Source organism: Callorhinus ursinus, unplaced genomic scaffold (genome assembly GCF_003265705.2).
Source record: "Callorhinus ursinus isolate GAN/ISIS: 27379988/994484 unplaced genomic scaffold, GSC_fseal_2.0 scaffold11, whole genome shotgun sequence".
Classification (NCBI taxonomy): Eukaryota; Metazoa; Chordata; class Mammalia; order Carnivora; family Otariidae; genus Callorhinus; species Callorhinus ursinus.
Genome location: NW_027397073.1, coordinates 26476280 through 26546808, shown reverse-complemented (window position 1 = coordinate 26546808; position 70529 = coordinate 26476280). Strand labels below are relative to the sequence as shown.

Genomic DNA, 70529 nt, shown 5'->3' with positions numbered 1-70529 from the left:
CTCCGGCCACGGAGCAGAGCCTTGCGGTGCCCTATCTCTGCCCTTCCTGTCCCTGGCCCCTCTCTCTGCCCCCCTCCCCCCCATCAGCCACCTCCTCCTGCACCTGCCCTGGGGCTTCACCTTGGGCCTCATCTCTTATTCATGGGGACTGAGGGCAGGCTGTCCTCCTTACCCCGCCCCTCTCCTCCCTTCCTGGAGAATCAGGTGACATCGAGCCCTTGGCATCTTTTCTCCACCTGGCCCCATAGCAAGGGGGCCCCCTGGGGCCCCTCCGGGTCACCCCAGGGGCAGGTGGGGGCCTCCCCCTTGGAGATCCCCGTAACCTCACAGCATTCTAGGGCCGTGAACAATGTCCCCAGGGCCCGGGGCCTCCCTGAAGAGGGCAGGGCCCCGAGTCCTCCGAGCTCCCAGGACTCAGAGGCCTCTGTTTCTCTCCATTATTCATGCCTCTGCTCACCTTACGAAGCAGGCAAGGTTCTTACTGGATCCTTCTTGTTCCATCTCTCTGCTTCCGTCTCCTTGAGACAGCTGGCTTCTGGAAGAGACCATTTGGCTGGTGGAAACCTACTGCCCTTCAGAGATGCGGCTCTGACCAGCACTCTGACAATTCACAAAGCATTTTCTGAGGCGTGAGTTCCCAGCATCGCCAGGCCAGAGCCATGGATGCTGGAGAGGCCCACTGCATCATGGGTGACCCCCTCATGCCTGGCCAGGCCAGGCATCTGTTTTAACAAGAACTCTGTTTGCCCACATTGCTTTCTGCATTTTCAAATGAAATGGGCCAAACCCTCAGAGCCCACGCCACTTGGCCCTTACTCCTCCAAATGCTGCCCCACACGGGATTCTGAGCTGGGGCAAGAGAACCAGGGCCCAGAGGCCCCTCTCCACCCTCAATCAGCAAGAAAAGTTTCCCTTAGGACCATTAGACTCCTCTACCTTGCTTATTTTATTTTGTTAAGATTTTATTAAGGCAATTAAGATTTTATTAAGATTTCTTACAACCCGAGTTGTAAGATTTCTGTATAAATCCCGAAATGCTAGAAATTTCCTATCTACTTGGAACTCTTATCCCTGTCTTGGCAGTATGAGGTCTTTGGACAGAATTAGAACTGCTCAGCACCTCCTGGCTGTGTGGCCTTGGACGACGCCTGGCTCTCCATCCGTGGAAGGGGGATAATGACCCATTAAGGCGTACTGAGCATTTGGAGAAAGTGCTCAGTAAGCAGAAGCCTCAGGAACACAGTAAGGGCTCACCAAATGCCTGTGACTCCTAATCAGGGTTTCTCTCTTATTTAGCATGATGTGTGTGTGGCGGGGGGGGGGGGGCAGGTAATGCTTTACTATCATCTCAGATTGTTCCAGAAGCCCTCCTTTGGGTCCCATTTGCAAGGACTGGCTCCACGTGTCCTCCTTCCTTTGTGGGGCCCAACCCACAGCAACACATCAGAAGCTACAGGTAAACACACTGGATCATCTGTGTGCTTCAAATTTCCTGGGAGGACTATCTTGTAAGGGCCTGTTTCCTTGTCCATCGCCCACCACCACCACCCCACCACCTCTCCCAGCCACAAGCTCTTTGAGGGGCAGAGATCATGCCTCCCTGTTCCCTGTTAGGCTCCCAGGACCTATCATATGCCTGGCACACGGTGGGCTTCGTAAGCATCCGTTCAGCGGATGCATGCACACATGTGTGCATGAGCAAATTGCAGGCAGACCTATAAAGCAGTCATGAACACAAGGCCCACTGTGCAAGGGAAACACAAGGAACGGATACCATTCTGAGCACATGTGGCCTAGAGAAGAGGGCACTGCCTCCCATGTAAATGACCGTCCCGTAGAGCAAGCACTGGTCTATTCTGTGTGCCTGAAAAGGTAGTCTTACCACTGTGGGCGGTGACTGAAGAAAGGCAGGGTTCAATCCAATCCAGGAAGAGAAGGATGGGACCCTGAGTACTGCCTAGGGTGACATACAGTGGCCGGATGGCATCGCTTGTCAACCTACAGCAGGGGGCGCTCCAGCGGCCCTTGTGGGTTTGGCTTGGACAGCCGTCCACCTCGCAGCTGGGCTACGCTACGATGCTGGATGGCAGGTGCAGGCAGACAGTGGACGAACCATGACGGCTCACCCAGCCCGGGGCCACCGCAGTGGGCCAGGGGCCAGGGAAGAGCACTAGCCAGCGCCAGGCTCTGCTGCAAAAGCCAGGGCCAGAAAGCAGCTCTATCCCCAGACCAGGAGGAGGAAAGACTCAGCCAGGACCGGGGCCTCTGGCATGAGGTGGGGTTTGGAAAGGAGAAGGGAGTTGGTCTGCAGCCACACGAGACGTTCACCCGCTCCTCCTTCGTCACCTCCGTGTCCTACCACCTGGCGGCCCCGAGCTGAGCCCACCTACTGAGCCCTTAGCCGCGAGCCCCAGAACCCAGGACCCTGGCCACCACCTCACCTTCTCTGTTCTACAGCGTCTCCTCTCCGAGATGCTCTCTGTCAAGGTCAATGTTTCCTAAAGTAGGATTCCAGGGATGCCTGGATTAGCCCTGCAGAACTCACCAAATGCCGATTTCAGACCCCTCACCCCCACTACAGACCTACTGAAAATCTCTGAAGATGAAACTTGGGGATCTACAGTTTCAACAAGCCCCTGTCCTCGGCAAGGGTGGGGATTTGCTCTCTAAAATTAGAGAGCAAGTGGGGACGACACCTGCCCAGGTGAACTCACTCACTTGATTAGTTCATCTGAACTAAGGGGAGGGGCTCAGCAAGCTTCTGTCCCAGAGAAGCACACAGGAGTCACCTGGAGAGTTTTTAATGCTGATGCCTGGGTCCCACCCTGGAGATGTCGATTTATGCGGTCTAGGTCAGCAGTGGAGCCTGGGCATTGGGAGTTTTCAAAGCTCCCAGCAGATACAGGACATCTGAGCAGCAGTAAGCACTCACACCCTTCCCCAAAGTCTGGGGCAGCTTCATTTTCTGGAGCCACCGGCGTCCTCACCACGGGGAGACGTCATCGCCCAGGAGAGATCAACTTCACCTCCTCCCCTGTTCTGCGGAGGAACAGCCCTGAAATCCGCTCCAAGTCCTGATGAGCGGGGGCACAGTGAAGTTCGACCGTGGGTGATGCACGCCCCCTGCTGGCAGTATGTGGTTTGACCTCTGGTTAATTCTACCTTTGGGCTCTTTAGAAAAAGAGACTCTAAATAAAGAGAAATTATTAGGATTACTACGGAAAATACTATACATCCAGACAAAAACTAAAATGTTCATTTTGCATGAAGTCTGATTCAGATAAAAAACAAGAAAATGTTTATTGGACTGTTTTTGCAAAAAATTAAAATCAAAATATTTTTAGAGAATCCATGGCATTAAAATACAATGATTAAGAGAACAGGGTCTGAAACAGTACCAAATGTTGACAGGGACATGGAGCAACTCGAACTCTCATACCACTGGTGGCAGTGGTAATTGGCACGGTCTCTTTGGAAAAGAGCTTGCACTCTTTTCTAAAGCTCACCAGACACTTCCCACACAACCCAGAAATTCCACCCCTGGGTGTTTACCTAAAAGAGATGAAAATACATGTCCACACAAAAGCTGCATGTGAATGTTCATACAAGCCTTATTCATAAGAGCCAAAACCCAGAAAACAACTCAGATGCCCATCAACTGGCTAATACTTAGCCAGAAAAAGGGAGAAGCAATGATACATGCTACATCATGGACAAATCTCGAAAGCATTAAACGAAGTGAAAAGAACCAGTCAGAAAAAAAAAACCACCTTCTGTCTGATGACAGTTATGTGACATTCCGGAAGATGTAAAAGCCAGACCAGTGGTTGCAGGGGCTGGGCATGAGGGCAGGGGATTGATGACAAGGTGACCTGAGAAGGCAGTGCTTTGCCCCAGGGCTCTACCCTCTCTCTCTTACTGGCCTGTCCCATCTGCTGACTTTCCATGTCCAGGTGAGAGTCCATCTGCTTACAGCCCACAGTGCAGCCTGGCCACTGACCTGACCTCATCCCCATCTTTGTGGTGTTAGGACCCTGCGTGGGGTTGGCTGGGAAACGGCGCTCAGGGCAGGCTTGGCAGACTCACTCTGACCCCAAGCAAGGCCACGGTCCATGCCCACCACATCCTCCATCTACACTTAGCATCCTCCAGTCTAAACTGTGCAAGGTGGTTATGTACCCTAATTGATAAAGCTGATACTTGGATTCCCGTCCGTTTCTTGTGTACTGATAAAAACACAAAGAGCAGACATAGTAATTATAGGAATCCCAAACCTCTGATTATAGGGAAAGGGCTGTTTATCCCACAGACCATTTGCATATGCGCACAAATGCATACACATACACTTACAAAATGATCTCATTCCCCGGGCCTCATTCCCCTTCCAGTGCATCCTCCTGCTGCTGAATGGATTCTCCTAAAGCTTGCCTTTGGTCCTGTCACTTTCCAGTTCAAAAACCTTCCCTCACACCTCAGTGCAAACAAACTTTGTCAGCCAAGACTGTGGATTGCAAGCAGCGGAAACGAACACTGGCTAGTTTAAGCAGAAAAATTATTGTTTGAAAAGTTACTGTTGGGGGAAGGGGATCTCAGAATTTCCAAGAGGTCTTAGGGACTGCATCCTAGAAAGGAGGCCTGGAATTGTACTGACCTGGGGAGGCCCCTAGTGCCCCCAATACTGCGCCTGGGTATGCAGTTTGTACCAAGCTTCAGCACTGGTCTCTGCCGCCCCCGCGGGTGCCTCCCCTCCCCAGAACAGCCTCTGCTGCCTTCTGCCAATTCGGAGTCCGGGGCTTGTGCATCTGATTGGCTGAGCCAAAGTCATGTGCCTACACCTTGCTGCAAAGGAGGCTGGGAAAGTGAGTATTTGGCATTTTCTTTTTTTTTTTTTTAAGATTTTATTTATTTGAGAAACAGAGAGATAGCAAGAGAGAGCACGAGCGGGGGGAGAGGGAGCAGTCCCCCCACTGAGCAGGGAGCCTGATGCGAGGCTTGATCCCAGGACCCAGGGTCCTCAGATCTCATGACCTGAGCTGAAGGGAGTTGCTCAACCGACTGAGCCACCCAGGCGCCCACGGCATTTTCAACTCTGACATTGGGAGCTGTCCCCTCCTCAAACTGTAGAAGGGCGCTCAGAGGTTACGTTGCCAAAAGAATCCCACAAATGTCCCCGACACGAATTCTAGCACCTCTAGCTGACATGGGAGGCCCTCTGTAATCAGACCCAACCTCCGCCTTAGTGGAGTTAACACTGTAGTTCAACTGAAGACATCCCTGGTGCTTTCCTTCTGCAAGCCTCGGCTCACTTTGACATTAGAACCGCAGCATGCATTTCGTGTGCATTTCTGTGTCAGCCAGCTATTGCTACATAATGAGCAACCACAAAACACTCAGTGGTATAGGCATTCTTTCTCACGGGTCTGGACTGTGGCTGCGGTGACTCGCTTACCTTGGGCTCAACTGGCAGCGCTGCATCAAGCTGCAGGACTGGCTGCACTTGGCTGGGAAAGCTCTGTCTGTGTTGGGTTCACTCCGAGCTCTTCTCGTGGCCGTGGTTGGAAGGGCAAGGGGGTGACTCTGAGGCCGTGAGCACACTTAAGCCCTCCACTTGCATCCCATCGGCTAACATCCTTCGGCTATGCCCAGCAACACACTTGGCCGGGTCCAGAGGTAAGGGCTGTAACATTTCATAGCAAAGGATGTGGACACAGCAAGGGGTGAAGAATGGGGACCCGTAATTCCATCTACCCCCACCCCTCTCCGTTCCACCAGCCTGCACTCCCTTTCAAGGAAGTCATGTGTTCCCTGGTGCCTCCTAGAGTATGAATGTGGCCCTCAAGACACGTTAAAGGAACGTGTGTGTTGGGGCGAGTGGGGTGTAGAGAGCACATGTAAGTACAAACAGTTTGAGCATGTGTCCTGGATGCTCTGGTCCCCACTTGTGGCTCTCCACCACTGCATGTCCCCGATTTCTCACCCAAGGTAACCAGCTAGTCTGCTATCTCGAAATGAACCGCATCCTAACCTGGAAGCAGGGCAGGTGATGCAGTGCTGTGAGGCTGGGCGTTTTCCTGTTTCATGGAAATGTTAGCTCCCACAGCCATTGTAGGCTCCCTGGGGTATTAGAAAAGCTTGCCTTCAACCACTTCTGCTCCCTCCAATCCACTCTGCTCAGAGCCACCAAGGGATTTTACTTAAAAACAAATCAGATTGTGAGCCTCTGATAGGTGTTCATGAAATAAATAAATGAACTACATTCAACTTCCATCCCCCAGCTTACTGATACATACATTCATTCATTCAAAAATATGTATTGAACTCCTGCTTCCCTGACCCCCAGATTTGTTTCTTATGATGATAGACTAGAATACAGTCCCCGGGTCTCAGCATCCTTAGATTCCACAGTTGCTTGCTTGAGTGTTTGGTATTTTACATCTGTAATAAGAAACGTTTAAATATCTTGCAGCCGACATCCATCCATTCTTGTTAGGAGGAAGGTAAAAGGTGAGCTGAGATCCGGGTTCCATAGGAGACCACGTGCACAGAGATATGTCTTCTGCTGGAGGGAGCTGGGGAGCTGGGGACAGGGAGCCACAGGAGGGTCAGGAAGAGGAGCCAGAGCGGCAGGCTGAGGCTGGGGTGGCATGGCATGTGCACACCCGGAGGCTGGCCCCGGGTTGGGCCGGCCAAGGACATGTCCGCCTGGGGGTGCCGAACATTCCATTTGGGGTTGCATGTTTGGAAGAGGTTTGCATCCCTTTCCCCTCCCCTCCTGCATCACTCTGGGATGCATAATCCGACCATTGATATCAAGGTAGGGTCTGCATCTAGTACCCGAGTAGTCAAGGGATATAAAACAAAAACATGCTTAGAAGCAGGAGTCTGAAGGCAGAGGGACGGTAAAAGTGCCAGCCTCTGGGAGTTGGCACATTGTCTTCTCCGATGGGAAAGCACGAGGAAGGTTTTGGACTTCCCCAAGATGAAGATTTGGGGAGTCTTTTCTACAGGCTAGCCCCAGTCAGGGGTTTATGCATGAATTTTAAAAACTGTATATATGTTTTATGCACACACATGCACAATCCTATTTTAAACACACACGGAGAAGGTAATTAGAGCTCAGATGCCTTTTGATGTGATTCCAGACCTTGACAGCGACCTTGCTTTGAGAGAGGTAGGTCTGCATAGCTTCCAGGTCTGAGCACATCTGAAGCACCACCTGCTCAGGCAGCCCTCCGGCCCTCCTGGAGTCTCCCTCCTCTGACTTGAGCCTGCAGTTCCCTCCCCATGTCCTCCTGTGTCCTGTAGAGTGTCGCTTCAGCACTGCACCTGACTTGGTCTGGATCTGGTCTCTGAGCCCTTCCTGTGAGCCCACCGCTCCCCTGGCAGACACCAGGTCTCATGAGGACCCCACCCAAGCCCGCCCAAACGTGTGCCCAGGGTGGCCAGGAGGCTCTCGCAAGACCCGGCAGCCTCCTCCCAGGGGGCTGTGCCCTGTGGCCCCATCCCCGAACACACACACAGCCACAGCCAAAGAGCCTTTGCTAGATGAACCGCGTGACCGGTTTTATTGGGTGTAAATGGAGGGCCTTTCAAGCGCAGTGACAGATACAAAGTACCCTGATTATGCTCTGAGGAGAGATCAGTCATCACTCCCGAATCCCTCGGGGACAGGCACACACTGCCGGCACCAGGCTGCAGGGGTGCCTGCAGACCCCCGCGCATGAGCGCCGGCTGCGTGAAGAGAAGGGGAGGGCTGCAGCCCCCGCTCCCCGGCTCCTCCCCCGCACAGGGCAGTTCTCCCCGCAGCGATCAGGGCAGCGGAGGGAGCGAGCCAGGGGAACCAGCAACAGTCCAGTTCCACTCGGATCGCGAGTCTCCACGTCCCAGCAAATGACACCCGGTCTCCCTCTTCTGCAGTGGGAAAGGCTCTCTGGAGCACGATGCAGTGTGATTCGGCTCCTGAGAGAGGACAGCACGAGAGGCGCGGGGCTGAGGAGCACCCGGAGGTCAGGGCCGCGTGGCCACTTTGTCTTCACACGCACCAGACCCTCGGGGACAAACTCCTCTGCCTTCACGGGAGCCCCGAGGCAGGGCTTCCTGTAAACTGACCTGGAGCCCGGCTGAAGTCGTGCACAGCTGCGGGGCAGGGAGCACCCGGGAGCACCCGGCTGCTAGGCAAAAGGTTCCCACTCCTCCTCTGCTGACCTCCATTGTCTGTCCTGGCTTCGTTTGGGGAGCAAGTTGGCGGGGGACTGACTCTAAACTGTAACACTGAACCCCCCAGTGTATGCTCATTGAGATAAAGTGTTGTTTTAAAAAAAGAAATAATACATATGCATACATTTCAGTTCAAACAATACGGCTTTGAAAAAGAGTTATGGCTTTCTGAAGGGAGGGCCGTCGGGTCCAGAAAGGAAATTTTGCAGGCCACCAAGAAGACCCTGTCGCATCCCTAAAACATTTGTGCAAAGTGTGGGAGCCCCAGGGAGGACCAGCTGTCCTCCCAAAGCAACCTGAGGCAGAAGGACATGCTCAGAAGGCAGCCACAGTGGAGAGTCAAGGGTCCTGCTGAAGAAGGCTACAGGAGAGCTGGCTCCTGGCTGGGCTGGTAGGATCTGTTGCTTGAGACGAGCCCCCCCCCCCCCGCCCCGCCCCACCGCCCAGCCTCCTCCCAAATAGCCAGAGCACTAGGGGCCTGCGTCACTGGGTCTGATGCCAGCTCCCTCCACAATCCCACTTCGCTCAGGCCTGTGGCCTTGGGTGACTCTCTGCCAAGGACAACTGTCTCCATTCCCAGCCCACTCTGGGTACAGCCACTGAGTGTTCTGGCTCTGGCTACCCTGAGCGCAGGACCTAGAGAGGAACGAATACCCAAGAGGACCCTCCCCAGACCCGGGCAGGGCGTGAGGCCAGGGGTGAAGCCCAGGGCTGGCCCAGACGCCACTCAGCCTGACCACCTCAGAGGGAAGAAAGCAGAAAAGCCCCACAGGCTAGAGCAGGGGCCCCTCCCACCACTTGGGAAGCTTGGCCACCCAGCACCGGGACTCTACCACCAGTCCCATGTGCCCTGGGACATGCCACCGTCATCTTTCTGGGCCTCAGTCAGGTAGGGATGCCCCTAACTGCCCCTGCCTTCTCATAAGAACACAGCCAATCTTAGTGAGAAATCGACGATGAAGGTGTTTAGAAAGTAGAAACCTGTGCGGGGTGGGCCCCTGGGCGGGGGGGGGGGGGTTGTTCATATTCTTAAATTCGCAGATACATCACAGGCCTGGGTCACTGCAGAGCCTGCCCTGGTCCCAGCCCGACAAAGCCACCACAGGTGGAAGCTGAGATGCAGAAAGAGAATTTCCTGTCCCGTGCCCCCCCCCCATCCACCACACTGCAGTTCCCTTCAAGGGAGAGGGGAGGTGGGAGGGGAGGGGTGCATACCCCCCTTCTCCTCGCTTTTTTTTCTTGGGGGAAGGGGTAGCAAATGTCAGAGGGAGCACATAAGTCCAAAGGAGTGACTTTGCCCATCTCGTGTATCCTACGTTATCAGATAATGAACCATTGCATCTACCTGAACTTCAGGATAACAGGGCTAACCTTTTAAGCACCAATATTTCCATGATGGTGTTTTAAGTGTTTGGGATGGAAATAATTCCAAAATGGGTAAGCAGCTTCTCCACCTTCTGAAACACGGATCTGAACGCCGTTTGTTTCTGCACCCATGTGTGGTTGCAGATATCACTGGGTGAGCAGATCGAAAACGCTCTGTTGCCCTCAGGGTTGTGACAACGTATTTACCCCTCCACTAAATGGCCTCAGATCACACGGTGTTTTCTCAGATGTATAGTTTTGGTCTTTTTAATGCCGTTACTGTTAGGCTTTTAGCTGCCACTTCTTGCTGGATCTAGCACCTGTTGTCATTCTCTTCATTCACTGTATTATGAGAAACCAGAATCAAGTTCCCTAAAATTGAATTTAAAATTAAAGTGAATGCCACGAGGGATCTGCTGCTAGCAAAATGTTTGGTCTTTAATACAGAGCTTTATAGCTATTTCAGGGGCTCAAAATTAATTTTCCTTCATCTGAGTCCCCACCGACCTAAGGGCTGAGTGAGCTTGCTTGGGTAAGTGGTCCTGGGAAGTGAGGTGTGCTTTGACTTTGTTTCGGTAAGATGGTGACCATATTCTCCCTTAACAAGTCTTCAAGGTGTTCAGGGGGTCTTGTAAACTTTGCGGTTGAGTGCGGGATTCCGAGGGGTCGTTCAGATAAAGTTCTCACTGGGACTACACCACTGGGGGTGTCTGCAGAGGGAAGGGGCAGGGGACATGGATCCCGTTGGAGGGAGGAGAGATGGAGGCAGGATCCAGATACTAAGTAGCTGGTTTCAACTGGAGCCTTTTCCAAAGGGAGGCGGAGAAGGAAGGAAGAGCGTAATGCAATGGGGAGGGACCCCTAGTCCCTGGGTCACACAGGCCATTTCTATAGGACGTCTCCTCATCACTACCTTCCTACTTGTTTTCCGTGGGTGCAGTGGGGGCAGGGATAGATCAAAGAGCCCATCTTCCACCCCCAGGGGCCCAGGAACTCTCTGTGCTGAGACTGCAGTGTCCTACTCACCTTCCAGCACCGGTCATAAAATGACCTTCACCTGGTCACAGGTTGGTGGTCCCCAGTTCCAGAGACATCAGCCCCTTAGCTCTGATCACAAATGCATCCTAAAAACCCAGGCACAAATAAATTCTCAATTCAGGCACACTCTGAGCCTCCTAACCTGGGAGAAGCAATCTATGTACCTTTGCTTTAAAAATATTTCTTAATGTTTATTTCAATGTTTAAAATGTTCGGAAAAGGAAAATCTATTTGGTACCTTTACGAAGCCTCAGGCTTGAATTAGCTTTTCTCAACCCCCAGAGGGGAAAAAATGTAAGAGAACAGGGTCAAGCTAGTTAGAAGATCCTCTAAAGCAGGGGCCAGGGACCAGCATCACTGTTGCTTGGGGTGCTGGCTAAGAAAGGCCCGAGACCGGCTCACCATATCAGAGACCGCAGGATGGGGCCCAGGAGCACCGCCCCCCCTGCCCCCAGCTCTCCAGGTGACTCAGACTCTGACTCGGTTTCTAGTTCAAGAACTGCTGCTCTAGAATAGTGGCTCTCAACCCTGGCTGCATATTAGAATCATCGGGAGAGTTTGAAAGAATCTAGTACCTTGGTCATACTTCAGACCAACTGGATCAGAGCCTCTTGGGGGCGGGCGGGGTCCAGGCAGGAGTATTTCTCAAAGCTCCTCAGGTGACTCCAAAGTACAGCCAACGTGGAGCCCCTCTGCCTTAGGGCAATGAATCTTAACCGCTGTGTGATAGAGTCACAGAAGATTTTTTAAAATAAAGACAGGAGGCCCTATCCTTAAGCCAACCGAATCAGATTCTCTGGGAGGGTGAGGATGTGGCGGGGCCAGGGGGAGGGGTATTTTATAAAGATCCCCAGGTGATTATAATGTGCACACAAGGCTGAGAACCACAATTCCAAAGGAAATCAAACTTTTACCCCAAAGCTGAGCAAGTCATTTTGTTGAAGGAAAATGAGTTACTTAGTTGCCAAGGGAACCATCCCCTGAATGGAAAGAAAGACAGTCACTGATTTCTGGCTTTTGTGCCAAGAGCTAAATCACTGACTGAAGTGTGTATTTCTCTCTTGCTCTCCCTCTCCCTGGTTTTTTGAAATGGAAAAAAAAAAAAAAAAAAAAAAAAGGAGGGGTTTCAAAGAAGAGACTCTGCAGGGGAAAATATCTAAAGACTTAAAAAAGATGGGCAGAGCAGCTGCCTCTCAGGGCACTGTCCGGCCAGGACAGCTGAACCCAGCCAGCAAAGCAGACCAGGTCCACTCTGAGCCTCAGCAAAGGCGCCAAGATAATCAGAAGCCAGGGACAGACCAAGGGCCCAGGACAACTGCCCCAGGCAAAAGGAAAATCAGAATTCTATTACAGAGACACTGAAAACAGTTAACGTCATTTAAGAACAGCTTGTACCTACCTAAATGATTCTCTATGAAATAAACCAGCCACAAAAAGACAGATACCATATGATTCCACTTATACAAAGTACTTAGAATAGTCAAATTCACAGAGATTGAAAGCAGAGCGGTGGTTGCCCGGCGCTGGGGGAGGGGAAATGGGAGTTGTCCTCTGATGGACACAGAGTTTGTTCTGCAACATGAAAACTATTCTGGAGGTTGGTCGCACAACAATGTGAACGTATTTAACACTACTGGGCTGTACACTTACAAATGGCTAAAATGGTAAATTCAATGTCTTGTGTTTTTTATGACAATCAAAATTAGAAAGAAAAAGAAATCGGTTAGTGTCAAGGCGAAAACAGATTTCATAAATGTTTTAGATTCCCAATTATTTTTTTTTGTTGCTAGTTTAATAGTGGGTTTATTTTATATTCATATTTATAGAAAGCGCATAAGTTGGGTTGTGTGGCAGATTTTTACTTTCACTCTTTTCTCATCTAAGACCCTAGTCTCAATTTCAAGCCAGACCCCTCACCTGGTGGCAGCCACCTAACGGGGCATCGCGGGGCACGGTTCTCCAGCAGTTGTGCTGACTTTGAAGGAAGGAGGAGGCACGGGTGGCCCAGGTTTCTGGGCTGAGTGAGGGAGAGTCATTCACGGTGGGGGGGGGGCTGGGGAAGGGAGGGGGCCGAGGAAGCCATACTTGCTGAGTGTCTAGTTTGTGCCAGGCTGTGCTCAGCATTGTGCAACCCTACTTCACTTAACCCTCGCCACGGCCGGAGTGGCTGGTGTCCGGGCCTCGCTCCTCCGAAAACGAATCAGGGGCGCCTGGGTGGCTCAGTCGGTTGAGCATCTGCCTTCAGCTCGGGTCATGATCTCAGAGTCCTGGGATCGAGCCCCACATCGGGCTCCCTGCTCTTCTGGGAAGCCTGCTTCTCCCTCTCCTCCCCCTTTGTGCTCTCTCTTGCTATCTCTGTCACTATCTGTCTCTCTCAAATAAATAAATACAATCTTAAAAAAGAAAGAAAACGAATCAGAGCCTTCAGGGGCTTCGGCAGCCCCCTCAAGGTCACCCAGCTAGTAAGTGCTAAGAGCCTTGGAGCCAGGTTGTCCTTTCAACTATGCCAGTGGAGGACACAATGAGGTTGGAGATCAGCACAGGTACAGAGGATCAGGAGGCCACGGTGAGCATGCTTCTGACGCTCGGAGGGAGACCCTGCCTGCAGGTGAGGGGGTTGAGACGCAGGGACAGCCCAGACGCTGTGAGGAGATGAGCTTTCTGGGAGGGCTCCCGCTGAGAGGAGGGAGCCCCGAGGAAGCCTCACCGGGGGTGACTCAACGAAGGGGCCTGAGAAGGAGCATTCAGAGACAGGAGGAACGTCAGGAGAGGAAACAAAGGAGGAGAAGACTCGAAAGGACGGCGACGCCATCCCTCTCACCTGTCACATGAATGTCAGGGATGAGGCCGGAGAAGCAGCGGCTGCTTTGGCAATAACTCTGGCCGGCCCTGTCCTCTTTCCCCGATAACTGTCCCCAGACTTGCCAACTCCCAGCACAGCTCCTGTGTCGCGTGTGGGCTCTCGGTGCAGCGAATGGACGCGCCCCGGGAGGGCAGGGGCTACTGTGTGATTCTGGACCGCCGGCCCCTAGCACAATGCCCCCGCACAAAGTGAGTGCTCGATAATTACTTGTTGAAGGCCTGGCTGAAGCCAGCCCTGTGCCCTCCCTCCACCGGCAGGAAGTGCGCCCCCTCCCCTCCCCCCCCTCAGTGGGGGGGGCCCCCCCCCCCCCCGCCCCCAGGCTCTCTGCAGCACCAGGTGATTAGCGGGCAGAACTGCTTCGGCAGCATTGCAGAGTCTCAAAGGCTGCGTCTGACCTTGAGCCACCTTCCATTCTGCTTGGCTAAGCACTGAGTCATTTACTTGTTTTTGCTGCCTTTCAACCCTAGAGCAGTGGGTTTAGCACAAAGGAAGACATGAGGGTTGTTTTATTTGTGGGGAATCGATTTCCCTTAAATAAGAATTTAGCTGGTAGTCTGCACTGCACAGTGGGATGGTGGGGGGGGGGGGGCGGCGGGGGGGGGGGGGGGGCGGAACACGGTGGGGGCTTCTTGAGTCAATGCCCAGGAAACAATGAGCCTTTGGAAACAATGTTTTTCCCACAAACAGGGGCTGCCAGACAACCAGCAGGGCCTGGAAGTCAGGAGACTGGGTGAGTCCCAACTGGGGCACCGGCTGGCCATGGGGCCTTGGGCAAGTCACTCAACATGCTGTCACTTACCATTTACTCTTTCTGGGCAGCTCTCCTCACCTGCAAGATGTAGAGATGACCTCAACTCCCTCCAGTGCCCGAATGGGCACCCATTCTACCACGGGTGGCTGAGTGCTGCCAAGGCGCGTGGCGGTGGGGGACACCTCCAAGCAGAGACAGCCTCCTGGACCCATGACAGCCTCCCAGAGCATTTGTCCCTGGAGTGGGGCCCAGTAGCGCCCTGCAGTGGCACCTCCATGAGTATCCCTCTTGTTCCAGCCCTTGTGACACTGGCTGAGAAGCAGCTAAGACTGAGGTCCAGAGCATCGGCTTGGGGGTTCCACACATCTGAGTGCGTCTTCCTCCACCGGGTGCCTGACTACGAGCAAGTCACTAAACAACTCTGAGCCTCCGCCTCACCTGTCCCATGGGAGCCTTCTTACCTAAGGGGGCCTTGTGGTGATCACAGGAGAGAACTACAAAGAAAGTGCACTGTGCAGGGCCTGACACAGAATGAGAGCACACTAAACGTTAGCTATTATAATAGTAAATACTATTTGTGGCTCAGATCCATACATCAGGAATACCTCCAAAAACAAATTAGAGATTATAAAGACCCTAGAGATTTTCCCAAGGCCCTGGTGGTAGATATGAGGAAACAGATCTGTGGGGAGAGAAGAGACTCACCCTAAGATCCACAGGCAGAAATGGGACCATGAGTCCTGCCTGATTCCTCTATGGGGTGGATCATTGCGCTCTCTCCTCAGCTCCTACGAGGGCCCTGCTGGGGCAGATGCCAACCCGTGGCACCCTCAAGCGGTGGGAACTCTGATGTCTGACTCACCACGGTTCCTGCCCCCAACACGGCCCTCCCTGGAACAGAAGTGTTACCCAGGGGGCTTGGTCCACAGCAGGCATTCAGTAGAGCCCTAGGCAGGATTTGACCCAGGCCACCTACCCCTTCAAGGTCTGTTTCCTTAAATGGGAAAAAAAGGTCTTTTGGAGCCTCGAAGTCCTGACATGCCACGGTTTCAAGAACTGGGCTTAATTAACCACAAGCACATGGCTGGAAAGTTCAGCTAGCCGGAACCTTCCCCAGAAGTACCTTCCTTGGGAGAACGGGCGGAGCCCAAGAAAGCCTAGTCACCCACTGCCCTAGCACAGGTCTTCCCAGCTTATGGCCCACTAGGGTCCACGCTGTCTTACTAGCTGCGTCCCTGCTCTACAGACAAGCAGCCCGAGACTTGCCCAGTCAGGACCAGGGCTCAGAATGAAGGAGGATCTAGAATAGTGTTGTGCACGGAGCATGCACTCCATAACCACCCACCAACATGAAACACAAGCCCACACAAAGTGGTTTTGCCAAGGAGGGAGCCCTGGACCGGGAGCCTGGAGGCCAGGGACTGAGCCCGTGCTCTCCCCTGTCTCTCACTGGTTGGGCCTCCTGCTCTGGCTGTAAAAGGTGGTCACTGGATGGCGGGGTCCCCTCCCTGCTGAGACCTCGCAGCTCCCCGCCCTCCTCAGGGCACCCAGCAGGCTGGGCTGGGGTCTGTGTACGGCCTGCCCTCCAACCCTAGAAGAAAGCGACTCTGCCATTATTCGTCACCCTATCTTCCCAAGCCCACCCCAGACCTAAGCAGAATAGGTTTCTGGAAAAAGGCGGGAGGGAGGGAGGGTGGGAGGAAGGGGTCTGACGTCCCTCCGGAACTAACGTTCCACATGCCCACAAAGCTAGGTTCTAAGGCAAGTCACCGCAAGTGTCTATTAGGTAGGACCTCGCTGATGGTGAAAACACCACAGGGGAAGGAAAGGCAATGAACTTCAGAGTTAACCCCTTTCGGCCCAGGCCCAGTTAACTTCCCAAAGCACAGGCCTGTGGGTCCGTGTGTGTGAAGGCCGCCAGGCTGTGGGATGTGGGGAGTCTGCCTGCCCCGTGGGACCCTCAGTGATGCTGGTGTCGGAGGCCATGACGCACTTCCATCTGCAGAGTTCATCAGTTATATGTCAGTGCTCTCTGTCAGCCCAGAGCCTACAGTTCCAGTGCAGGAACACAATGTAGCAGGATTCCAAAGGATTCAGGAACAGAGAGGGGATCTTATAAATAACTCCTGGTTAAAACAGAGCTGAAAATAAGGACACAGGAGAGGAAACAGATTGCGAAGCGCAGGTTGAGTCAATACCATTGGCTTGAAAACCTTCGTGCAAATGGCTGGTCCTTCTCATCGGAAGATCACACACAGGATTGGACCTGGAGGCGCCAAGACTGTGTGTGTGCCTGAAGATGTGGGTGAAAGCGCGAGGCTCCCATCACACGGTGTCGAGATGATGATGCTAAGAGACACGGGGCTTGCAGTAGATCTCACGGCGTCACTTAAGGGACTCAAATCAGTTGGAGTGACCGTGGTTAAGACCCTGGACCTCCCTGAGCCACTCTGTCTTCACAGGAGGGTCTGGCTGCTGGGTTGATCTGTAAGCTCTGAGATTCTAGATAGCAATTCACAGCTGGGGCCGCGGTATAAAACCCTGGAAGCCAAAAGTCGGAATTAAATCTTGACCGTGCTCACAGTTCCGGTCTCCCTCGTTTCCGTTCTGGAGGGCCTTCCTTTAGCTGCACCAAGGCCACTACAGTGTGTGCTCTCCCCAATGCTAAAATTGAGTGCAAATGTGCTTTATTCACTTGCAATCCCTCAAGGCCCCTGATCTTGGGGCGTGGCTCAGCAGCATGCTACCCGTGGGCAGGGCGGGGATACGCCCTCCCCCCCCCCCCACCCCGCGGAGGCCAGAGAGCCTAGCACACAGCCGGCTCTGCCCCGGGGGCCCCCAGTCCTGCCTCCTGGCCCACACCACCCACGCAGGAAGCTGAACGCCCGAGGTAGTGACAGCCTGAACGCCAGCCACCGCCCCCCCCCCGCCCTCACCCCGCCCGGCGCAGGAAGGAGAGGAGGAGCGGGGTCCTGCTCGCCGCGGGGGCCGGCCAGCCCGCGCCACCCTCAGCAGCAGTTGCAGGCGCCCGTGTGCACGCGCAGGATGCCCCGGCTGTGCAGGTGCAGGAAGTTAAATATCTCGGAGGGCATGGCGTGGAAGCCGGGACGGGGCTTGACGTTGTCATAGTAGTGGTGGGTGATGTAGAGGCCCGAGGGGTTCATGGGGAAGGCCCAGAAGCCGAACAGGTGCACCTCCTCGCAGAGCTCGAGCGCCGCCGTGGCCAGGATGAGGCCGGTGCTGATGCGCTTGGCGCGCACCCCCAGGCTGAGCCAGTAGCGCGACACGTTGACCAGGTACTGCGGGTGGAAGTAGTACACGGCCTGCGGCGACTCAAAGTCATCCAGCACGTACTTGACGCGGATGGACACGTCGGTGTTGCGCGTGTTGTAGAAGGCGGGCAGCAGCACCGACGCGTTCTCGTACACCTGCAGCACCCGATAGAAGGGCCGCCGCCACTTCTCCAACTTGTGGAACCTGGGCGGGGCCAGAGCAAGACGGTCGGCAGCCCACTCTCCAGGCCATGTGCCCCCCGGAGCCACCTGCCGCCCCCACCGGCCACCCGCCACCCCGGGGCCTCTTCGGAGCACGCAGGGCACTCCAGGCCACCCTGCTGCTCCCTTTCATTTCCTTCGCCTCCGAAGATGAATGCCCTGCCTTTCTCCGGACGGCTATATTTGTGTAAGTGGACCCAAAGGGACAATGGAGGGACTGCCGTGCTTCACCCCAAGGGATGAGGGCATCCCAGGGTGGACTCGGTGGGGCAGGGGTGAGGAAGTGGAGGCTTTCCCTGGAGTCCTCAGGCCATTCACCTGTGCTTTCTCTCCCAAGGTCCCCAGTGAAGTTCACCAAATGAGTCTGCCTGTCCTCTCGGCCGCTCCTCCCCCACAGTCCCTCCCTGCCCTTCTTCCTCACATTAAAGGGCCCTCCCGTGGGCTCATCTCCCTCCTCTCCCCTAATCCTTCACTGCGCTGACTCTGTAAGTGTCCTTGGGCACCTCACCTGATTTACCGACTCCCCACCCTCTGGTCTCTGGCTGTCCCCCGTCTTGCCCCTAGCCTGACCTGGATGGTGTGACTGTGCCCCTGGCTGGAGTTTTAACCCCTGAACCCCCTTCCCTGAGGCCTCCCACATGCACAGACCCCAGGAAGGGCACTCAGTGGGGACTGAGATCTTTGTGTGAGGCTTCTCCCCAGAGCCACCTGGACACAGGAGCATAGGAAGCTGCCTGCCCCCATCACACACTGGAAAGCTTTATGGCCCATCTAGGTGAAGACTGTCCCGACCAGTGCTGTCCAAGGGAACTATCATGTAGGCCACATATGTAATTTTCAATGTCCTAATGATCACATTTAGATAAGCAGAAAGACATGGGTGAAATTTATTTTTATATTCTATTGAATGCTCACAATGTTTTATTTAACTTGATATACCCAAAATACTACTATTTCAACATGTAATCAACATAAACAATTGATGAGCTGTGGCCCATCGTCTTTTTCATGGTAAATCTTTGGAATCAGGTGTGTGTCTCCCGCTACAGACAGCACCTGTCAATCTGGATGCCGCATTCCCCATGGCCAGTAGCCACGTGTAGCAGTCAGGGCTGCTCTCCTGGATAGCATGAGTCTAGGGGAGGCTCACTGACCTCTCTGTGATGATGCTGGGGTTCACAGTGACCACATCTGTCTTCACGCCCACATCCATGGTATACTTCTCTGAGATGGGGGGTAGGTTGCACCTGTGGAAGACACAAGGCAGCCTGGCTGCATGTACTCACTCATTCCAGAGGGAGCTGGAGAGTGGGCAGCGCGAGGGTGTGGGGAAAGGAAGACGGTGCTCACACGCAGAAGGGTGCCGAGGCAGCCAGCGGGGTGGAACCTTGGTAGCCTGTGCACAGAGGGGCAAGTTCAATTCCTTCCCTCTCCCACACTGAGTGGCACAGTGATTATGGATCCATGACCCATGAGACCCCACTACAGCCTCAACCCCAATCCCTTTGCTTTAAGCTTTTATTTTCAACCCATTTTCTTGATCCAGGCTAAAGACTGTAAGTGAGGATCACCAAAGAGATAAGAGGGGGCTCTATCCAAGGAAGAAGAAATACAAGGGCCAGTCTCCAGCTTAAAGCCAGGGCAAAGCCAACACTGGTGTCAGCCACAAGGTTGCCCTGGTTCCAAACACTGCTTCTGGAAGAGAACTCAACCACGGAGGAGGCCGCAACCTCCCATTCCGCAGATGTGGAGACTTGAGGCCCTGACAGGTTTGGCCACTGGCCCCGAAGGACAGGGCTGGAGAAGGGAACAAGCCAGAGTGTAAAGGTGTGCAGGGGTGGGGAGTGGGGACCGGTCACCTGAAGGGCAGCATTAGGACACAGGGCATTAGGGCATGGGGCTGGGGCACCCCCGGAGGGAAGGGCAGGGAGCGGGAGGGCTGTGGGGGGTAGAAGCAGCAGGTGCAGGGCCGGGGCTGTTCTTTTACCGGAAGACAAAGTCGGCACTGTTGATCTCCCTCCCACAGCGGCTGTTCTTTAGGATGCCTCCGTTGCCCACCACTGCACACTTCTTAAACTGGGACCGGTAGTAGGGCATGTCCTGGGGGAGACGGGCACACAGCTGTCAGGGGCAACGCCCTCCCTGCCTTCTTCCGCTGCCCTCACCCCTGTACCGACGGCCACCTCTCCGAGCCAGCCTGGCAGGGACTGTGGGGGGAAAGTGGTTATTCCACCTTGCAGATGAGAAGAGCGGTCAGGAGACTTGTTCTCAGTCCCCCTGGCAATTACGAAAGCTGGAAGAGAAGCCGGGTCTCCACAGCCTTTTTCGACAAGCCCTGGGATGCCTCAGGTTTCCTGAAAGAAGGGAGTACAGGTGATGGCCAGTCCTGCTTGCTTTTGGTTTTCCCAGTGTTTGGAAGCTCATTTTCTTTATGACTTCCAGGATGCGTAGGCTACTGGTTCGTGCAGATGTGCTGGGGGGTGACAGCAGCAGAGACGGGGACAGGGCCCTAAACCTGGCCCTCCCCCCTTTCAGCTCAGGGCAAGGTACACAGGGAGGACGTAGGCCTGGGACACCAAGGTCATACGGCCTGGAACAGATGCTGGGACTTGGAAACAGCAGAACAAGAGACCAAGGGTTGAGAAGCAAGGCCACCACAGGGGAGCAGTGAGAGCCTGAAACACCTCAGATCTCTGCAGAGGAAGGGCTCGGAGTACAGGAGAACCCGGGTCTCACCCCCCCAGCGACAGTGGCCCTTGTAGGAGCCCTGGGCGTGACCACCTCACAGCACCTTGACCTTGTCACGCCCTGACTGCTGGGCTTACATCGGTCTGGGCGCCGGCTGCCCACAAAGGTTCCCTGGCCATGCCCTCCAGGGGACCCCAGGCAAGCGCTGGCTGGCCTGAGGGGTTAAGAGTCCTGGTCCTGCCATATCCCTGCTCTAGGTCATAATCCCCCCCTGGGCAGCCGGGGGCAGACGGAGCCCAGCAGCCACAAGCACGGCACAGGCAGAAGCACAGACCTGGAGTCAAGGGTAGGGGGACCAACCACCCCAGCTGGCCCAGGACTGGGGAGCTTTGCCTACGATGCAGGACTTTGCTTGGGTCCACCCAGGAGAGTCTGAGGCCAACCAGGATTGGGCGCCTGAGGCAAAAGCCCCAAGCTCAGCCCTGGTTTTGCCCCATCATGAGATGAAGGAACCATGGACTGGTGTTCTGAGTTCTCAGCAACTCAGTTTTCCCACCTGCAAAATTCGGATAATAACATGCGAGTGTCATGCTTTTCAACGCGATGATGCAGAGCAGAGTTTCTCAACTTGGCGCTTGTTGACATTTTGGACCAGACCATTCCTCATTGTGGGGGGCTGACCCATGCGCTGCAGAACGTTTAGCAGCAGCATCCCGTCGCCTCTCCCCACTAGACGACAAGGATATCACGACGACCAAAATGTTTCCAAACATTGCCAGAGGTCCCCATGGTTAAGAACCACTGGTGTAAACGAAAAGCCTACCCAATGTGGTGCTTGACCCACGGGTATCTCTGCACGGGGACCAGGTTCTTATTACTGTCATGAGGCCCCAAAGCTCCCCCCGGGGGCCCACAAGCCTGCGGGGCTCCCCTCCTAGCACACAGCAGCTGGCCAGCCCTGAATGATCATGGCCCTGGTGGCACCTTGGGCTTCTGGTGGGGCCCACCACCAGGTGGCGTCATAGAAAATCACACCACAGCGGACCCTCAGGAAGGAGGCTAGATCTGCAGGAGGCGCTGCGTCTGTCTGTGGGAAGCTGTCCCTCAAGGCCCATTTTCCCTGGAGGGATGGGCCCAGAGGCCACGGAGGTGGGGGGGGGGGGGGGGGGGGGGGGAAAGGGTATCTCAGAGCCAGTGGGGAAAACGGCACTGCTTGACTTCTACCAGGGAAAGGAAAAAAACAAAGTTATCTTTGGAGAGAGGGAGGCCTTTATGTTCTATGTCAGTGTTTCCCAAACTTCTGTACATCAAAAACAACCTGGAGTACTTTCTGAAAATAGAAATTCCTGGGCTCCATCCCAGAACCATGGAATCAGAATCTCTAGGGTGGGGGTAGGAGACCAAGAAGCTGTATTTTGTACAAACCCGAAGAAAGACTTACCCTGAGGCAATACTTTACGTCACAGGATCTGATTGGGGGGAGGGGGTGGCTCATTACGGCCTCGGGCCACATCAGACCTGCCCGGTTCTGTATACTGCCCCCACCCCCACCCCCTCCGACCGAGCTAAGCATGGATTTTATCTTTGTAAATCGTTGGGGGGAAAATCAAAAGAAGAACATTTTGTGACATGTAAAAATTAGGTGCAGTTCACATTTCAGTGCCTAACAGGAACTAGAGCGTCCCGGAGCCCAGCCACCCTCACAGGCTCACGGAGGTCTGTGGCCGCTTTGTGCTGGCACCATAAAGGTAAACAGCTATGACAGAGACCATATGGCCTGCAAAACTTAAAATGTTTACTCTCTGGCCCTTCCCAGGGAACATTTGGCAACCCTGCTCTAACTCCCTGGGCCTCGGCAGTCCAAACCCATGGCCCTCCGTGGACCCATATGTCATAACCGAGCTGTGCGTCACCCACTGGCACGACCCACACGAGATGCAAATCCACCTGCTGTCCCCAGCCTCCTGTTCCGGGCCTTGCAAGACCCACCTCGAAGTTGGCTTGTATCCATCATCCTCCAGCGCTGTGATGGGGGAGAGTCTGTGTGACCCTCTGTGCAAGCACCAGAACGCAGGGAGCCCTCCTGTGGAAGCAGGGCAGCCCAGACCCTCGGATTTCATCCAGAAAGACCTGAACACGCCCCCATTCAGCATGTCTACACACTGGACCCACTAAGTCCTGCTCTGGACCCAGCAATCTCCAGGAGGTGCTTATGCACACATCCAGTGAAATCTTCCTCCTCTTTAGATGATAACCATCAGAATGAGCTGAAAATGCAGGTTCCAGGGCCCCTTCTCTGAGAGTCTGATGCCGCTATCAGGCCACAGGTGAGTGCATATCATATGCCCAGCCTTCAGTGACCTGAGCCGTCAAGCAGGGGGATCACTTACCCTGAGTTCCCCCTGGTGGCCAGGGAGCCACTGTGCTAGTCCTGAAGAACAACCTACCTCCAGACTTCTTTTATGTAAAGGAGAACAATTAACATCTAACTTGTTTAAGTGAGATTTTCTGTTATGAGCAGCCACACCTATTCCTAGCCCAAACTCCAGTGTTACGGACAGGGAGACTGAGGCCTTGGAAGACATCATAACCATCCAAGGTCAGCCAACGTGAGATCAGTCTTTCTCGCTTTGCTTTCTACTGGTTTGTGATTTCTTGGGCACACAACCTTTGCATGAACGTTTTTTGCTCCTGCGCCTGCCTCCAGTGGGAGACTTAATCACTGTCCCAGGTGTCTTCAGGATGTCCTCGGCAAGCAACGCAATAACCAAAATTTGATAAGCAAAGTCCCTCAAAGAGTAGCCAGTTGGCATTCACCGGGCCCAGACAGGAGCCCTGGAAGACAGTCTACTGAGCCAACCAGAGCCAGGACGGTGGATGCGGAGGGCGTAGCAGAGGGATGCCACACCCCGCAGGCAGGGCCGCATAGGGCCATGTGGGGTCGCCCCTTTGCCCCGCCCAGACTGCCCTGCCCAAAGCAGCACCTTGGGAAACATGCGGAAGATTTCCTGGTTGATGTGGTAGATGCCGCTGGTGTCCACTTCATACTTGAGCTTCGTCCCCAGGGGGGTGTTCTTCTGGGTGGTGAAGAGGAAGGAAGGGGCATTGCAGCACCTGGACAGAGTGGACCTGCCAGGTAGGAGACAGAGCGGGAGAGACAGGTGACATGGGGCAGAGCCAAGCTGCTGGAAGAACAGGGGGGTCATGGAACTGAGGCTCCTCAAGGTGATCAGGGAGCTCCGTGCTCTCCTACCCCTTCCCGCACTCACCCCCCACCCCACACCCCTGCTCATGCTGTTCCTCTGCCTTCAACACGCCTCCCAGTGCCTGGGCCTTTCCTCCTTTCCTCACGCTGTCCTTGATCCCCGTGAGCTCCCAGCTGCCCACCCCACGGACCTCGCTGGCCTCTGAAGACCTGGAGCACAGACTGGATACCCTCCACTTCATCACCTACCGACTCCCTCCCCGCCTAAATGAAAGCCCCTTGATGGCAGGGACCCTGCCTCTCTGGATCCTGCCCGGTGTTAGTCACACAAGTGTGGAGAGCCAGCTGCCGGCCATGGTGGGATGAATCACGCCTCACCCGGGCGCTCATCAAGATCCACTAAGCATTCTACTACTTCCTGGAAACAATTGTTTCTCCAGCCTTGATGGAAATCTGGGGATAGAGAGCTCATCCTTGGGTTCCTGGCCCCTATCAGACTATAAACAAGGCATTTACCCTGTCTCGGGGGGGAAAACCCCAAGACAAAATGGTCAATGGAAGCATGCAATTTCAATCATTTAGAAAGTGTTTTAGGAAGAGGGATTGTCAGAAAGTGGGCTGGTGGGCTGGTGCTGGACCACTTCCTGCAGAAAAAGGAGTCTGACTGATTTCCAAAATAGGTTCTCAGGAGTTCATTGTTTTTAAAAAAAAAAGCCCTGGCTTTCACTCACCAAAAAAAAAACAAAAAAAAAACCACTCAAACACAAGCTACAGAAGGGTTAAAGCTCAGATGATGCAAGCAGGCTTTACAAAAATAAAAAATAAAAAAATAAACCCTCCTAGGGAGAAGGTAGCTGCTGAGGCAGCCCTGGGAGCCGGCCAGGCCGGAGACGGCAGAGATGTCCGTCATCCCTCGGGTCGGAGCTAGTGCTCCACCTGGTCACTCCCTCTCTGAGGCCTGGTGAGGGGTCGGGCCCTGGGACCTGTCCTCCCGTGCCCTGGGGGCCCAAAGCCCTCCACAGCTAACAAAGCAGGCCAACTTCTGCTCTCTCACATGGGGGTTTTGAGCCCACAAGGCTCCATTTCTTCCAGAAGCAGCAGTGGGTGCCAACTCCACACTGGCCTGCTCCCCCCAACACTGGCTCCAGGCACAGTCCCATGCAGCACCTAGGCAGCCCCAGGAGGGATGGGACACCTTCTCCATGGAGCCGGGATGATGACCACCACCAACGTTTGAAGAGGAGCTTTCTGGAAAATTCCCCTCCAAGGTCTGGGATGGAAACTTGGGGTAGCCACCCTGGTGTCAAGAGGCTTGGGTTCTAGTTTCTGGTCTGCTCCCACCAGCGGTGGGGCCCTGGTCAGGTGTTTTCCCTAGGCTGGACCTCAGCTCCCTTGTCTGTAGAACGCAGCCTTGGCTGGTCCACCCCTGACCCTCGGTAATTCTGTGACTGTAGGTTGCCAAAGCCAGGAAGGTTATAAAATTATTTTTTATGACTTTCTCTCTTGCAAGGATTTCACTGGGGTGCTCAGCTGACCGCTGGTCACAGAGAGAGGCCTTTCCTGTGGAGTGTTGAGTTTCAGAATGTGACTAAGGCCTCCCAGAGTGGGGGTCAGGCAGAGGCCATGGGTCAGCATTGGCCCATTTAGCTTTGCTGGTCCAGGAACTCAATCTTGTCAGCCTGCTGGAGAATACTCCATAGAGGGAGACTGACTCCCATTAACCAAGTTCACGAATGACTGATACATAAACCAGAATGCCAATGTGTCTATTTGTAGGCGGTAGGATGGGGGAAGGCCTCAGTTACAGGGCCCCTCTCCTACAACTGGAAAGCTCATGTCTGTCTTCTAACACACCCCTTCCATGCCACCCACTTCACCGTGCCAGGCTCTTACAAGCCTGAATTAAGAATCTCATCACGGTTCAATGAGCTTGTGACGAGAGCAAAGGGAGGCCACCCAGTAGCCTTGAAGGTTTTTCCATTTAGAACCTAGCAAGACCTGATGTCATCTCCCTTTTCCACACCTGAAACTACTCCCCCCCACCGCCCCGCCCCTGGAAGGGTCCCGGCTTCCCCGGAGCCTCTCCCCAGAATAGTTCCGGCTGATCCCTGCTGAAGGCCCCCACATTCATCCTTGGTTTTCTTCTGCCACCTCATCTTCCTGTTGCTTCCTTATTTCCTTAAATTTATTTGTGCATCCCAGTGAGGAGACTTCTGGGCTGCTCTCAGCCCAGACAATATCCTTTTGCATCCCATGGACCTCATCTAGGCTGGGTGTGGATGAGCCACACCACCAGGACGCTCAGGCCTCGGCCACTCCACCATAACACCTCTTGCTAAAAGGCAGATTTGGGATGGCACCTGCCGCATAGATCTTGGCCCTCTTCCCGCCTCCCAGCACTCTGCTCAAGTTCACGTTCGACTTTTATGATGGGGGCATGTGTGGCCTTAGCCGGGAATCCGCAGTCTCATCGGGGCCTCTGGGTCGGGGCTGCTGGCACCTGCTCTTCAGGGGTTACCATGGTAGACATCCTCATTTCTAGAAATGTGCCACTTAAAACCACGACTCGGTCTCTAGATGGGGCCCGGAACTGCACCAAACTGGAACAAATGACTTCGAAGGAGAAGACAAAATGCTGAGTGTCATTTGCTTTCCACAGCCTCCCAGGCAGGATGGCCGCGTCTGATGGCTCCTTGGTACATATGAACTCCAGCCTGACTTGCCCACCTCCGGTTCATGCACATATTCCTAGAATCCCACCGATTCCACTCCGTGAGCTCCATCTGCACCACAACAATACTGGGAACTCACAGGAGTTCAGCGATGGAGAGACCCCCCTACAGTTCCCACCCATCAAAAGGAATTTGTGGACACCTGCTGACTGCTTAGCTCTCGCAGACAGGGGAACCTGAAGCTATGGCTCTTGCCTCTCTGGGAGCTTATAACCTATCAGTTTGGGTGAGAAAGCAATCATAGATGAATCTGCAGCAGGCCTCACGCTTCTGGTGCAGGCTGCCCCACGAGGGGGTGGCAACGGGGGGGCGGCCAGAGGAGATGCTTAGCGCGCCTTCTCGCTCAGGCCTGCTGGCTCGCTCAGGCCTGCTGGAGATGTGGAGCCCAGCACGGCACCGTGACGGGCTGTCATGGAGACGACACCCCTGACCCCGCGGGGCTGCCACGAGGACGAAGGGCCGGAATGTGGGGGACAGCCGCCAGCAAGGTGCCCCCCTCAGCCTGTGCACTGAGTCAGAACCTCCCCACGGCCCAGATCCCAAAGCCCAGGTGGGGCCAGCTCTGGGGAAGATGAGCCCGGGGCAGGGCCCTGCGGGACGGGGTGGCAGGAAGGAGAACAGCACCAAAGGCAGGGCTGGGGAGGGCAGACAAATCACAGATACTTGAACTGGTTGGCTTCAGAGATATTCATCGCCCATCGGCACATCTGCAGGCTCTTCCATCTGTCAAACAGCTCCGACTGCTTCACCCTTTGGGAGGGGAGGACAGGAGAGCACGTGAAAGGGGCCAGGCTGGACAGAGTTGTAGGCATTCCCAAACCTCCCTTTCTGCTCCCCAGGTGCCACATCCTGGGGTGGTCCTTTCCATGAACGGTGTTTTCTTATTTGGGGCATTCTGGATGCTCTGGCGTCTGGGGCCTTGCTCATTCCTAGAGATAGCCAACTGCTCTCCTGCAAGCATGCCTTCCACCTTCCTCATCGTCAGTTCTGTCAACTGAGCCACCAGCCTTAAGGGAACTCAGGAACGCTCCGAATTATAGACAAAATCCCCTGTCTGTCCGCCCATGTGCATATCTTAGGGGAGAATCTGAAGCTTTCATTGGCTTCTCAAAGAGGTCTTTGATTCTAAAAACAGGGCAAATACTCACTTAACCTTAAAGTAAAAACCAGGTTCATTCTGCAGAGCTGGGTCCCCTGTGTTTTGTTGGAGGGGAAACAGTTGCTCCCAAAGAGGGCAAGCCTCCCCCACAGAAGGAACGCACACATGACTGATGTGGGGAGGGGTGATTGCTGGAGAGGTCATACAGGATGGCAGCAAAGTGTGTAGATTTTGGAGCCAGAAGAGGAGCTGGGCCCTGGACCGAGTTCAGACACCTCCTAACTAAGGGACTTCAGACAGGGTATTTGACCTCTCGGAGCTTCATCTATATAATGAGCATAATAATAGATTATCACTCACGGTCCCAGATTTGTTAAGATTATTAAATAAAATGATAAAATAAAGGGCTAGGCATGGGAAGTGCACACGGAAAGTTCCTGAGAGAGGTAAGTTATTTTTATGGTTAAACTGCACTACCATGAGGATGCTCGCTCACGATCCCCTGACTTTTCCCTTTTGTAAAACCCATAACCTGTCCTTGCTCACTCCTAATTTTTCCCACAAGATAGTAAATACTGTGGGGTCAGGGGGTCATGCCTGAGGTCACCCCCATAAATCCAGTGCTAAGGCCCATGGCCAATGTGTGGGAAATGGGTGTTGAGCATATCAATAAATTAGTGAATGAACCCATAAGTCTGAGTTCAAATAGAGTCTATAATTATTGATTGAACTCCTCTATATGGCAGGAACTGGGGATAGAGCAGAGAACAAAAGAGCTTGCTGTTCCTATGGAGCTTAAATACTAGTAAGGAGGCAAATGGAAAACAGATATGTATGCATATGACAACAAAAGCACAAATGACAAAAGCAAAAATAGACAAGTGGGACCATGTCAAACTACAAAGCTTCTGTATAGCAAAGGACCACAACAGAGAGAAAAGTCAACATACAGAACGGGAGAAAGTATTTGCAGACCATATATCTGATAAGGGGTTAAAATCCAAAATAGATAAGGAATTCCTACAACTCAACAGCGGAAGACCAAATAACCTGATTTTAAAACGGGCAGAAGTGGGGCACCTGGGTGGCTCAGTCAGTTAAGCATCTGCCTTTGGCTCAGGTCATGATCCCGGGGTCCTGGGACTGAGCCCCGCATCAGGTAGTCTGCTTCTCTCTGTCCCTCTGCCCCCCACACCGCTCGTGCGCTCTCTCCTCTCTCTCAAATAAATAAATAAAATCTTTTATAAAAATTAAACAAAGCAAAATAAAATGGGCAGAAGACTTGACAGACATTTCTCCAAAGAATACATCTAGATGGCCAACAGGCACATGAAAAGGCACTCAACATCACTTATCATCAGGGAAAAGCAAATTGAAACTACAACGAGATATCATCTCACACCTGTTAGGATGGCTAAAATCAAGAAAACAAAAAAGATCACCAGCGTTGGCGGGGATGTGGAAAAAAGGGAAGCCTGGCACAGTGCTGGTAGGAATGCACACTGGCGTGGCCAGCATGGAAAACAGCATGGAGGTTCCTCCAAAAATTAAAAATAGAACTACCCTATGATCCAGCAACTCCACTTCTGGGTATATATCCAAAAGAACTGCCATCAGGATGGGAAAAGAACTAGGTGCACTCCCATGTTCACTGCGGCATTATTCAGTAGTAAGCAGGGTATGGAAACCAGCTAAATGTCCCCTGATGAGTGAATGGATAAAGAAAATGTGCTACAGATGTACAATGGAATACTCTTCAGCCTCTCACCAGAAGGAAATCTGCCATAGGTGACAAGCTGGATGAATCTGGAGAACATTGTACTGCGTGAAATAAGGCGGTCATGGAAGGATGCACACAACATGATTCCACTCACGAAGCATCTAAACAGTCGATCTCAGAGAAACAGAGAGTAGAATGGTGGTTGTTGGAGGCTTTAGGAAAGAGAAAGGGGGAGCTCCTGGCTGCTCCACGATCTACTTATTCTAATGAATAAGTGCTAGAGATCCGTTGTACAACTTAGTGCGACATTTAACAATACTGGATTGTACGCTTAAGAGGGCAGATCTCGTGTCAAGTGTTATTAGCCCAACTAAGAAAAAGAAAACAGATAATAATGCCATGTCAGGGAGAGGTGAGTGCTATGAAGAAAAATGAAGCAAGGTAAAGGAACTAAAAAGTGACTGTTTCAGAAGGGTTGGTCAGGGAAGGCTTCCCTGAAGAGGAGAACTTTGTACAAAGAACTGGAATGGTTGGAGTGAGCCATGTAAACACCTGGGGAAGGAGTATTCCAGGCAAAGAGAAAAGTGAGTACAAAGGCACTGGGGCAGGAACTTAGTTGGCAGGTTTAAGGAGCTGGAAGGAACCCCTCCTCCCAAGCTGATGCCTTCCTTCTGGCTTCCCCAAACCTCCCACTGTAGCCCTCCCCTCTCAGGTTAATGTGACATCTGAAGAGAGGCATTACACAGCACCCCCCGCCTCACCCACTGCTTCCCTCCCCTGCTCTCTGCAACCCATAGGCCCCTAGAACAGCACCCGACATGGCCAGTGCCTCAGACACCTCCTGGAAACACAGTCCTCGCAGGACTGCAGGCCGGAGTCCCAAGTCCAACTGTCACCAGCATCTGGGTCCCATTCTCTGTGCCAATGCCTGTCACGCGCTGGACAAAAGCTGGGGCCCGAACACCCAATCTTGAATCCTGGCTCCATCCCCAACTTGCAGTGGACAAGTCACTGAATCTCTCTGAGACTTGGGTGCTTTATCTGTACAACGGATATAATAACCTCTGCTCTGTTAATCTCCAGGGTTGTCAGAAAGATCAAATGAGATAATATGCATAAAAATACTTTATAAATTGCTTTACAAATGTAGAGATCACTTTTACTTTAAAGATGAGGGGTTGAGCTGGGGCACCTGGGTGGCTCAGTTGGTTAAGCGACGGCCTTCGGCTCAGGTCATGATCCTGGAGTCCCGGGATCGAGTCCCGGGATCGAGTCCTGCATCGGGCTCCCTGCTCAGCGGGGAGTCTGCTTCTCCCTCTGACCCTCCCCCCTCTCATGTGCTCTCTCTCTCTCTCATTCTCGCTCTCTCAAATGAATGAATGAATGAATAAATGAATGAATAAATAAATAAATAAATAAAATCTTTAAAGATGAGGTGTTGACCCCAGGCTCTGATCTCCTTTCTCTGCAGACACCACTAAAATTCCAGAGGAGGAATAAAAAAGTTAATAGACTTACCAGATGAATAGAATGATGGCGGTGGGGAGAGTTCAGTGGAAGAGAGATTTCGACAAGTGTGTGGAAGGAGGGGGGTCATATGGAGGGATGACATGGCCCAGAGACAGAGTCCAACCCCACGGGACATTTTTAAAGGGGGTGGAGGGTGGGGATGGGGCATGGTGCTGAAAATGAGCATCAGCTGTAAGTCCGTATCCAGAACCATCAAACCCACCCCCACAGCAGCCAAATATTCAGTGTCCAGCAGAGGGAGGGGAGGGATTGAATCAGACTGTCAGTTCCTACCAAAAAAAACAAAAAACAAAAACAAATTATCATTCCCAGTGAAAAGCTTTGGACATTCTAACAGCAAAAGGAATAGCATTCCAACAATGACTCTTGAGGAAGTCCTGCTCTCCTACAGAGTTCCTATCAGCTTTTTATTGTTCTAAATTTAAATATGAATAAGATAAGCAAGGACCACCTGGTCAACTGGAAGGAAACAGATGAAGACAAACCCATCAGTTAAAATATCCAAAGAGAGGGGCGCCTGAGTGGCTCAGTCCGGTCCATCTGCCTTCGGCTCAGATCATGATCCCAGGGTCCTGGGATGGAGCCCCGCATGGGCGGGGGGGGGGGGGGGGGGTCCCTGCTCAGCGGGGAGTCTGCTTCTCCCTCTCCCTCTGCCTCTCTTCCCAGTTTGTGCTCTCTCTCAAATAAATAAATAAAATCTTTAAAAAAAATATCCAAAGAGAAAAATATTGGAAGAACAAAATACAACTTTAAAATAGTCTACTTAGTGTCTCCGGAGAGTCTAAAAGACATGACATCCTTAAAGATAGGAATAGATTGCTCTGAGGACAAAGAAAGAGCTCTGGGGTGGGGACAAGTTCGCTGAAAGAACTGGAAAATGAAGTCAAGGACTTTTCTCAGAAAATGGAAGCAATTGGCAGAGACAGAAAAAATGGCATCAAACAGGGAGCACCACATGAGCGATCCAGAAGGTCCGGTGTACAACCCTTAGAAGGACCAGAAAGAGGAAGTAGAGAGGAATGGAGAGAAGGAAATATTTTATTTCATTTTATTTTATTTTATTTTATTTTTAAAGATTTTATTTATGTATTTGACAGAGAGACACAGCGAGAGAGGGAACACAAGCAGGGGGAGTGGGAGAGGGAGAAGCAGGCTTCCCGCGGAGCAGGGAGCCCGATGCGGGGCTCGATCCCAGGACCCTGGGATCATGACCTGAGCCAAAGGCAGACGCTTAATGACTGAGCCACCCAGGCGTCCTAGGCAATATTTTACAAATCCAAAAGAACGTTCAAGAATTTGGACATGAGCCCCAGATGCAGAGGTCCAGCAGGTGTCTATCCTGAAGCATATCACCCAGACATTTCAGAACTGCAGGATCCGGAAACACTCCAAAGAAAAAGGTTGCCTCCAAAGGAGCAGGTGGCATCATGTTCCCATCACCCTGGACACTAGAAGGTGATGGGGGAAGTCTTCAGCACATGCGGGGGGGAAAATGATTTTCTCCTAAAATTCCAACCCCACCAAACCAACAATCAGGTATAAGGGAAGAATTAAGTCATTTAGACATAGAACTCAAAACCTGATCTCCTACCCATCATTTGGAAATGACTGGAAGATGGGTAGAAGCAAAATGAAGGCGTAAACAAGAAGTAGCTGTCGGTTCTCCGCAAAACTGAATCCAAGCAAAGAAGGCAGGGAAGGGAAGTGCCTGGGACACTGGCACCTGGCCCAGCAAGAGAGCAGCCTGTCCAGCCTGAAGCACAAGGATAAGGAGAGACTCTGAGGGGAAGGCTGGTTGGTGGAGAGGCAAGCAGAAACCCCAAACAGGGCATAATAGAGACAAAGAGTTCAAGAGGGAAAAGATGAGTAGAAGCTCCAGACAAAAAAAGGGGGAAGGGGGAGGATGTACGAGAAAGGAAGGAGAATCACTATTTTCTGTTCTTTAAATTTTAGAGTCAACCTAGAGAGGAAACCCCCAAAAAAGGCTCGTTACGGGTACCAATAGAATGACCTTTTAAAGGTAAATACACGGATGACCGGAACCAAAACATAGGGATGATTTTCACAGCCCTACCTTACAAAGTACAGACTCAAGAGCTACTGCCAGTATTTGGCAGAACCAGAAATAAGTTACTCAGGCAATCTACAGACAGAAGAACTAAAAATAGCACTACCCCCCGACCCAGACGAGTGGGGAGGGGGTGGGGGCGGCATAAGGGGGCTGAATCCTCACCCACCGAGGCAGGACGTCAGTGCATGCCGCAGTAAGTTGAGAAATAACAGCAGGTGCGTGTTACTGAGAGGTGTGGCGGTAATGACCAGAAGAAACAGCCAGAGTCCAAAGGAGCAGGCTGCAGGGCGAAGGTGTGGGGCAGGGGACTGTGGCTTTTTATTATTAGCAGCTTCTCGATCCTACTTGATTTTTCCTGCCATGTGCAAGAGATGGTGAAGATACGGAGGTGATCGTCACCATCTCTGTTCGTTCTCCCCCTTTCCTCCGCTGGCCTCCTCTGTTTCCACCCAGCTCTCCTATATGTGCCCTGCCCACGTCCTGAGCCTGTGCAGGCTCACCCTCGGGGGCTCAGAGACGCCTGGGCACGAAGGGGCCTCCCAACCTCCGTTCCTGGGTGCAGCGCAGGCCTCCCTACCCCAGAAAGATGGGGAAGGGGTGGCAGGAGAGGCCCCAGGGTGACGTCCCAGACACCACCCCCCACCTGGTGGCAGGAACTGGCTCCAAAACCAAGAGACTCTAGAATGACTCCCTTCAAATAAATAATTTGTACAAGTATTAGTGACGATGCCTTTCATAATAAATCAGCACAGAGTAACTCCTCCTGCGTCTGCCATCGTCAGGGACCAAGGTCTTCTCCACGTGGGAATTTTCCGGCTGACTGGTTTCTACCAGTGTTTGGAGCAATTTTGGATCAGAATCATTCCCAGATGAATCACACCCCTCCCTGTCTCCTCAGAATGCCGGCTGACATTCTTACGCCTTAAGGGCCTCACAGCCCAGCCGCGCAGCCCCCTCCACACACAGATGGCGACTTAACCTTTCCCCGATGACTCAGAGTCTCCACTGGGAGCAGCGCTCATGGCCCCGGGCCAGAGCACAGTGAGGCCCGCAGGTACCCGGATGATGCTAGGACCATTCGAGTCCAAGGCTGGCCTCCGGGATCTCTGATGTCAGCCCTGGAGGTCCCACCCAGCTTCAGCTTGCAGGCCCAGGAAAGGAGCCGCCAGCCTCATGCCTGTGCCCCGGAAAGAGCCTCCGCCTTTCCTCTCCTCTCACAGCCCCAGGGCCACCAGGGCCCAGGCTCCCAGGGTGTGGGGACCACGCAGAGGTGAAGGACACAGGGCGGTGCAAGGCCCAGGCGTCACCAGCTGGGACAGCTGCTCAGCTCAGGAGAACTAGAGCGGGTGCCGCAAGGCAGAGAGGAGAGCTCAAGCCTAACGCGCAGAGCACCAAACACGTGTCCCTGACGAGGGACAAAGGTGGGCACCGATCACGGGAAAGGTGAGGTGCCTCACCCACCCCACGATGTTGTGATGCAGGGCCTGGGTGGAAGCTGGGATAGGGACTGTTAGGGGCTGAATCGTCTCTCCCTCAAAACTCCTATGCTGCGATCCTAAGCTCTAAGATCTCAGAATGTGGCTCTTTGGAGACAAGGTCTTTAAGGAAGTGGTTAAGCTGAAATGAGGCCATTAGGGTGAGCCCGTATCCAGTATGACGGGTGTCCTTATTAGAAGAGGAAACGAGGACACAGGTACAGAAGGAAGTCCATGTGAAGACAGAGGGAGAAGGCGGCCATCGGCAAGCCACGCAGAGAGGCCTCCGCACCAACCCTGCCGGCACCTTGATCTCAGACTTCCCACCGCCGGAGCTGTGGGATCTACCAAAGTTCCACTGTTTCGGCCCCTGGCCTGTGGTGCTTGGTTATGGAGGCTCTCGCCAACTCACAGAGGGGCTAACGCAAACACAGAGGCAGTGCATGGCCAGAGGAATGGGAAGTCACCGAGAAGGATGGCCCACTTATGGGGACTCTCAGATCTTCGGGTCTAGACTCTGAGGTGACCATGAAGAAACTAGCTGCATTTTATAAATTTAAAACGAGTTTATTTACCTTGGAAGACACTAAGGTATGCTGTTAACAAGCAAGCCCTGCCTTTCCAGAATGGCACATTTAAGGGCCTGAGGTTTTTGAATTCCGGGAAAAGACAAAGGATCTCTGCTCAGGAGCTGATAAATTTGGCTCGTGCCTGAGGTCCGGACGGCCATGTTTGCCACTAAATCCCAACTCCTCACCGATCACATCACACACACGCCACTGCCACCTGCTTAAAGCCTTCCCACGGGTTCCCGCGGCCCTCAGACAGTGACAGAATCTGAATCCCGGTCCGCACAGCATGGCCTCACCAGGTCGGGCCCCCGTCTGCCCCTTCAGCAACATGGCTCCTGTGCCCCCCCCCCCAACACTGGCATTCAAGCTGCCCTGACCCTTCAGAGCGGGGACACGGCAGGCTTCTTCCCAGCACAGGGCCTTTGCACAGACTGTTCCCTCAGTCTGGAACCTTCTGGAACCTGGCCTACTTCCCTCCTACCTCCCTTCCAACAGGAGCACCAGGATCCCTTCCTCAGAGAAGCTTTGCCTGACAACACCCTCCCCGCCCCAGCCCAAGTCCAGTTCCCTGCCATCCCCTTGTGTCCCTAGGGTACGTAGGTCTCACTGGGCTGTGAGCTCCATGAGGGCGGGGACCACGGTGCACTGTGTGTGCTCAGCGCAGGGCTGGGTGGGTCGATGGGAGGGTGACCTGCCTCCCGTGTTTACCTCTAGAGAGGGTACGGAGCCCTTTGGTTAGTTCAGGGACCATAACGCAGCTAGCCCCAGCTGGATGCGTCCTGGGAGCTTCCCTGCAGCTACTAAACTTCTGGATTCTGAATGACAGCCCCGAAAACCTGCTGCAGCTACTGCCCCTGGGGGTGGGTCCAGCAGGGGAAGAAAAGGGAGGGAGGCATATGAACACTGACAGAGCACCTATTATGTGTGCTACTGTGGGCATGGACTGCAGGGCTATCTGCTCTCACATACCTTATTTCAACTAGTCTTGTGGTGACCCATAAGAGCTAGGTAATAGTGTCCCAATTTTTATAGGTAAGGAAAGGCTCAGAGAGGTTAAGTAATTTGTATAAAGATGCAGAGCTGTTAAGATCCCAGGTCTGCCAGCCCCCAGGCCCATGCTCCGTCTATGACCCACACTGCATGGCAATCGTGTCAAATGGCAAAAGGCGCAGCGGCTCCTGCCTGGGGGCCACAGACCGTGATCCCAGGATCGTGTCGGGGGCCCATGAGTCCACAAGCGCCCCCAAAACCACCTGAGTCTGAATAAACTATAGTCCTTCCACATCCAGATAGGACTGTTTTCAAATACATATGAATTTTACTTGAAACCAAATGCCATGATGAGCACAACAACATTCCTCTCAGCGGGTGATGAATTCGTGGTGGTCCCATGTGGGAGAGAAGGCTGGCGGAAGCTCCCACTCACTGAAATGTGCAGCGTGTACTGTGCTTTTTCTCCCATAGGTTGTAAAAGAGCCGTAGGTGGTGTACTGTTGAGTGAGGAGCAGAAAGTACAGTTCTTTTGTGATTTGTGAAAAAAATAAATAAATAAAGCACATCGTGCACAGGTGCTGGTTGATGCAGACTCTCTGGGGAGATGCACAAGGACACCGGGGGTGCCTCCGAGGACCGAGGGGCTGTGAGGGGGATTTTCACTATACGCCTTTTTGTACCACTCGAATGCTGTATCATTTAAATAATTAAAAAGTTTTTAATCTAATGACTATAAAATGTTGAAAAGGCAATAGCAAGAGGGCACTGCTTAACCCTCCACTCGGAGTCCTGAATTTCAGGTAAGATGCTCCCGTGCTCTCTTTGGCTTCCGTACAGGAGGACCCCAGGCACAATGTCTTGGAGACTGGTAACTGAGACAGGGACTGAATCCCCTGAGTCACCAGGGGTGACCTTGCAAACCTGGCCTTTTTTCATAGAATGCACAATTATCCCTGCTCTCCAAATGCCAGAGGCCCGGGGAAAGGAGATCTTATTCTCGCTCTGTGGGGTCCATGCCCCCACTGCCCACCTCCCCCCCACCCCCGGGGTCCTGCCCCATCCCACGTGCCCACCACCCACCCTGGCCACACTCACATGGACAGCACCTTCACTTCCAAGATTTCGTGCCTCAGCTCCAGGCATCTCGTGGAGTTATACTCAAACGGGCCCTCGTAAAATTCAAAGTACCTGGGAACCAACAGGGACAGAGGTTACTACGCGAAGAAGCCGGCCAGACTTTGCAGGGGGGGGGACTGTGGGGCTCTTGGTGGGGGCGGGTCGGTCCTGGTCAAGTTAACAGAGCACACCAGCCCCACCCCAGCAGATGGTGGGGGCCCCCAGGACTGCTGGGGCCCTCTGGCTTGATCACTGGGTGGTTGATTACTCCCAGCACTCCACTACCCCAGGAGTGTAAGCCTTTACAAGGCATGAACTCATCTCAGCAAATCATGACATTCAGAAGCAGGTTTGGTTCCAAATTAGTGGCTGCAGAGAGAAGGGCAGGGGGAGGATGCCCCGGGCACGGTCTCATTCTTGAGCTTCTGTGTGAGGCAGCACTTTCAACGCTTTCCTGCCCCTTTCTCCTCCCCTTGGGACAAGAGCACAGTTAAGATCTGCTGCTTTTTCTACGAGTCAGTAGCTCACTTGACCCTCGTGCTCCTGCTGTGCCTAAGTGAGGCTGACACTTCTTTCTCCCCATTTGGCAGCTGAGAAAGCTGAGGCTAAAGGAGACGGAGCTCAGGTCCCATGAGCAGCAGGACCAGGCCGAGCTTGAGCTGCGTCCCACCGCAGGGGGGCCCAAGCCCTTCCCAACACCGGCTGGCTCCACGCATGCCAGAGCCACCTCAGGGTCCCTTCGGCAGCTCCACGCAGAATCCACTTCCAGCCAGTGCTTGCTGAGCCCCTACCTCGGGCCAAGTGCTTGCTGTGGACGCATCCACTTTTCATCTTTAGAACTAGCCTACAAGGTAAGTGATCAGCATGAGCATCTGGAATGAGCTCTGGAGCTCTGGAGCTCACTCACTCGCCCAGAGCCACGTAGATGGTGGATGGCAAAGCTGGGACATGAGCCTGCACATTGACTCGAGGCTACTCTTGTCCACTCACCTATAAGGACAGCTGGTGTCCCCTGAAAAGGGCCCTGTGGCCTCCCACAGCCACTGGGTGAGGAGACCTTTAAAGCTGACCCCTCTCACACCTGAAGTTCCCACCAGCCCAGAGAGGGAAGAGTACCTGCCTGAGGGCTGGTGGGTGGAGGGTTCCCACAGACATAAAACATAGCTGTTCACTGCTGAGCTCAGCCACGGAGGCAGGATGGGGCCTGTCCTCGCAGCCTCTCTCTCTGGAGGTTGCTCAGAAAAGGCTGGGGGATTGGAACCTGGACTGCTCAACACCAGAGAATCCAGAAGCCTGCAGGGTTGAGCCACTCTAAATGTGGGGTCAGCGTCCTGGTGACAGGTGGCTCTGGCGAATCAGAAGTGGGAGTGGTGCCCCAGGGCTGCTCCTGGGCCCTGTGGGCCGTGACTGAGGATTTAAAATAAAATCATTCCTCGAGCATCTCCCAGAAACCTTCCCGACACATGGGGGTGGTTACTTCCCATGTGTTCTCACATGCCTCAGTTCTGTGTCATGGATGTGCTGCTTTACACACAGAAAGGCGTTTGACCCAATAAAGTGGCTTCTTCTTAAAATACCTGTATTTAAATAACTTCTGTAGATAGTATCATATTTAACTCTTTAAATTATATATTTTAAAATATTTGTTCTTAATCTTCATATAATTTAATGGTTAAGTGTTAGTTATATTTTTCAGTACTTTTAAGTAATATTTTTAAATATTAAAACATTTTATACAATAAATTGGCTCCTATTGACAAAATGAAATTGGCTCCTTGTTTTCATGTCATGAAAGAATTGAAGCAGAATTCCTAAGAACTAGGCATTGTGGATTCCCAAAATATCACACTCACCTTTTTCTGTTGCCCCGTGTTTTGGAACTCCTTTGTCTGTCTTTCTCACCTGGCAAACCCAAATTGATCCTTCAGTACCCAGCTCAAATGCCCCCACTTCTGCGAAGCCTTCTCTGACCCTCACTCCTGGGGTCCCTCTTACTTTGTCTCTTAATTAAAAGCAAATATAACATTTTTTTAATCAACATATAATGCATTATTTGTTTCAGGGGTACAGGTCTGTGATTCAACAGTCTTACATAATTCACAGCGCTCACCATAGCACATACCCTCCCCAGTGTCCATCCCCCAGCCACCCCATCCCTCCCAACCCCTCCACTCCAGCAACCCTCAGTTTGTTTCCTGAGATTAAGAGTCTCTTATGGTTTGTCTCCCTCTCCGGTTTCGTCTTGTTTCATTTTTCCCTCCCTTCCCCTATGATCCTCTGTCTTGTTTCTCAAATTCCTCACTATCAGTGAGATCATATGATACTTGTCTTTGATTTACTTATTTCACTTAGCATAATACCCTCTAGTTCCATCCACGTCGTTAATTAGAGCAAATAACATTGTATTTTAACAGTCTGTTTATGTATCTGTTTTCCCTTCCAAACGGTGATGTGAATATCTCAAACACCGGGACTCTGTCTGTGTTACCTCTGTACATTTTGTACTACAGATGCTGGCAAGCTAAAAACTACATTTCCCAGACTCCCTTGCAGCTAGGGTGCAGATGCAATTTAGGTTCAACCAGTCAGAAGCGTTTACATGAGACTGATTCAGAGCTGTGTTGTAGGGTTATAGGTAAAGAATGACGAGGCTCCAGGCACTGTTTTGCTGGTGCCGAATGTGGCAGAAGTGGCATGGCTCTTGGAAACTGCAGTGGTAGCAGTACCCTCATGATTATATTTCTATGTAAATATATAACAATTATTATATGTTTATTATTATATATTATATATAAACTGCAGTGGCACCACACCCTATTATATTTATATATAAATATATTATATTTATTATTATATATTATTTATTATTATCATATATTATATTCTTTCCCCTAAATAAATCCCTTTCTGCTTTCACTAGCTCAATGGATTCAGTTACCTACAATTAAGAACAAGGGATCAGCATGAGGCCACCAGAAAAATCCATGACCTTGGCTGTAACTCACATCATTTTCCAGTCACACAACAATAACTGAGGTCTGGTGTCTTAGCACAAAGATCATTTGCAACCAGAGCCATTGGCACTAAGTCCTTTGGAATCAACTGGGTCATGTGAATCCATGATCTCAGGCTGCTACAAAGAAAAGCTCCAGATTCATATGGTGCAGGAGTTATTTAGGAGAGACTTACCCCAGTGGTCTCAGGGGGCTGGGAGTCTTGCAGACACATCTTTGTTATGCCGCTAAGCCAGCTGTGTGACTTTGGTCAATCGCTTGCCTGCTCTGGGCCTCTTCTTTCTCCTCCTTAAAATAATCTGTTTGAACTACGTGATAGCCAAGGGCCCAGGCAGCACTACAGTATGATCTCTCAGTGTTTCCCACTCACTAACCAAGCCAGAATATGACTGTGGATGGATGATCCACAAAGACGAGGAAGAAACTCGCAAAGACCAGGCAGCACTCCCCTGCCATCAGCCAGCCCCTCCAATGTCTCCATAAGGCCCTCCCCGCCTTACCTCCGGCAGCCTCCACTCGGTCTCCCTCTCTCCTGAAACCCCAACCTCACCCATACAGGGAACTGGGAGGTACAGTGATTCCAAATGCTCTTGTGCCGTGTGTTTGGTGGCTATTCGGTGGACAGGCTTTCAGAACGGGGTCATAGTCCTTCCCTGCCCCCCATAAGCCACCCTAGGCCCATCACTTTTGTGAGCCTTACTTTCTTCATCTGTAAAATCCACACACAAAAAAAGTGCAGTTCATGTGTGACAGGGTGGAGAGAAGACATTGATGAGAAATTTGGGGAAAGTCCCAGGACAGTGCCCGGCACACAGCAAGTGCCCAAGAAATGTTCACTCCTTTCTTGCTCCTTTCTCCTGCCACTAAAGGGCAAGAGTTGCCCGAGAGTCAGTGATTGCTTATGGCTCCTCGGCTGGCTGATGGCAGAGCTGGGTCAGGCACAAGTACCCTCAGGAAGTTTCTCTGCCATCTGGATCAGCTGGCATCCTTCTTCCACGGCTACCAGTAAACCCCTCCCCGCCACCCTGCAGCTAGAGCCCGTGCTGCGTTCTGCTTGGACGCGGGGATGTCCCTGATCACCTGTCTCTGCTGCGGACTCCATGGATAAACTGTGTGTCTGAAGCTTTAACATCCGGGCCTTGTTGACCCTGGGGAGACTGTCCCTCCCAGGGCTAGCCAATTCCTTGAGATAGTAACCACCTGTGAGCACCTTTCTTATGCAAACAAACCAATCCAGAGCTCACAACCCCCCCCCCCACCACCTCCCACGGTGGGGGGGCCTCTTTCCCCCTGCCCTGATCATCCCAGGGCCAGGTACCAGACAACTAGGGGCAGCCTTTATGCCCCGGAGCCCAGTGAAATTATTCAGACTGATGACTCCCAAGCCTGTGTACCTGTCTCACCTGTTTCTTCCACAGTAGAGGCTCTTGCCCACTTTTTCCCATCACTCCCTCTGCTCCTGACCCCCCCGCCCCGGCCTCCGGTGCTCCCCTATGGTGTGGCGTGCCTCCTGTCTCTGGGCATCTGTGGGTATAAAACCCTCTTCCTTCCTGGCAATGACTCCCATGTCTGTGTGTCTCACAAGGCACGACTATGACAAAGCCCAGCCACCCTGAAAACACTCCACGTGGTACCCCAGGCAAGCCATCAAAACCATGCCCTGCCTAGGGCGAAAGCCCTCGTTTTCCCAGCTGAAAATGGAGCTAATAGCTCTTGCTGACATCCCCATCCGACCCGGGCTCTGCTCCTCTGGGCTGCCCTGCTCTGTCCCAGTCTCTGAAGATAATCTAACTTGGGGAAATGAGATTGTAACAAGCGCCGCCAAGCGTGCCCCCGCGTTCCGCTTCTGAAAGGACACCTGCGTCCTGCATTCTGGGAAAAGCCGTGGTAATCCTTGTTTGGCCTGGACACAGACTTCTATGCAGATATCAAAAATGAGGCTTCCAGTTTCTTTCTGGAATGACACGGGAAGATGCTCGCATGACATAACTTGCTGAGTGGAAAATGCAAGTTACAACACTGTGATCTCCCAAAGGAATGGGACATACATGTGTGAATGCCCAGGGCAAAGGGAAAGGCCGTAACAAGGCACTAACAGTGGGCTTCTTGGAGTAATGGGACCATGAACGATTTTTAAAAATACCTTCGTGTATTTTTATGTTTTCTGTAATGGGGTTATGACTTTTGTGTTATTGGAAATCACCAATAAATGCCCTTTTATTGAAGTCCTAGATCTCCCTCGAAACAGCTCAAGCTTCCCCTTAACCTGCTGTAAGACTGAGAAAAGCAATTTCTCCCACTTTCTCAACTTCATTAGCCTCTCAAGGTGAGTTAGTCACTGTCTCTTCTTCCAGTTTTGGAAAGGTGATCTCTGCCCAGCACAGAGGGGAGGAGCTCGGTAACACATTTGGCACCGCGCAGGTATAAATAGCCTCAGCCGGTCAGCCCAGCAGCATCTCAGATGCCACTTGGCTTCCGGCAGCCACATCCGGGACTGGCACCAAGTTGCGTTCGTCCTGCCCCATCTCGGTGCCCTCAGGAACTGCGGCGGGTGGGGGGGGCGGGCAGCCCCAGCTGCCTGACCAGTGGCAGGACTGGTCCTGCCACTCCCTTCTCCCTAAGGGAGAAGACAACGGCAGAGGTGACCACGACGGCCCTCCTCCTCCCCAGACTTGGGCTCTGGCTTTGCAGGCTGCAGAGGCCTCATTTCAGCATGCCCAGGGGCCCGCGTGCATCCCTGCCAGCCTTTCTCCACAAACCTGTCCCTCAGCGGGCTCTCCTGTTGGCCTGAACCCCCTCCAGAGCTTCGTCGGGGCCATGGTGTCTTTCTTGGAGGCCACCGTAATTTGAGCCCCAGCACCACTGGCCAGTACAAGATAAGGCCCTTGCATTCAGCTAACACCGGCTAACACTGCCTTTCCTCCCCAGGTGCTGATGGTGTTCAAGAGAACAGGAGCCCAGGGAGGTCCCGACATCCTTCAAGAGCTTCCACCAGCCCAGCAAGCAGGGAAGCAGCCCCAGCTCAGCAATTGGAAGCCCTGGGCTCCTCTCGAACCTGGTGCAGAGTCTCAGGGGACCACAGAGTGGTTCATTTATTCCACACTGGGTAGGAACCCAGTGAGGGTATGACACCTCTGTGCAAATTAGGAAAAAGTACCTCCAGGTGAATTAGGCCACATGCCAGTCACATGGCTTATCAAGTGAGAGTGACCTACTGGCTAGGTATCTTTGTGCAGTGCCCACCCTGCACAACCGGCCATGGCAGCCTGATACTGGACTCTTGAATTTTGTCTTGTTTAATCCTCCCAACAGCCCTATGAGGCAGGCATTGTTTCCCCATTTTATACCCAAGACTCAGACTGCAAGCGGTAAAGCAACTTGCCCAAAGTCATTCAGCTAGTAAATGGGGGCTCTGGAAAGGGCTTTCCCAGGGCTTTCAAGAGCCCAAACCCATGTTCTTCTGTCGCGGCAGTGCATTCCCTCTCCCTGATTCTGACAAGCCACAGTTGGGGGGCGGTTCTCGGTGAACAGCCCCCTCCCCTTCAGGGAGCTCAGCGCTATTTCAGAGCGAGAACAGGTGCCATCTCGAGACAGCACACTACCTGTCAGAGCAAATGCACCGAAATGAGAGTCTGCAAATTGCAGCCTGACAATTCAAAGGACTGTAGTGTCTTCCCAAATAGGTACAGAGAGAAGCGAGAAGGGCTCGGCTGTCAGTGACTTACAGGTCACAGCTGCCAGGGGGAGATGCTCCCCTCCCCGGGGCAGGGGCTGGAGAGACCTGGCTCAGACCCTTGACTAGATGCTGGCTCTCTCTGGGCCACCAGTTCCCCATCCGTGCATGGGAATCTGCAGGGGCATTTGAAGTTTCAGAGCTGGAAGCTAAAAAAGCCCGATGTTGGGAACGCAACCCTGATAGTCCTGTGATTAATCTGCTCCCGGTGTGAACTTCACTGGAGTGTCATTCCCGGCATGGGGTGGGGGTTGAAGGGGTCAGGGGCAAAGCCTATTGCCCCTCCTCCCCCGCTGCAGCCAGTGGTTTTTCGGGGCCCCCTGATCCAGCGTCTCGATATCCCATGCAAGAGGACACATGCGGTGGCCCTCCCTCCTGGGCCGGACCAGGGAGCCCGGAAAAACTCCCCTGTGTAAACTCCAGCCCACCTCCCGGTGTCTAAACTAGCACTGGTTCCCCTACCGCCCCTGCCCCACTTCACCACCCTGCCCCCCAGGTGCCACAGGCGGCACCCTCCCGGTCTCCTCGCCCTTCGCCTCCCACCCCGCTCGTCACCTCTGCGCCCTCTGGCACCCTTCTCCCTCTCCCGGCACGAGGGGCGTGGGTCTGTCCTCTTTTCTCCCTGGAGGCGTGTCTCTGTCTGGAACATTCTTCCTCACCATGTCTCTCTAGTTGCTCCCGGCTTGTTGGCCAGAGCCTTCCCTGCCCTCCCTCTTCTGCGCCCACCGCGCCCTGCACGCTCCGCCTCCGTCCTTACTACACTGCACTCTGCCCAACAACCCCCTTCCCGGGCCAGGGCCCTCGACGGATGGCTCTTCTCCTCTTTCGCTCACCGAAGATTTACTGACCCACGACTACGTGCCAGGTACTGGGATAGGCCGGGAGGCCGCGATGACCAAGCCAGATAAAGCCCCCACCCTCACGGACTTCCAGGATAGGAGACAAATGAAATATGAATGCAACACAGAGCCAGGTAGAGCTGAGCGCTATAAAAGTACAGCAGGCAAGGGGGCTGGAGGGCACCTGGGAGGGTGGTAGGAGGTCAAGGACGGCCTCTCCGGACAAAGACAGACGGAGCCGTCAGCAGGGCTCCAGGACGAACGTTCTAGAGAAGGAACAGCAAGTTAACACAAACACGCCGAGGATGGACAATGCCAGAGGGCTGCAGGGACAGGGCCGTGGGGTGGTGGGCGGTGAGGGGAATCGAGGCCCGGGGGTGAGTGGCACCGGGTCCAGCTGGGCTTGGGGGCTGCTCGATACGGCAGCATGCTGAAGCAGAGGAAACGCATGGCCCGATGTGAAAGCTGCCTCTGGCCGCCGTAGGGAGACCGTGCCGTCCAGCCAGAGCAGACAGGGGGATGGTGGACTGCGCCAAGAGGCAGCAAAGAGGTGCGAGAAGGAGACCGAGCAGGACATGCGTTAAGGATAGAACCAGCAGGATGTGCTGATGGCAAGACTGGAAAGGTGGAAAAAAAGGAGAGAAATCAACGGTAACTCCTAAGATTTTAGCCTGGACAACGAGTTGGATCACAGAGCCATGGTAAGAGGAGGGAATGATGGAGAAAAACAGCATGGGCCTGAATCAAAGGAAGGTTGCTGTGACTGTCAGGCATTCAAGGGGAGATCATAGGTAGGCAGTCAGAGTCACACGTCTGCAGCCCAGTGCAGAGGTCAGGGTCAGAGATACACGCTCCACGGTCAAGGGACAAAGGACTTAGAGAGATCTCAGGGGAGGGCGGAGAGCAGAGGGCAAGCCTGCGGCTCCAACAGACATTTGGATGGTGGCAGGGGAGATGGGCCACCAAAGGAGTCTGAGAAGGAGAGTCGTGGGAAGGAGGAAAATCCGGAGATCCCAAAGACACAGATGCCAGGAGCAGAGAGCACTTCCAGGACAGAGGGCCAGCTGTGTCCAGAGCTAATGAACGCCAAGGAAGAGGAGGAAAGAGAAGGTCCCACTGACCTAGCAACTAGGTGGTCGTCGGTGATCCTGACAAGAGCAGATTCAGCGGAGCAGGAAGGCAGAAGCCCCACTGGCATGGGCTGAAGTGAGAACGGAAGTGGGAGATGCTGGGGACAGTGATGGCGGAAGTCTGTGTGATGAGCGCTGGGTGCCAAGGACTGAATGTCTGTGTCCCCCCAAAATGCACATGCTGAAATCCTAACCCCCAAGGTGATGGTATTAGGAGGTGGGGTCTTTGGGGTGATTAGGTCATGAGGGTGCAGCTCTCATGAATGGGATCAGGGCCTTTATAAAAGGGACCACAGCAAGCTCCCCCACCCTCTTCCCACCATGTGAGGGGACAGCAAGATGACAGTGGGCTCCCACCAGAACCCAACCGTGCTGTCACCCTGATCTCCAGCATGCAGCCTCCAGAACTGTCAGAGACAGTGCACTGCTTACAAGCCACCCGGATCTATAGGACTTTGTGGAAGCAGCCCGCCCGTACCGGGACAGGGAGCACCTGAAGACTCAGTCCTGGCTGAGGTGGCAAGAATGGCATTTCCCTCAACGTGGGAAGAACCAGCCAGAGTTAGAAGGAACACACCTCAGTGTTCTCTGAGACCCTGAAGGCCCCAGTGGAGCGTGAGGGAGGGAAGGTTTACACTCCACACGAGGAGGCCTGCATGGGGAGGACAGCCTCTGTGAACCCCATTGTCCCCATCCCAGCACAATCTTTAGGGCCCTCGATGTAGGAGGTGCAGGCTATGCGTGACTACGTGGATTGGAAAGCTGGGACAGCCCGGTGTGCCTTACCATCTGGGCACCCCCTAAACTGCTTATCAGGTGGATGCTGGGTCCTCCCGGCCTGACTCCGGCCCCCTTTTTCTTTCCATTCTGGGAGCTGACCTGGGGTGAGGCCCTGACAGTCACCCTTGACCATCTGATCTGGAAATGAGGCCTAGAGGGGGAAGTCCTCATACCCAGCTGTGAGTCGGGGTGAAGCTGGGGCCTGGATCTACCCAGAAGGTCCTCTTAGGGGACCCTACTAGTGACTGAGCAAGGCGGGAGCTTACCAGATGGGAAGCTGGGGCACAGAACCATTCACCTAAGTGGTTATTTGTCCAGGAGACTCAATTCAGACTCAACCAAGGGCCGCAAAGCTCAAGGTCCAGGGGGACTATGGGACAACACCACTTGGCGAGTCCAAGACACCCACAACCTGGCCTCCACAGACAGCCTCCTGCCTGTTGGCCACCAGAGGCCCTCATCAGGTACATGGGAGGAGATGGGGAAGCCATACCAACTTTGTTTTGCTTTTCCAGCATGCAGCCCAGAACTTTCTGCCAAACCTGATTCTCCAAACCCTTCTCCATTGGATAGAGCCCGAGAACTCCATCCTCTTTTTATTTTTTATTTTTTGTCCTTTCCCACAGACTTAAAAATTGACCGCAGAGGCTTATGCTAAACCAGCCTGCACCACAAGTCAGGTGCACGGGCGCCAGCCCTCAAGAGCTGTCACCACACCTGCAAGTCCAACGTGGAAAATTCTTTCCCCTGGGGTAACCTTGCCCCCAAGGGCTCCTCTTTGAAATGCAGAATGTCCAGGAGCAGGTAGAAGGAAGCATCTGTCAGGTGTAACAATCAAGAAAGCACTAAGCACAGTGGGGGGAGAGGAGGTAGGAGAATGATACAGAAGATGGGGGGGTGGGGAGACGAGAGACCCTGAAGATGGAGCAGGACACCCAACCCGACCCGGGCTGACCTGTCCACAACCCAGGAAGCAGAAGCCCTCTGTCTAGCATGGCCTTAGTCCCTAGACTCTGGAGTGGAGGATGCTGTGTGGGCCAGCTCCGTCAGCCACCACCTCGAAGTGGTGACTCGGTATCCTCATCTGGAATAGGCAGGCAACGACAGGACCCGCCTCAGGCACTGGAGGGTGAGGATTGAGTGCAGGAACAGGTGCAGGTGCCCAGCACAGCACCTGGCACACAGTCAGCCCTTGCCTGCCGAGATCCCAGCCAAGTCCTGCCCCTCCATGGAAGCACCTCTGACCTCCACGCTGAGCTCTTGGCACACTCGCCATCGGTGCCACGCAATATATTACCTAATTATATACCATCTTGAAACAATTAGGGAACAACTGAATACAGCATAATAAAATGGTAACTGAATCGCAGCTCTGAAATATGACCATCCTGAAGCCCACATTGCAAGGTGCCTGCTAGACACACACACAGATCGCACCCCGAGTGAAGGGCTCTGGCCCAGGCCCTGGACTCTCACCCAGCTCACTCTTCAGTGGAGCAGAGTCTCCTGTGTTATCGGTTTGAGGCTGGCTCTTTTCTCCCATGGCTGGTGCTACTCTCCCACTCAGGAAGTCCCCTGCACCCCAGCCTGGAAGCCCGGCAACACGGGGAGAATGCTGTCCCGGGAACGGGCAGCTTGGATGGGCATCAGCCTGGGCAGTTTTGCTCCAGACATCAGACAGTGGGCTGCACACTGCCTCTTGCCATCCCACCGCAGCCCAGGAGGGCCGAGGCTGTACAGAATCTGGGACAGGGGCTGATGGGACCGTCCAGCCGGGCCGCCTGTGGGCTGTGTCTGAAGCTGGAGGGTCTGGAGGGCCCTGGATATGCTCGCACAGGTGGTCCAGGCCGGTTCTCGGGATCTGCGGAATGCCTGAGCAAACACGGAGACGTTTATGTGCACTTGCCAGAGAGCTGAGTGTATGTGAAATGATAGAAAGAGCCCTCCGGGCAGACACTTCTTACAGAATGTACAGGTAAGGCAGCTGTCCAGGAAGGCTTCAAGGAGGAGGTGGAGTGGGAGATGGACACCGACAGGATGAGAAGGACTTGATGTGGAGCAGGGTCCGGGTGGCAGGAGCTGAGTGAAGCCCTATGCGCTGTGGCTACAGGCCTGGTTCAGAGTCAGCACCTGGGGGGACTCCTGGCCCAGCTGCCCTCAGCCCCTTCGACTCAGTCCTACCCCCGGGACGTGCTCAGGCAGTGCCTGCAACACTCCCACCCTGCAGGACCATGACCACCACAGGTGCTGCTGCCTGCCCCTGCCCTCTGGGCCGTCTCTGGGGGGCCCGGGCAGAGGGCTCAAGGCACTGAACTGGCTGTGGAAGACACCGGCGCTCCCCACCCGCACATCTACCGTTCCAGAACTGCTATGGTGCTCTGTGCGTGGCGTCTGGGGGGGCTTCTCAGTCAGTCATCGCAGGAGTGTATACTCTGCCTTCACTGTCTTCTCTCTCCTGCTGAGCCAGCCCCTCCCCCTCTGACAGGCTGCCCAGAGTACTCCGATGGTCCTACCCTCTGCTCTTCTCAAGAGAACGTTCTCCCATCATTCCAAACTGTGACGGAGTTTATGATTCAAAGTGCTTCCCCTCTGGGGATTAATTTTCAAAGACAGTGCCAGAGACAGATTTATTCAAAGGAATACATCTCTAAGGGAGAATTCGGGAACCCCGAAATGTTAAGTTTGCTTCTTTTTTTTTTTTTTTACCAACAGCCTTTACTGTGCACCTGCTTAATTCATTATTTTATTCCATTAACATGCATTGAGCTCCTTCTACATGCTAGGTGCTACCTGGGTGCTGAGGGCTCACATCACTGTCTAGTGTGGGAGAAAGAAACACAAACATAACCCCAACATGATGAGAAGTGTCTTCAAAGACCTTCCTGCTTGCGTTCAAGGCACCCACTTAAATAGCAGCATTTGCTGATTCAAACTGAGTCCTATCTGCTCACTAAAACAGCTCCCCGGAGGACTCTCACTGGACACTTTTAGACTCACACTTGAAATTAATAAAGCTGTATGTCGATGTATATTTTATAACTCACACACTTTCCAACTCAGCCTGGACTTCTCCTAGCTCATGTCCAATGAGAAGACCTGACTGCAGCCATTCTGAGCACTCTCTGGCCTGGATTTTCTTTGTGGTCTTATTTGGACTTTTCCAGACCGATCGCTTGGACCTGCTCCTTCTTCCAAGACTCCTGTTTGAATATACAATTTATGAGTCATTTGCTTTTTCTGCCTCTCTTTATGCTCTGGTTATATGTGGTACCTCCTAAGTTCCCCTCCAACCGCGTTAATAATAAATTACACACTTTACCACACCACGACCCACCACACAACTATACAGAGCAAAATATGGCATGCACTGAAATATTCAGAAGGTGAAAAATACCACAAAGTACATCACATATTCCAGGCGTAGAGACTTGTTCACCGGGATGATGTACTTTCACCCTGAAGAGCACTCTCCACAGCGGCATTAGGCCCCCTCTCCCCCCAGCCCTGCAAATCTGCTGCCAGGAGCTGTCCTACCCATTATGAAGAGGGCAGAAGCCACTCCTACGCCGAGGTAAAAAAAAAAAAAAATCTCCAACATACGGTTCAGTTCTAATTACATTAACCATTATTTCCCACATGTGGGAACGATGCATATTATGGTTTCTCACATATGTAATAGTACTTTGGGGGGGTCAACCAGAAATTGCGAACTGACGTTGGAATTGTCCCAGAAGAAGTTGGGCTGTGTGCTCATCACATCTGTTCCATGACTAAGGGGGCTCTGGGTCAAATGGCAGCTCTCCAGAAGGAAATCAGCTCAGCTGCGGAGCACGGTCACGAAAGGGTGCCTTAGTTCTGAAACCAAATGGTTAGAGACCAGCGGTGGCTCTGACCCTGGGGGGTCCCGGGTGACAGGGAAGAGGGGGCTGTCCAGGGTCACTGTGGCGGGGGAGAAAATAAAAGGGAGGGGAAGTGAAGGAGGGAGTAGTGAAGAAAAGAGATGGGGGGGAAGCAGGAACTAGGGAACAAGAAAGGGTAGCAGGAAGGAGGGGAGAACAGGTCGGGCAGAGGGGCAGAGAAATCAGCAACAAAATGCAGAGAGAGGAGGAGAGGGAAAGCCCGCTGGCAACAGGAGAAGGTGCAAGGAGCGCTCTTGCTGGGGTCTCCCCCCAGAGATGGCTCCCAGGGGCCTGTCCCTTCTTGCTCAGTTGATTAAGCACCTTCTAGCCAAACCTCTCGGCGAGTTCTTCAGAGAGTCCTACCCAGGAAGGCAGACACTGCGGACTTACCTAGACCACCCCCCATCTGGGTGGGTGAGTCACCCAGCAGAAAGGCCAACAGTGGAGGTGTGATACTTAGAAGGGACAATTCTGGACGCCCCACTCTTACTGGGTGACACCCCAGGGCCCAGCGGCTGGCCGGGGCTCTACCCCCGTATATGGAAAGAACTGGCCAGAGTAAGACCTGGGTTTCTGAGGCTGGCCCACACACTAAGGCCTGTCTGTGAACACTGCCACCGCTGAGATGCTTCTGACGTTAGAACCACATCTGTACTTTTTCAAAGCACTGAACAGAATCATACGTATCTGGGTGGGGGGGGCGGTCCTTAAAAAACACATTACTTCTCCTCTGTGGGGTCAATTTAAGGTTTTAGTGTCAAAATTAACAACAGCAAAAACTCAGGCCTCTTTCCCAGGGAAACAGACCTGACAGCACATACCGAGAAACACAAAAATTAAGGGACCAAACAACTTAATTGGCCCCTGGAAACCCTTAGCTGGCAAGTCCCAGTCACACCCAGAGAAAGCATTCTGCCTTGTCTGAAAGACTTCCCCACCATGCCCTCCCCGCCATGAGTGCCCCCCACCGGAGCATCCTGCATTTCACGCATTCAACAAACGCCGAGCTCCTGAGTATAGAGTGCCCTCGTTACTGATTTCACTCCCAACACAACAGCAGAGCAGGAAGGAAGAACCATGTGATGGTAAGGATGTCAAATCTCAGCACCATCTTGATGGGAATCGTTCTTTCCCAGCCAAGGTCAGCCCCACCTGGGGGCAGAATAGGAACTTCCCGTACCATGGGACATCCGAGGAGCAGAGCCCATGCCCCGTGCCCGACGCCCACCCCTGATGCCACCCACACACAAACCTACACACACCTGTGGGCCAACATCCAAAACCTTTGCAGCGGGGACGGAGTGAAAAGCCCCCACTTCCAAGGAAAGCTTGAGATCCAGACTCCACACCCCTTCCAGCTCCCTGCTCCCTGAGAGAGGGGCCAGTGAGTCCCCGCTGTGCTGTGGTTGGGTCCTAGCCCTCACCCCTCATGTCAAAGGCGGGGTGCCAAACGCAGTGAGCTTTGAGCCACCTGCTTCTCCCCTGAGGGTAGCTCTGGGGGTGGGCCACGGGCAGGGCTCTGAGGCCACCTCAGGATGGGCCTCCCCCCCCCTCCCTGGTCATTTGCCGGGGGGTCTGTACCTGGAGCTGGAGGTACTGCCGCTCTGCACTGCCGGGTCGTCCGTGACATTAAAGAGCCCCGTCCAATTGGCCAGCTGGTCGCCACTCTGCCAACCAAACTGGAGGCCTCTGGCAAGAAAACGAGGCAGTCGGTACTCAGCACTCACCCGCGGGCTGAAACCCATCTAACCACAGAGCCTCCTTCCGTTGCCGTGCCGAGGGACACGTCACCTTGATCGCTCGCTTGCTGGAGAAAAAGGGGATGCCCACCCATGAGGAGGACGATGATAAACCAAAGCCCGGTATCGTGTTCTCTGCTCATTTACCTCCATCCCCTCTCTCCGCCTCTACCAGCAGAGCTGAGGTTACACGCTATACACACGGGGAAACTGAGGCTTAGCGAGGTCAAGGTCAGAGAGCTCGGCTACCTCCTATGTGGTGAGTCCCTCAACCCCCACCGCTGGAGACTTAGACCGGAAGCGCTCTCAGGCTCCAGCACTTTGGCGGCCTCGGAGGGCCACACTGCAAAGCTTTTCATGCAATCCGGCTCTCCCAGGCATAAGGGTACACCTCCTGGCTGGAGACTCCACACCCATGGTCATCTCTGCTCCCTCCCCACCCCTGACTGAAATGATAGCAAAGGAATGTGAGCTCGGAGAGGAGGCGATGGAGGGGGGGGCCAGTGACAACACCATGGAAGATGAAAAGCAGATGGGTAATTAATTCCCCTAAGACCCGAAAGAGTGGAGCCCCAAATGTTTACGGGCAGTCGATCTCTTCCCTGTGCACAACTCAAGAAGGCTCTGAAACTGGGGGTCCGGGGCCACTGAGGGCAGGAGCGCAGAGTGGGGCTGAAAGTGGAAGGGCTGTTTCAGGTTTGTATGAGGAGCGGCGGGACACCCCCCAACACCGGCTGCCCTCCTTCAGCCCACGCAGTGTGGGCACAGAACCGCCTGCCCCACAGACGGCAGGAGGCTGCGCTCCAGGTAGCTGACCCACAGAAGTTCTGCAATTTTCCTCATACATGGAGACACCAATCTGCAACCCACCCACCCCACACCCTGTCTCACAGGTGGCGAGGGTGGATTTTAGGAGGGAACCAGACCAAGTCAAAAAGAAAAAAAACAAAGCAAAACAAACAAACCACTATGGAGGAATAGGACTGTGTCACCTGATCACCCTAGCACAGGGGTTCTCCACCCGGCACTACGGACGTCCGGGGCTGGGTCATTCTGTGTTGTGGGGCTGTCCTGTGCATTGCTGGGTGCTGAGCTGTGCCCCTCCCCGTCTCTACTCTCTAGATGCCAGGAACACCTCAACCCACACCCTCCATTGGGATGATCGAAAATGTCTCCAGAGGTTGCCAAGCATCCCCTGGGGGGGCCAAATCCCCCCAGCTGAGAACCACTGTCCTAAGACAATGCCCACCTCACAGAGCTCCAACGAACCTTCCTTCCGGAGACTGGCTCGCCCTGAAATATGAACAGGCAGTGAAAGGCCACCAACCAGCACGCAAGAAAAGCTTTAACCTCAAAGTCAGAGAACCAAACAAACAGCAAGGGGCGCCCACCGAGGAAGCCTGGGGGAGTGCGTGCCCAGAGCCCGTGACTACCCCTTTCCCTCCCCCTCGCCCACTGGCAAAGCAAGCAACGGGAACAGAAATGCCCGACGTGTTATCATTGTGAGGCTAAGGCTAACCTTGAGTTGACTCCATGCGGAAAAAAATAATAAAAGAAGAAAGTCATTCAGAAAACATCAGTACTTAACTTTCGTGGGAGGATAATCTATTGAATTATTTATTCCAAGAAGGGAGCTGGGCTTTTTATCCTCTTACTTTAGGACCCTGTGTGTTGTGGGGGCTGAAAGCTTCCCAGTTCCCTGAAGAAACTGTGCTAGGCAGCCAGGAGGGGAGCAAACCGCCTTCGGGTCTAGGAGGGGTAGCTGGCAGAAGATGCCTCAAGTCCAGGAAGCCAGCTTCCTGCTTTGGGGTTCCCCCACCACATCCCCCTCTAAACAGACAGGGGAGCCTCAGAAAGACCACAGCTTGGGGCACCCCAGGAGGCTGGACCCAGGGCTCCAGGAGCCTCCAGAGAGCAGTGAGCAGACTGACCAAGGCCGGGGTGGCCCTGGGAGCCCCCCAGCTGCTTTGTTCCACACAAACCTGGGGTAGTGGGGGGAGGAGGGTGGATGGAAGGCCCCTCAAGGATGAGAGACTCAGTTTCCCACCAGCTGGTGGATAAAGCTCAGTTAAAAGAAGAAAAGGAAATGAACTCTTCCTTTCACACCGAGTTCGTGAAATAAAAGGTATTACCACTTTTCCATCATTCATCAGCAAGTTGCTTGTGTCGTACTTCACAACTGACTGAGGACATTTTTCCTTTATCTTCAAGCTATTTTTATTTTATGATATAGGTAGATATATTTCAAATATTTATTATATTATTCTATATTTATTGAACAGTCCTGCCAGGCTGGGTGCTGGGGTTCAACAATGAACCAACCAAAAAAAACTCTGCCCCAAGGACACTTAACTGCTACCAGAGGGAGACAGATACAGTGACAATAAGCTAACAGGTGACACGTGTAGTGTGTCAGATGCCGACAAGCGCTGTGGGAAAAAGAAAGGGCAGCGAGGGGGATGAGGAGTTTGGGGTGGTGAGGGGTGCTGGTCCACACTGGGTGGCCAGGGGGCCTCTCTGAGAGGGTGACATGGAGCAGGACAGGAAGTGGGTGATGAGGCAGCAGGTGGCTCCCGAGGAAGAATGTTCCAGCACCGGCACCTGTGGTGGCCCTGAGGGGTGTGATGGCTTCTTCCGGGGCTGGCAAGAGGGTCTTTGTAGTTGGGACTGAGCCAGGGCAGGTGGCAGGTGACAGGGCATGGGCTGAGAGAAGCAGCGTCACCTTGCTGTGCTCCCTCAAAGCCATCTAAGAGGGAGGTGGGACCACGTCATCTCCTGAGGAGCCAAGAACTCCACTGGGCCACCAGGGAGTCTGCGAGCGTGAGGCCCTCCCCTACCTCCCACCACTCTGGGTCTCCAGAAGGATCTGGTCAGAAAAGGCCTCTCTGAGAAGGTGCCAAGACCTTCCCACCCAGATGCAAGTGGAAGTGCCTGCCAGCTGGGAAGCCTTTTCAGTGGGATTAATGGGCATAATTACCAGGTTCCACAAGTTCCTTTGCCCGTCCCCACTCCTCACTCACTAGTGACTCACGGTATTTCTCTGTGAAGGGCCGGATGGTAACCTTCCCCCCAGAAGAACCTCAGGGGGAAAGGGAAGTGGATTCATCCCTGTGGGGACTTTCATGTGGGGCCACAGAAAAGCTGCTGTAGGTGGGGGCTTCCTGAGGGAGGAGAGGAGTTGGGGGGGCTGTCCTCCCTACAAGCACTGCCCAGAGGTGGCAGAGGTTTGGCCTCCTTGAGAGCCCCCAGGCCTGGAACCCACAGCCCCAGGGAGCAGATAGAGGCTCCTGGATTCTAAGACCTTCCATGGCTCTGCAGAGGCTTCTGGCTAAGGAACGGCTGGGCCAGGGCCCAGGGGTCTCAGTACTGACAGTGCTGGGGCAGGGGTACACACGGGGGTACACACGGGGACACCCAGCCGTGGGAGGGGTCCAGAGAGAGAAACCAGACAAGCTCCAGGCACAATTGTGAGACCACCTTGCCACCTCCAGTCTATGCACCGCAGAGGAGCCTGGGCCCCCCAGGCCCACATCCAAACGTCGCGCTCCCTGGGCCAGCGCTCCAGACCTCCCCTTCCAGAGAGGCTGCTGCAGCAGGAGCACAGGGTGAGGGAGGGGCTGGGGCTGCGCACACAGTCTTCATCTGTGCTCCGGCACTAAGACCCCCACCGGCGGACTACAGTGAGCAGAGTGGGGTGATGTGGACACGGGGGGCCCTCAAACACTCATGCATGCATTCACTCCAACCACTCTCCTTTAAGAGCACCCACTAATTCTATCTTCTCCATCTTAGGACACGTCCCCAACTCTCCGATGTTAGCAGCCCACGCTAACTAACAACCCTCTCCCCCAAACCTGGGGAACCCCGTCCAGCTGAACTTCTCCAATCATTTCATTCCTGCCCCAGCCTTTGCTTCTGCTCATTCCTACGACTCCGATGGGTTGAATTGTGTCCCTCCAAAATTCCTATGTTGACATCCTCACCCCTATTACCTGTGAAATAGGGTCACTGCAGAGTTAATTCATTAAATTAGGATGAGGTCATGCTGAAGTGGGGGGGGGGGCTACTCCAATATGACCGACTGGTGTCTTTATAAAGAGGGGAAATTTGGACATGGGCATGTACACAGGGAGAACGCCAAGTGAAGATGAAGGGAGAGATCTACGAGCCAAGGAGGGCCAAAGATTACAGGCAAACCAGCAGAAGCTGCAGGGCAGACATGGAACAGATTCTCCCTCACAGCCCTCTGAAGGGACCGACCCTGCTGACACCTTCGTCCCAGATGTCCGGCCTCCAGAACTGCATGACAGCAACTTTCTGTTGAAGCCACCCAGTTCGTGGTCCTGTGACAGCAGTCCTACCTGACAATACACTTGAGTTCCCTCTCTAATCCTCCAGGGCAGGAACTTACTCTTCCTTCAAGACTCCATTCAGATGCTCAGCCTGGGCCCGCAGTTCCCCAGCTTGGCTCTGCGGGGCACTGGGGTACCCTTTGTGACTGCAGAGGAGGGAGGGGACATGGCAGAGGGTGGGGATGAGGAACAGGGAGCCAGGTGGGCAGGACTGAAGCCCCCACTCTGTGTCAAACGAGTACCCTCCTTTCTCCATTTAAGACACAGGCTTCCACGTTGTCTGAGGCTCTAGGAGTCTCTCTGTCCTGGAACCCCAGCACACTTGGCACTTAGTATGTAGGAGAGTTTGTCAACTTTTCACGAGTGCTTGGTCCTTCTCTCCGAAGGGCTCCTTGAGAGGAAGCCTGTTTCATACATCTTGGCAACCAGAGACTAGGGCAGTATTATCCAACAGAAATACACCAGGAGCGACAGATGTCATCTAGAATGTTCTGGTAGCCACATTATAAAAAAAAATAAAAATAAAAAATATCAAACATCATAAAATTCCATAGAACTAGCTATACACAGACACACAAATGAGTGTACGTAAAACTAGGGAAATTTGAGTAAGGTGGATGGATTGTATGGATGTGAATTTCCTGGCTGTAATATTGTACTATAATTTTGAAAGATGTTGCCATCTGGGCAAACAGGAGGAAGGTATGCAGATTCTCTCTGTATTATTTCTTGCAACAGTATGTGAATCTACAATTCTCAAAATAAAAAGGTTTCTAAGAAGTAAAAAAAAAAAGGTGAAATGAATTTTAATAATATATTTTATTTAACCTAACACATCCAAAATATTGTCATTTCAACATATAATCAATGAGGTTTATCCATGGTGTGATTATTGCTAGTTGAAAAATTAATGGGATAGGTTACATCTTTTTTCATATTATGTCTTTGAAATCTAGTGTGTATTTTATACTTACAGCACATCTCAGTTTAGACTAGTCATGTTTCCAGTGTTCCATAGCCACACATGGCGAGTGGCTATTATATTGGACACCAAAGGTCTGGTACCTAAAGGGCCTGTGAGTTATGCTTGCTGATGAACAAACGAATGAATGAATGAATGAATGAATGAACCAATTAATGAACCTTAACCAGGAGGAGGCTGGGACTAGATGTGCAGAATGGCACCTCCACCAGCTGGAGGGCACTGGGTGGGAGGCCACAGGGGTGGGAACATCTGCTCTGCAAGCACTGGTTGGGGGAAGAGGGCCCAGAGTGATGAACTGGTGTCAGGATAGCAACCCAGCCTGACACTGAGAAAAGAGAAAACACTGGGGCAGTCTTGAGTCCTGTAAGCCTTCTTCTGGGGGGGCTGTGGTTTATTTCTGGGTAAAGAGCGGTGTTGATCCCAGAAATACTGATCCTCAGCCTGATGGCCCAGGGAAGAGTGGAGAACTGGTGTACTGGGGGGCGGGGGGGGGCTTGTTTTCCTTTACTCAGAGGCTCAACAGGAGCAACACAAATCGGGTACCATCTCCGGCTGGAGTGAGCGCGAATGCATTTTATTCTCCCAATAACCTTGGCAGCCCCACCCCCATCCCCTGGCTTACCAGCCTCATTCCCATCTCCCGTGCCTGCAGGACCTGTGCGCCCCCTCACAGACAGGACCGGCAAAGCCTGACCCGAGCCTTTGTGCTGAAGGGCCAGCCCCCCTCCTCAGAGCTGGGAAAGAGAACAGCCCTCCTGCTCATTCTCTCACATTGCAGAACACTAAACTGAGATCCTAGAGGGAGGCCATCCGCCTCACCAAGCACCAGGGAATAAAAAGAAATTCAAAAGCCTTCCATGACTGCCACCCCCTGCACCTGCAGCCTCAACACCCCAGCCTGTCCCCCAGAATCACCCCCTGAAATAAACTAGCTCTCCAAAACCCACATCAGCTCCTGCCAGGCTACTCATCAGCCAACTGCTATCTCCTTTGAACCCTACGAGCTTTATCACCTATGCCACACAACTGCAAGTTTATTTATACAGTTTTACATGTTTTTCATGTTTGTCTCTTTATGCGTGCTCTAAGTTCCTTAAGAATATGCATCATAGCTAATAATTCTTTAGTAACATCCCCTCTCCCCCCCGCCCCAGTACAAAGCTGAGTGCGCATTTAATTGCTATTTGATAATTATGAGGAAAAGTTTAGGGGTTCCTTTTTTCAAAAAAAAGATTTGTTTGTTTGTTTGTTTAGAGAGACAGCTGGGCAGGGAGCAGAGGGAGAGAGACAAGCAGACTTTTGGAGCCCGACGTGGGGCTGGATCTCACCACCCTGAGATCATGACCTGAGCCGAAATCAAGAGTCAGATGCTTGACGGACTGAGCCACCCAAGCACCCCTAGAGGTTCCCTTTGTATGCATCCATTCATTCAGCAATTAATGTCAGGCACTGTGCTAGGTCCTGGGAATTCAGAGATGGATAAAACGTCTTTTTAAGGGTCTTGCAAGCTATGTGACCTTATACAAGTTACTCACCTCTCTGAGTGAGTATTAAATGAGGATGATTGTACCTGTTTAACAGGACTCTTGTAAGGATTAAATGAAAGAATCCTCAGTTAGGACTATCTCCTTGGGTCAGAGCCTGGCTCATGAACCCTTAAGGAATGTTAATAATTAATATCATTACCTGATAAATCCTTCACCCGTGTGTGGTAGGGAGGGGACAGGGGTCCCTATACATAGGGTTAAGGGCTAAACTTGGGAAGTTCTGGATCAGAGGGTATTAGAGGAGAAGTAAGTGGGCCTGGATCAGTCACAGAAGAGATGCTAAGACCTCTAAGAGGTCCAATTTCCCTGAAAAGTACAGATGTCAAAAAGAAAAGAACGGGACCAAGAGAGGGGTAGGAGAAGTCTGAGAGGGCAGCACTGCATCCCTGGAGGACATGTGGGGCCGGGATAGGCAGCTGACAGACAACCAAGTGCAGCCTGGGTCAGGGTCAGGGTCAGGACTGGACGGAGGCAAGCAAAGCTCCCAGGGCCCTACCCTCCCAGGCTCACCGCAGGTGCAGGGCAGACCCCTGAGAGGGAGGCCTCCTCGAGTCTTGTCCCCTGGGTGCCAGGCTTCCCTCACCCTAATCCCAGCCCTGCGTCAGATGCTCAAGACAAGCTTGCTCTGATCAGCCAAACAAGGTCATCCTGCTGGCCCAGCACACACCCTGGTGCCGGTCAGCTCAGCATCCCTTCTCCTCTCTGGGGAACCATCCATTTCCACCAGGTCCCCATGAGGCACCTGCCCCCCTCCAGAACCAGCCCCTGGATAGACCCTCCCGCCCCTGTGGTCCTATCTCCTGGGCTATGCCTGTTTCTCAGGGCAGTCGAAGAGAAGGAGGGTTGGTTGCATGAGGAGAGCCTTCCAATGCAACTTCAGATACAGCACGGAGTCAGGCTGTGCTTTTTCTTGACCCAGTTTCATATCCTCAGGTCTCAGGCCTGCACCAGCCACATGCAGGCAGCCCAGATCTGCACCCTCCGTGCGCAGGAGAGCAAGGCTGGAGGGAACAGCATAGAGGAGAGTCTGCTCTACAAAAGGCAGAACAAAACAGACCCAACCTCTGCTCCTGTGTGGTTGAAGAAATCATCTTAACCAGGAAGGAAATGGAATTAGCAACTTACAGTCTTCCCCCAAGAAAAACATTAGGTGTGGATGGCTGTACAGGTGAGTTCTACCAAACTTTCAAAGAATAGATGATCTCAGACCTGCATAAATCATCCCACAGAATAAAGAAGGAATATTCCCAACTCTTTTTACAAGACTGGTTTTAAGACCAGACAGAGACAGCATTCTATAAGAAAATGACATGCCAATATCATTCACTAACATGAGATATAATATCTTAAATAAAAATACCGGCCAACAAAATCTCCCATCATAGAAAATAAATAATACACCATAAACAAGCTGGGTTTATCCCCCAAATTATAAGTTTAACACCTATTAATGTAATTTATCACATCAAAAGATTAAAGGCAAAAAACTACATATTATCCAAGAGCAGTAGAAAAAGCATCTGATAAAATGAATATCCAAACACGGTAAGACAAGTAAACAAAACTTGTTAGCATACTCTACAAGGGAGTCTTAATCTCTTAGAGGTTATCTACAAAAAACAAAAACAAAAACTTAAGCAGACACTTGTACTATAATTCTCCTTAAAGTCAGGTTTAATCATACAATATACAAAAAATAACTCAAAATGGAGCAAAGACTTCAACATAAGAGCTACAATTCTAAAACTCTTAGAAGAAAACACAGGGGTTAATCTTTGTGACACTGAGCAGTGTACATAGGCAATGATTTAATAGATACAGCACCTAAAGCACAAGCAACCAACAACTATATATATATATATATATATATATATGAATAAGAATTGATCAAAATTAAACATTTTCAAAGGATATCATCAAGAAAGCAAAAAGACAACCCCTAGAATAAGAGAAATGTTTGCAAATCAATATATTTAGAAGCTATAAAGAACTCTCACAACTCAATCACGGAAAGACAAATCATCCAATTTAAAAATGGGCAAAGGATGTGAATAGGCATTTCTCCAAAGGAAACATACAAATGGCAAATAAGCACATGAAAGTATGTTCTACATCATTAGTTATCAGAGAAATACAAAATCAAACCCACAATGGAATACCACTTCAAAACCACCAAGATGGCTACGACCAAAAGGACAGATAAAAATGAGTGTTTTTTAAAAATATGGAAAAATTGGAACCCTTATGCACTGCGTGGAGGGAGTATAAAAGGGCATAACCACTTTGGAAAAGAGTGTGGCAATTCCTCAAATGGTAAAATGTAGAGTTACCATATAAGCCAGCAATCCCACTTGCAGGTATATACCCAAGAAAAATGAAAATGGGGCGCGTGGGTGGCTCAGTTGGTTAAGCAACTGCCTTCGGCTCAGGTCATGATCCTGGAGTCCCGGGATCGAGTCCCGCATCGGGCTCCCTGCTCGGCAGGGAGTCTGCTTCTCCCTCTGACCCTCTTCCCTCTCGTGCTATCTCTCATTGTCTTTCTCTCAAATAAATAATAAAATAAAATCTTTAAAGAAAGAAAAATGAAAACGCATGTCCACACAGAAACCTGGACACAAATCCTCATCACAGCATTATTTGTAATAGTGAAAACAAGAACCCAGTTTCCACCACTGAAGAACAGACAGATAAAATGTCGTATATTTATAAATGGAATATTATTCATCAACAAAAAGAAATGAAGTATTGGGGCACCTGGGTGGCTCGGTCGGTTAAGCAGCCAACTCTTAATTTCAGCCCAGGTCATGACCTCAAGGTCTTGAGATCAAGCCCCATGTCAGGCTCCACACTTAGCACGGAGTCTGCTGGAGATTCTCTGCCCCTCCCCTCACTCGTGTTCAGGTGCTCTCTCTCAAATAAATAAATAAATCTTAAAAAAAAAAAAAAAGAAAGGAAGGAAGTACTGACACATGCCATAACGTGGATGAACCTTGAAAACATCACACTTAATGAAAGATGAAAGTCATACTGGACCACATATCATATGATTCCATTTGTATGAAATGTCCAGAACAGACAAACCTTTGGAGACAGAAGATACACTAGGGTATGTGTGCATCCCTACAGCTAGGAGAAATGGGAGTCCTGGGGGATGATGGTTAAGGAGTACAGTTTCTCTTCGGGATAATGAAAATGTTTTAAAATTGATTGTGGTGATGGATGCACAATGGTGTGAATATACCAAAAGTCATTTAATTGTATATTTGGATAAAGCTATTTTAAAAGAGAGTTAAAAAAGAAAAAAAAAATCAGGATTAAGGCCAGGATATTCACAATGACATTTTTATTGAACCTTATATCAAAGGTCCTAGCCAGCTCAATGAGACAAGAAAAATAATTAAAGTACAGGGTTGTGATAAAAGAAAAAAAAAAGTCTATGCAGAAATCCCAGAAGATTCTACAGACAAATTATTGTCATTATGTATACACTATCCAGGTTGCTGGTTATAAAATCTATATACAAGAAGATCAGATTTATTTCTATATACTAGCTACAAATGCTATACAAATACTGTATATACTACATATATATACATATATATACTTTAGTATATACATTTGTATATATACAAACGTTTAGAAAATTTAATTTTTAAAAATGAATTTTTACAATAGCAGTAAAAACTATGTGGCTAGAAATAAGCCTAGCAATGTTCAAATTCCTTACGAAGAATTACAAAATGTCATTGAAAGACATAAAAAGAGGACATGTGAGGCCCACGCCTATCTGGTCTTCCTCTGAGATTAAGTTTAAAAGGCAGGTTGAGACCAGATTGTAAAAACAAAATCTACAGTGACCTTTCTAAGTAACAGAGAAACAACAACAACAACAAAAACCTACTGCCCTTTTCCCTGCCCCTCTGTTAAAGTGTAAGTACTTTTAGTCCTCTGCACTCTTAGGGATGCAAGTTCATGTGAAGATTTTTAGCACTAACAAAGGAGCTTGGGGGCAGTGGAGGGCCTAAAGGAAGACGGTACAAATTCCATGCCCCTGATTCGAGAAAATCCTTCTTTGGACCCATCGCCCCCGCCCCCCAGAACTGTCCTTGCCCATATAGCCAAATCCAGGTAGGTCTTATCCTACCTGATCCCTCTGCAGTGGGTGTCACGGGTGACCATCGCTCTCTGCTTGGCACCATTATGCCTTGGTTTCCTTAACACCCGTTCCCCTCTACCTCTCTGCAGCCTCAGTTTCCAGAGCCAGCTTTCCTCTCTGGACCCTTAGATGCAGGCAGTCCTTAAGGCTCTCCTTTGTGCCCCGGGCTTCATCATCCTCACTCTGCTCTCTCCTGGGTGATCTCATCCAACCTCATCACGGGGACCAGTGTTTTTCTTTCTTTCTTTTTTTAAAGATTTTATTTATTGGGGCGCCTGGGTGGCTCAGTCCGTTGAGTGACTGCCTTCGGCTCAGGTCATGATCCTGGAGTCCCGGGATCGAGTCCCGCATCGGGCTCCCTGCTCGGCGGGGAGTCTGCTTCTCCCTCTGACCCTCTCCCCTCTCGCGCTCTCTCTCTACCTCATTCTCTCTCAAATAAATAAATAAAATCTTTAAAGATTTTTAAAGAGAGATGAGGGTCAGAGGGAGAAGCAGACTCCCCGCCGAGCAGGGAGCCCGATGCGGGACTCGATCCCGGGACTCCAGGATCATGACCTGAGCCGAAGGCAGTCGCTCAACCGAATGAGCCACCCAGGAGCCCGGGACCAGTGTTTTTCTAACTAAGGGTTTCAAACCAACAAGTTATAAAATCAACTTGGTGGTTTACCCCGAGAATTTCTTCAACTTTTGTATTGTGGTAAAATATACATAACAGAAATTTACTGTTTAAACTATTTTTAAGTCTACAGTTCAGTGGCATTAAGTGTAGTCAATCCATTATGCAGCCATCACCACCATCCATCTCCAAGACGTTTTCATCTTCCCGAACTGAAACTCTGTCCCCATTAAACACTAACCTCCCACACTACCTCCAGCCCCTGGCAACCACCATTCTACTTTCTGTCCCTATGAACTGATTAATCCAGGTGCCTCATGTAAGTAGAACCATAGAATATCCGTCATTTTGTGTCCGGTTTATTGTAGCATAATGTCTTCAGCATTCATCCATGTTGAGAAAAAAAAAGATTCATCCATGTTATGTATCAGATTTCCCTTCCTTTTTAAGGCTGAATTTATTTTGTAAATTAAGTGGAATAGAAAATATTAAAAGCACATTTCTTATAATAAGGCCAAACACTGTTTCACAAAATGGCTGTTTCAGATGTGTATGTGAGTGTGTTCTAGATCCCTGGGTATAACACAGTTCTTACTGTGCCTGTTTCAGATGTGTATGAGTGTGTTCTAGATCCCTGGGTATAACACAGTTCTTACTGTGGCTAACAATTATAAAAGTTGGGAAAACACTGATTTTGATGGTAACTAAATAATCTGCATTGCTAGCCTGGCTCTTCTCCGCCCACAGTTCCAGAGCTCATTTGCAAGGAGCTGCTGGATAGCTCCATGTGGATCTCCTTGCAGTGAGTGTCCTAACAGATCCAGACTTAAATTTGTTACCCTCTTCCCTCCAGACATGCTTCTTCTCACACATTTCCTACTCGATTCTCCATAATCAGGCCCTGCCTGCCTCACCTTGCCCCCAGCTACACAGCTGTGATATCTGAGTCATGCAGAATTACTTAGCTCTCCCCTGCACTTTGCTATCTTTATTCAAGCTGGCTTTCATCCCCTTTCCTTCCTCCTCCCCCATGCCTACGGATCATTTTCTTTTCTTCAAGACCCCCTTCAAATGCCTCCATGCACCTTGAAGCCATCCTGATCCACTACGGCTCCCTCCTCATTTCTGGAAGCTCTTGCTCACACCTCCAATTTGGCTTATGTACGTATTACGTGCCTTTCTGTCTTCCTAATAGACTGCAAGCTCCCCGGAGACCGTGGACTGTGTCCGCCTGCCACACGACTCTCCTCAGCACTTAGCGTGGTGTTCAGCATAGAGCAAATCTTCATTAAGTATGTGTTCAACAAAGCACAGGTAGGAGGAAGCCAAGAACATCAACAGCAAACTTCGCAGCTTTGTCTCATGCTCTCTCTTCCCAGTCCAGAGTGTGCACATTCTCCACAGACACTATGCCCCCTGAGCCATCTGCACTGCCCACCTTCTCCCCTTCTGAGCACCGGAGGTGTTTGCAAGATGGGCCCCCAGAGTCCTGATCGCTCCAACGGGCACCCCCACAAGTGGCCACAGCACAGCACAGGCAGAGACCAGGGGCCAAGGAAAGAACACATACCAACTCACATCCCCCACTCCCTTCTGGTGAAGTCTGTCCTGAATTCTCACTGAAATAGCTTGTCACCTTTGCGCCCCTGAGCTCTTTGTAAGGTGGGAAACAATGGAGGCTTTGCTGAATACATCATCAGCCCAGCTCAGAACGGAAACGAAGAATGGCAGCCTTCAGGAACCCCCAACGTCCAAAGTGGATCTGCCCTCCACACCAGATTCTCCTCACTTTGTACCAGGCTGTAACAAGAGCCTCCCAGCCTCTCCCCATCGCTAACCTCTCCTTACAAAGCCCAAATAACCTTCCATCCCCGGAGGCTTTTATCATATCATTACTCTGCTCAAAGACCACATGTGGCTCCCTATGACTCAATGAACCCAGTTCAACCTGTCCTTCCCCATCCACAAAGCACCTCACTAAAGCTACTCACCCAACATTCCATCTGTCCCCATTCTCCACGTTCTCCCTTATACCAGTTGGATCCATTTCTTCACTGTGTCTTCCAGTTACGCTGGGCGCACGTGGGCACACGCATACATACACACACACCACTTTTAATCATTTCTTCATTATCCAATATTTATTGAGAGCTTACTACATGCCAGGCATCATATTTGGTGCTCAGGGTGCAGGTGGCACCAAAATAGAGTGAATCCCTGCCTCCTGGAGCTTTCGGTCCAGAGCAGGGTTTCTCCACTTCAGCCCTATTGATATTTAGGGCTGGATAACGCTTTCCTGTGGGAAGCAGATGGTGCACTGTGCAATCTTCAGCAGCATCCCTGGCCTCTATCCATAAGACACCAGTAGCACTCCTCTCCCAGTGTGACAACCAAAAATGTTTCCAGATATCGCCTGGGGGTAACATTGTTCTCCCTTGAGAACTGTGGGTCTAGAGCAGCAGGGGGAGCTTGTTAGGAACCATGTGGGCACCTGGTAACAAGCACGTACTGGATCTATCCCCAGACCGTCCAATTCTGAGCCCAAGTATCTGCATATCAGTGGCCCTGCAGGCGATTCTCATGAGGCTGTCCCAAGATCTCTGCTTGGGGAACACTCAAGTGTGAGGTATTTCTAGACAGGACACAGACCAATAATCACATCAAGTCAGTTCATTATGATTGTATGTATACGAAACAAGACAGGTGAATGCATGAGTGGGTAGTCTGGGCATGGGAGGGGGAAAGGAGGTGGTGCCCCATCTCTGCACCTTTGCTCACACACTCTTCAGTTCACACGTTCCCCGCACACACACCCATTTAAATCTCACCCTTCCTTCAAGGGCCCACTCAGGTTCTACCTCCTCCAGGCAGTCTTCCCTAACTACTCCAGCCCATTGGTACCTCCTTCCTCAGACAAGTTAACACTTACTACTTAACTATCTCCTCTGCAGTCATTCTGTTTCCCCAAAGAGATCTCAAGCCTCCTGAACACCAGGACCACATCATCTGCCTCCTCACAGACCCCCACAGCAACTTTCCAGGATCAAGTATAGGCCAGTTCTGCTTGCTTGACTGGATTAACCCACGTCCCTAGAGTGAGGCCTGAGAGGAGTCACCTGAGATTCAGGGAGTCAGGATCTATATGTGAGGGAGGATGGGAGGCAACTTGCATGCCCGCTGAACTCTGGGCAGCTCGCACATCCACGCAAGACCAGGGAGGGCTTGCTAGAGCAAAGCAGTTAGTAGATGAGCTGGCGCTGAGCATGGGTACTGATGTTTTCCCACTGTTGACAAGGCAGCAGGGACCCCAGCAGCCCCAGCAGTGCTGAGTAGGTGCCAACAGGGTGCAGGAACCCAGAGTCACCTGCTGAGGAGGTAACAAGTGCAGCAGGTGGAAGCCAGCAGGGGCCCAGCAGTCCTTGCATGGGGTTATCTTGGAGGCACGGCAGTAGCCAGAAGGGGAGGCAGACCCAAGCCAGCCAGGAGACCCCAAAAATGTCCTTTAAAGCCACCAGCACCATGCAAAGCTCATCAGCTGCCCTCCCCCAGGGAAGAATGCTGTCTGGGGAGGTCAGGGGCTGTGGCTGGCTAAAAAACAAATGTTCCAGGCAAGGGGCCTCATACTCCCCAGCTCTGGGGGGGGGGAGGGAAGGGGGGAAAGGGAAGTAGCCTAACTGCAGCAAAGAACAAACCTCCAGGCAGAAGGAGAGATAAGCTATTTCCGAAAGGGGCTCTGAGGTGGGAGTATCCTGCGGTAACCGCTATCCCCAAGCTCTGAAACGGGCAGAGTACCCCGAAGCGTCTCTCCTCGCCAGGAGAACAAAACAGCTGGGATTTTCGCATACACAGGGACCCGGGCTGTGACAGCTCCAACTGCTCCTTCTTCCAACAGAGTTGGCGGTGGATGGGGGCGGGGGGGGGGTGGTGGTGGAGGAAGAGAGCCCAACGAGGGGAGAGTTAACTCCTGCTGCAGCTCTGACCTTCTGGGTAAGCATGAGAGAGAACCATCTGTTTCAGGACGGATCAGGTTGTGAGTTTCACACATCCAGTGGTTACTGGTTCATGAAAATTGACGATCCCTGTCGCAGTCCCAGCCCACTATCACTCCCCACCTAACCTGGCGCTCCTGGGGTTGGGGGGATGCTTTTCCCCCAAGAGCCCCCACAGGAGTTCAGAACTCACAGGGTAATCCTATCCGGTTTTGAGCCCTCCACTCCCGGAAGCCTCCCCTCCAACCAAACGGCCATGGTACTGTAGATCTGGGGGACACCCATCTGACCCCTGTGGCCCCTCGGGGCGTTCAGATGGATTTGTCATCAGCGTGGCCGCTCGGAATTCCAAGCCGTCCCTCATTTTCACAAGAGAACAAAGTTGTCGGGCCCCTCCGGCCCACGCAGGGCAGGCTCTCTGCTGCCGCTGGGAGGAGAGATGCGCTTCGGAGGGCCAGGACCCAAACCTAACGCGGCGGTGCTCGCGGCCAAAGTGCCGACCCCGGGGTCACTCACTCCGGGGACGACGCTGCGGCCGCCACCTGGGGGCTCGCCCGCGAGCTCCGTGCACCCCCACCCGCGCTCGGACTTTCTTACCTCTTGATGTAGTTTCTGCCGTACAAGATCTGTTGCAGCAAGGTCACCAAGGCGAAGGCGCAGATGAAAATGAAGAGTAAAGTTCGGTTCCCCAACAAATCCCGGTTCGCCGAGGGGTCTGCGTAGCGCATCCTGGCGGCCGCACGCGCACGGCGGGGCGCGGCGGGCGCCGGACGCCGGGGGGCCCCCGCAATCACGCGCGGGGTTTCGGGGCCCCGGCGGGGCGCGCGGTCGACCAGGCGCCTCTAGGCGCTGTTAGGCGGGCGGGGGACTTGGCGGGGCAAAGTTTCCGCCTGGCGGGGCGGGCGCAGGGCATCCGAGCGTGGCCGGCGCCGGAGCGGCGGGCAGGGCAGACCCGGTGGCCGAGAGCTCGGCCGCGGCCCCGGGCCTTCCCTCCGGACGCCTTTACCTCCGGGCGCCCGTGCCCGGCAGCCGCCGATTTCCCTGCGGAGAGGCGACTCCAGGTGCCCCAGGCCCGGGGCGGCCCCTCCCCGCCGAGGTGATGACCAATGGGGAGTCGGGCCCGGGCGCCGTCCGCCCGAGCAGCAGAGAGCGCGGCGCACCGCCCCCTCCGGTCGGGCGCCGGATCGCGGTCGCCCAGCGCGGTACCCGGCCGCGGGCGGGCCACGTCCGATCCTCTGGCCCGCAGCGAGGCAGCGCGAAGGTTGGCCTTCAGTTCTGCAGATGGGAGGTGGGGGGACCAAACACCCGGACAGGCTGGCGAATGCCTGGCGGGCGGTGGAGAGGGGGAGGGGTGGAGCGGAAAACGCCGGGTTTGAATCGTGGAATTAAAAAAGGGGGCAGGAAGGGGAAGCCGCGGCTGCGGAGCTGGGCATGCTGGAAGGGAGCGTTTGCTTGCGGCGCGCAGGGCACTGAGTCACCGCGGTGACCGCGTCCTCGCGCTCGGGAGATTTCTCCGGAGAAAGCGGAGCAAGGTCAGCGGGCAACCCTTCAAGGACGGCGCGCGCGGCTCCTGCATGCTGATGGCCTGCGGGGCTGCCCGCCTGCGCCCCGGGCACCCAACTCCTGCAGGGAGAAAATCCAGAGGCTCTACACCCCGACCCTAGGCCTCCTCCCTTTCCCCAGCTGCAGCCCGCGGCTGTTCGTCAAAGACCTTGTTGTCACCGAGACACTGGGACTTTGTCTCATCCTTGGAGCCGCTCATAAATCTTAGGTCAGGCGGCCGGCCGCCTTAGGGTACCACGGTCCCCAAAAGCTTTAGTAAGTCAGCAAGTCTGGAAAGGTTTGTGCTTCAGAGGGCACGCCAGGGAAAATAAACACAGAAGTCGCGCCTCTTCAGAAATCCAAGTCCCTAAATGTGCTCCCCTTTTCCTAAACCCCCACTCTGAAAGCCAGGTGCCAGCCCTGTCATCCTGACACCGCAGTCTCCCGAGGCCTGGAGAGTCACGTGCCCGCGGCGTTCGCCATGGAGCCCTCGCTGGATGATTTCTGGGCGCCCCTTCCCAGGGCCCCACAACCGCTGGGAAGGTTCTGGAGTCCGGGCAAGGATTCGGCTCCCAACTAGACTGAAACTCTAATCGCAGCAAGAAAAAGTGACTTTGATGAGGAAGCGTCCAGACTCCAATGCTCTGGCCTTACCCTTTAGTAGTTTGCTCTTCGAGCTGGAAAGACCAAGAACAGGGAGGCAAATCTCATGATTAGGGATTCACCAATAAGCTTGGAATTCGTGTTAATGCACAAGGTGGCAGTGGACCCTGTCCTATCTGTAAAGAGTTTATGTACCAAAATATCTATGAGGTCAATTAAAGAAAGAACACATAAACATTTAGATGGCCCATTCAATCCCTATATTTATTTGGTGTCTTACACATCAAAAAGTGCTTGCTCTTGCATATATTAATTGAATTAGCGCCTGCTAGCCTCTAGCTAACCCACTTTACAATCAAAAGGACCAAAGCTCTGGTTGGCCAAAGTAACTCACCTAGCAAGAAGTGTTTGGAATGGGAGATGTGGCATTTTCCCCCAGAGAGGCAGGGCTGGCTTCACGGGTAGGGGACCAGTGCCCCACCCGCACCCCTACCCTTGGCTTAATGTTCCACTCTTGCTGTCTTTAACTTCCTAATAATTTTTGAACTAGGGGCGCCTGGGTGGCTCAGTCGGTTGAGCGGCTGCCTTCAGCTCAGGTCATGATCCCAGGGTCCTGGGATCGAGCCCCGCATCGGGCTCCTTGCTCAGCGGGGAGCCTGCTTCTCCCCTGCTTGCC

The 70529-nt window shown here is 52.6% G+C and overlaps 1 protein-coding gene across 6 annotated transcripts; it reads right to left on the bottom strand.

Moving 5' to 3' along the window:
* Positions 1–14488: 14488 nt before the first annotated feature.
* On the bottom strand, positions 14489–68440 carry ST8SIA5 (ST8 alpha-N-acetyl-neuraminide alpha-2,8-sialyltransferase 5). Of its 6 annotated transcripts, XM_073898256.1 has the most exons (9): positions 68306–68440; positions 51906–52013; positions 36909–37001; positions 36143–36310; positions 27017–27103; positions 23401–23545; positions 19716–19828; positions 18883–18975; positions 14489–17711 (listed from the first exon to the last, which is right to left on the bottom strand). In XM_073898256.1, exons 1-9 carry the CDS (start codon positions 68434–68436, stop codon positions 17243–17245), a joined length of 1407 nt encoding a protein of 468 aa, XP_073754357.1. In that variant the 5' UTR covers positions 68437–68440; the 3' UTR covers positions 14489–17242. The 6 variants fall into 6 exon arrangements, with proteins under 6 accessions (XP_073754357.1, XP_025742555.1, XP_073754358.1 ...); XM_025886770.2 differs by lacking the exon at positions 36143–36310; XM_073898257.1 differs by lacking the exon at positions 51906–52013.
* Between the last annotated feature and the right edge of the window lie 2089 nt (positions 68441–70529).

What these genes read in the sequence shown, in the direction of transcription:
- ST8SIA5 (XM_073898256.1), bottom strand. Translation starts at nt 68,436, where the DNA reads ATGCGCTACGCAGACCCCTCGGCGAACCGGGATTTGTTGGGGAACCGA. An exon ending in GGCAGTACCTCCAGCTCCAG is followed by an intron (nt 37,002 to 51,905) that starts GTACAGACCCCC and finishes GTTGGTTCCCAG; the next exon opens with GTACTTTGAATTTTACGAGG. An exon ending in TCTGAAGCCAACCAGTTCAA is followed by an intron (nt 23,546 to 27,016) that starts GTATCTGTGATT and finishes CCTACCTGGCAG; the next exon opens with GTCCACTCTGTCCAGGTGCT.